Raw genomic sequence first — 72,089 nt, forward strand, 5'->3', positions numbered from 1 at the left:
TTGGGACCCCTTTGGGGGTCGAACAACCCTTTCACAGGGGTCGCCTAAGACCATCGGAAAACACATATTTAGGAATAATTTTATGGTTGGGGGTCACCACAACATGAGGAACTGTATTAAAGGGTCGCGGCATTAGAAAGGTTGAGAACCAATGCTATAGATTACTATGAGAGGCAGTGGCAGTTGGAGGGTAGTGTTTTGACTGGTGCCGTTTTCACCTGAAGGCAGTGGCAGTCCAAATATCTATCTGATTGACTTTAGCCTGAATATGAAAGAACAATATAAATGTGAAAAAATATAATACTTGAAGGGAATACATTTGTGAGGACAGTATCCCTTTAGTACTTGCTTTAGTATTGATGACAGAGGTAAACCTTTTTTTTTTTTTTTTTTTTTTTGCTGTGCTACTGTGCTTTATTTTCTACCTCATTTCCCATACCATACAGCTTTGTGAGAATGGGTGATAATAAAATAAATAAAATGTTTCCCTGTAATAGGTAGAAAGGCAGAAAGCATTTTTCTGAAAAAGGCTAATGAATTTGTTTGTGCTTTTATTGCCGTCACAAAACAAATTACAAAAAACAATATAATTTGTTTAAAAGACAGCTTTTTTAAAATTAATAGCTTTGTGGTGTTAATTTAATTCCATTTATGTAGCTCTGGAGCTGATTGGATAGCAATAGAAAACAGTTATATTTTTCACAAACTGTTCTGCACTAGCCATAAGGATTTACAGTCTATGATGCAGGCATTTGTATACCTCAGTGTTGCAGCATTCATAAATCTGGTCACTTCCCAGTGTATAAATCTGAACATGTAAAATGTAGTTCACAATGTGGAAGATGTTAAAAAAAAATACCCATAACCCTTTTGAAGTATAGCAGCATATGTTCAGCATGTTTGTTTTGCCTTCTAATAGACCTTCCACAATGGAAGTGAAGAAAACTGCAATGTGCTTGAGTGATACTTTGATATGTTTGTCTATGAATCTCTGAAGAATCTCTCTGGAATTCAGGGCATGCATTGTATATACTACAACTAAATGGGATTGTGCAGAACATCATGGACTAAGATACAATTGTATGTCTACCCTAAACATTTCTTAGATAAAATAAATCTATTCTTGGGTATAAAAAAAACACCCAGTAATAACTGCAATATAGAGCAACCAGAAACAAACCATAGAGATACACAAATGTGACTTACTTCTACCTATAGTTTGCTATTGAAAGAACAAGTAAAGAAGCTTTATTTCAAAATTCATTTTATTCAACTGTTTTTCAGCATTATACAATACAGTTTTATAAACAAATTGTCTTACCTTGTTTCCAATCTTTATTGAAAAATAAATATTATTGACGTGATTAATAATGATGGTAACGTGTGCCTTGGAATTAAAAAAACAAACAAAAAAAAACCTGAAAAGAAATAATTTAATAAAAAAATAACAGGAAGAAGAAACCCAAAACATTTAAACACATTCTACTTAAAAATATTACCTTCCTTAGAAGGTCTTTAAACGCAATAAATTTACATATTGTCATAAAAATAACTGCTCAACAGTTCGTGCAAAAAGAATAACAAGGAAATTTTGGAAAGAAATGCCTGATAAATTACATTTTAGAAATCATAAATGCCATGCACATAGCAAGGCTTTAACCAGACTTTTTGGAAACTAGATGCATTTATTTTGGGTTGTTTCATTTTTGTGTAAGTTCTCCAAAAATATTATTTTGTTTAAATTCTTCACCATGAAGTGTTTGCCATGCTTCTTTCAGTCTTTTCCAGTCCTTCTTTTTATTTGCAGCTGTCATTAAGGGGTTTTTATAGGATCCTACGGTTGTTTGGTTGATTCAGGAATGACTCAACAAGTGGTCCATCAGTGGTTCAATAGTAAGTATACAAGCTGATGAAATATCAACAAGAACATGTAAAGGGCTGGGTCATTGGCAAAAATGGGTCCTGTTCCTGAAAAATACAAGAATACAATTAACTAGTTATGATTTTGAGTAAATTTCTGCATTATTAATCTACAATACAGTCACATGCTATTTGTACACTAGTATTCCAGTGCTACTACTGTTGCTGAACTATAGAATAAACCAGGTATTGCTGCTCTGATAATGCCTTCGTTCTGTGTTTGACACAACAGGATGTTGAAGAGAAAATCATAGAATAGCAAACAGTGCTACCCCTTTAGATTGGGGGTAAGGTCTTCTGACACTTGAAATAAGTATGCACTGTTATGTACCTGTTAATAGTTCACAAAAACTGTCAATATGTTATGTTAACCATTTCCCGGGTAATTGCTTCCAAGAGCCGTTATCAGGAAATAATAAATGAACCAACACAGCACAGGAGCAATCCTATCATATTTATGGCAGTGTTAGTTTACAGCTATAAATCTAACCAACAAGCAAAATGCTTCTAGTACACTCTGCGGATGAAGTTCATTTTGTTTGCACAGTGTAGGCAATGTTTGTTCTTTGTGAGGAGTTTACAGCTTGCTTTATCTCTTCTTAGTTCTCTGATATATGCCATATATCACCCTACTTGCATACCTAATCATATTATACTCCATGATATGATTGACAGTTGGACCAGTGGAATCGCTCCAAATAACAAATCACAGTAGATACTTTAGTATACGGTTCTTTCAAATCAATCCATTCTCTATGCATTCTCTAACTGCATATCAAGTTGGTACTTACAACTATTTACAGATTAACAGGGCTGGATTTCTGATTGGGGTGCCCTGAGGCCTTTGTGGCCTGGCCACAAATCCGGGCCTGCAGATTAACTTGAACCAGCATTTTGCTATCCGTTTGGTTGTTAATTTATTTGTTGAATTTGTCTGGCAATGCTGATATATGCTATGTACGACATTAAGATACAGTATATTACATTTTTATGGTATAATGGCAAAGGCAGCAAAAATAAACAACAGGCAAGTGCAGCAGAGAAAAGGCAGCAGGGAGCAATGAGTGACAGATTAGGGCAGCAGGAAGAAGTGTCAAGGAGTGTGGTTTTGCTGTCCACAAAAAGCAAGGACAGAAAGAATGCATGATGGAGGGTAGTGAGTGTACCAGTTAAATTGCAATGGCAATTTAAAAATACAAAGATAAGAGTAACCTAGTGCAGGTTGTAGAATGTATATTTCATAGCGTTTTTCTAGCAATGCACTGTATGGATCCTTATTACGCAAATCTGTGTGCAAGATCTGTATCCACCAATGCTATTTCCTGCACACGCAAATACAAGTTCAGCTCTTAAATGTCAGTGTGTCTACAAAACTGACTTTCTTCTTCTAAAATCAGAGCATAACCTTAAGCAAACAGAAAAGGCAAAAGGCACACTTAGACAGTTGTTCATACTGTTAAAAATTGTAAACCAATAAGTAAATAGATTTACAATTCTGATCAAAGAAAGATTTATTCTGAGCTTTCTCTAATCCCTTTTTTTGTTATACAATGATTATGGTAAAATACTAGATGCAGTCAGATAAAATAATTCAGATACAATCCAATAGTACAGAATGTCAATGTTTAATGGTGTTCTCATATAAATGACTAATGCCTCAATATGCTGAATTAGTGCTGCTTGTATTTTGCCACTGTGAAATCAGTTCAGCACTGTAAGGTCCAAGTCCAGTGAATCAGTACATTGGGTATACTAAGTAGGTAGCTACATAGGAAGGAGGAATATTTATCAAAAAGTAAAATAGAGCTTTTTACAGCTGGCCAAAGGGGCATCCTGTTGCTCTCTATTAATTTGCATTGGATTTTTAGTGACATTTATCAAAGGAAGAAAGGGAGAGTTCACTTTTTCATACATATTCCCATAAAAATCCCATGCAAATCAATACAGATTAATGGAATCTCCTTGTGGTGAGCACAAAGTCACACTTAAATACAGTATGCTCCTCTTAATTTGTTCAAAAATAGTCAAACGCACATAGATTTTATTTGTGGACATACATGAAGCCAAATCTTGCATCCAGTTAAGCACAAATATTTCTAACTGGTGATGTAAATTGAATTGTGATTTGGTTGCTGTGCCACGGGGATTCGTAACCTGGCTGTACACTATCAAAATCTTATCAGATGGTTTGGCCCTAAGGGCTGTGGCACACGGGGAGACTAGTCGCCCGCGACAAATCTCCCTTGTCGCGGGTGACTAATCTCCCCGAAATACCATCCAACCGATGAGTATGTAAATCACCGGTGGGATGGCATATGCCGCGCAGGGATTTCCCCGAAATCGCAGAAGTTTCGTCTCAAGGCAACTTCCGTGATTTCAGGGAAATCACGGCGCCGCGTATGCCATCCCACCGGTGATTTACATACTCGCCGGTGGGATGGTATTTCGCTGAGATTAGTCGCCCGCGACAAGGGAAATTTGTCGCGGGCGACTAGTCTCCCCGTCTGCCACAGCCCTTAGGGCACGAGTCAAACCATCTGATAAGATTTTGTTACTGGTCTGCTCATTGTTCCCTAGTTTGAGGTGATTAGTAGTATACATTGTACAGTAAATATCTTTTATCAGTGCAATCAATTACATTAAAGAGAAATGGTGTCTCTACTGATCAGATAAATCTATTATTACATTTAGTAGCTTGAGTCACATCAGCATTCAAAAAACATACATGTTAAAAGTACTTTATTTTGATCTTTAGGATACTGGTGACTGCAAACAGACATGGTCTACTGGCTAGATGCATGACTAGTGATGGGCGAAATTATTCGCCAGGCATGGATTTGCTGCGAATTTCCGTGTTTCGCCATTGGCGGATTGTTTCTTGAAACTGGCATCAAAATTCGCCTGGTAAAAATTTGCAGTGACAAAAAATTGACTTGCACGTATTATTTTTAAAACTACATTTTTGCCAATTTTTTGCTGTTTCGCAAATCTTTAAAAATTTCCGGTGAAGTGAAACGGGACAGATTTGCTCATCACTATACGTGACAATTTGCCAATATTTTATGTTAGGAAGCACTCACACAAATATTTACTAGTAATCTCTTTTACATTTTTATAATGACAGTACTGGTATGAAAACAACATTTTTTATTTTTGCCCTTATAAAAGGTGCAATATTTTTTTTTCACAAACCAAATTTCTTCTGTAGTCATAAAACTGTTTCTACCCTTCTATTATCACTGTGGAATATGTTTCTGCTTCATAAATACATGAGGGTACCATAATACCCTCCTTCTACCTAAAAACTAAAACCAGCCTTGTTTTATCGCTGTCTTTAAGCACATATTTATAACAATTGTATCCTAGGCCGCCTCTACACATGCAGAACAATCATGGAGTTTATTGTTTATGTAAATATTAGTTACAAATATAGAATAAATGCAAATGCATATTCCCATGCTATTATGTATATGTGGATATTAGTATGATATATTGTACAAAACAAAATGGATGAAGGGCTTTTTTGGCAAAGAATAGTTAATAAGAATCAGAGTTTTTATTATAACTATGCAATGTTAATTCTGCTAACCATTTCAGCCTGCTTCATTTAGTTAAGGTCTTTTACTGTTACTTTTCCTTGTTTTATTGGCTAAGCTTGTTCATATGGTAAGTGATGACAAATAGATGAATTACATATGAATTACCTTAATATAACTGTAACACCCAAAACTGGGATTTATAAAAAACAACAAATCAAAATTTTGCCATACGTTCTCTTTCGCTGAAAAACAAAAGGTCTCTAGTGCCAGAAGTCATAATTATTCTCTTCTTCCCCCTGTTTAAGGACCTGTCCGGGTGCCATATTTGGAAAAAATTGCCAGCGTAAGAGTTTTTTTTTTTTGTAGCCTAGTGGAATGGAGCTTCTATAGCAAAGACGAAGAAGGCAATGTATATACTATTGCAGAGTAATGCCTTAATAGCAGTGTATATTTGCCTTTTCATTAACTCCAATGCATTTTGGTGACATTATGCAGTCTTTAACATTTTTGGGCAATTTTGCTAAATTATCTGTGAAGTAAAATGCACTTATTTCACTCATTGCTATCCGTCAATTGTGCAACTCTGGCCTTATGTTTCTTATCAAAAGACTGGAAAACGGTATCCAAATACAACAAAAACAGTTCAGGACAATTAAGTTTACTTTCTATAGCTCCTGCAAATAAAGTACTCTGTTCCTAAAATATTTCTTAGTTCTCTTAAGATTTGATAACATTTACACACACACACACCTCAGTATGTTACAATATACTTGAAATAAAAGATTACAATAAAAGATTCCAGTTCTTTGTAGTCACTGTTGTTTTTTTTTTTTTTAAGACTGAATAAAAAGGAACAAATAATCAAAGACAACCTTTTCTTTTGAAAATGGCATATAATAACGCATACTATGAAAGTAATATAAGCAATTAACTAACAGCCTCTGAACAAAGCGCTTACATCAGCTGTAATTCAAAGAGCAATCTAGTTAGTGTGATGCCAATAGAATCTTTTTTAAGGAGCACCTCTAATGATAAACAAGCTATTCTTTCTGGAGAAGACCTTGATGCTCACCTGGTGGGGGCTGCATTGTGGGCGCTCATTAATTTTTATTGTAGGTATAAAGCTTTTGCAAGGAAAAATAATATTCAGAAAATTAAAATGCTAAATTTTACTACATCTTTTTATTACCTATTTTACCACCAGTAAGGTTACAAGGTGATAATTATGACTGCAGATAAAACCAGAAATTTCACTTACTATGACAATAATACCCCTCTGTTCGACATGAGACCAATAAGTTGGGCTTGTGTTAAAAATGCATACTGCCTATTAGCTAACATAAAATATATATTTTTTTATTTGCTATACTAAAAAACAGAAACCACTTTAATTTTAAATAATGACATTATGGCACTTTTTGGATTCTGCAGAGCAATTGTATTAAGAGGAAAAGGTAATTAAACAAATTTCCCTCCCAAAGCAAGCTCCTTGTAATATGAACACCTTTTGTATCTGTAATCCTCAAATGCGAGACGGGAGGTGCATGTTTCTCATTTACTGGAGGAGGGGAGGTAGTTAGGTTGAAAATAATGCAATTGTTCTTTATAATTTTATTATCCATTACTACTTGTGTTTGGTTCATGCTAGAAAAAATTAAAATATGTAAAAAAAAAAAGATCAAACACAGTATTAGAGGTTTCCAAGTACAATACTCTTATTACAACAGATAATCAACAGAATATGAGGGTAGGTAAGACTTGACACAGCCGCCTATCCTTTTCTTTCTAAGTACATTAGTACAATATTCATAACCAGCATCTAACAAATACACGCTGCTACAAATAATTAATTCATAAGCACAAAGATAATAGGAACAATGCTTAAACTAAGAATACACAATAGTTAACAAGATGACAACTGATGGGGTAATATAGTTTATATAAAGTGTAAAATACACTTTTTGTATGCAAAAAGGTAAAAAAAAAAATAGCTATTGTCTCCTGCATAGGTTAGTATTAATTTTCCAGTTGTCCAACATCTACTGGTAAGTTATCAGATATATAACTTGTAACCAGCTTAAAATGGATAGCCTATATATTAATTGCTACTAAACTTTAATGTGGTTGTGTACAAAGGGGAATATTGTGGTTCAATAAAAGTGTTAAAAGTGAACACTTCAAATTCATAATTTTCAAGGGTTTTCAAAAATTTTCAATGGTTTTCAAAATTTTCAATTTTCAAAGCTCAAAAAAATTAAAAAAATTTAGAAGCTCGAATTGACTGAATAGTTGAAATTTTTACTAGGATAGCTCCCAATGACTTCGACATGACCTCACACGATTCTGTTTTTCACATTTTTTTTTGCTCAATAAATTTAGAATTTCATTTTTTTTAAATCATTATTTAATTTCATGTTTTTTAATGTAAAGAAATTTGAACTGCAGAAAAAATATGAGTGTTGATAAATAAGCCTTAAGTTCACAACCCTATGATGTTGTGAAATTCTCTCCCTGAACCAGTAGTACTGGTACATTAGATACATTATATAGCTTCAAAAAGGGGCTGGATGGATTCTTAGCAAGTGAGGGAATACAGGGTTATGGGAGATAGCTCTTAGTACCAGTTGCCCCAGGGACTGGTCCGATTGCCATTTTTGTAGTTAGGTAGGTTATATATAGGCATTATGGTTGAACTTGCTGGACGTATGTCTTTTTTCAACCTAACTTACTATGTTCCTTCATTTTTAAAAAATGATATTGCAGCCAATAAACTATAAATACAGTGTACTTATATATGATAAAAGATTTTGCATTCTGTTGAGAAAACTGTCTTTTAAAATCCATGGTAAAATTTTATTGCCTCCATAGTTCTGGACAGTAATAAAATCAGACCCCTCAGCATGCTTATCAATTCATCACAGACTGACCAGAAAGTAATCGATAGTAGAAGAATTCAGATAAGAGAGATCTAGATGCTATGTTCACAGACAACTAGGTTACTGCCTGGGTAAACACTCCTTCTTCAAATATATTCTTTCCCCTAGAATATATTAAAGAAAATATATAAATTACCAGATTGAATAAAACAAAAACTAATATCCCTTTAATGAGGTATCTGCTCAGTGGAATCCTAGCAACCTAGCCTTAGCATCAATCAGCTTTGGTCAGCTGGAGAGTATTTTACATTACAGACTGGAGAACAAAATGGCCACAGAAAACAAAAAAATGAATGCAGACAGCAAATGCTCTGCCTACATCAACAAAAAGCTAATTTGCCATTTAACAAATTTGTTATTACAATACTGCATTGTGCCTTATTTGGTACGTATTGTAAAATTTGCTTAAAAATTATCTATAATGATATATAATGGAAAAAATAATAAACAGCTTAATAAATTAGTGACAGAGTCTTGCAATTTACACAATGCTCTTTGGAGACTCCACCCACGTCACCTTATATGATTATTCATATTGGATACCCCAGTATACACCTTCTAAATATGTATTTATAAACATTTTCTAATAGTAGCCAGTGCTGAAAAATATATCAGTATCTACAGATTGCTAGTCCAGGCCTGTGGTTTGATAGGGTGTAATTTTAAATTGCATATGTTTTATTAGTCATTATTTTACACTTAGGGGCATATTTATTATGCTGTGTAAAAAACGGCAAGAAAATTTGCCACACATTGCCAGGCTTCGCCGTGTAAAAATGGCGTAAAATCTGCGTAATTTTTTACGCGTTTTTTCTTCCACCGGAACTTATGGAAAATAACGGCATAATATCCGGCATTCAGACGGCGATCTTTTTCATTTATTTTACACAGCTTTTTACTCTGTTTTTTCGGCAAATTAGTTTTACACAGCATAATAAATACGCCACTAAGAGTGTTTTCATGTCCTGTAGCATATGAGAAGTCACATTTTATAAAATGGATCAGATGGGAGAAATTGTTTACCCATCTACCTTGAGTAGACAGTCAGTTATTATAAATACTGTTAACACGAGTGGTTTACCAAATCACCCATGGCAGACTTGGACCAAGTGTAATTTAGTAAACCATTAGTGCCACTAAATGTACATATTTCTACAGTTGAAAAATGACCACACTATAAGATGTTATGACTTGTCTTTCTTGCAAGCTGTTTTAGCACTGCCAGAAAGAGAGTTGGTGATGTGCCAGAACCAAGCTTTTTTTGTCAGAATATTTGACTTGATCTAGTGTCATACCAGCGACATCACATTCAAACCAACATACATGTGGAACTGTTTGAAGACCTAAAGCACAAGCAAGGCATAGCACAACGAAGGACTAAAGCATCTCTGTTCAAAGCAGGTTGTTTCATTATTTTTCTCTAAATGTTTTTTTCTCAGAGGTCCTGGCATACTCACTGAATCACAGGTGCAAGTAAAGTGCCCTTATATCAATCACAGCTAAATCATCTTTTCAACCACACATGTAAAGGGGAGAGCCAGGTTCATAATAACATCGACCCAACTATTCAGACAATCTTATTTCTTTTCAGGCCAATTATTCTGTTGAAACAAAATATATCATATTTTTTGGAAGTCTATTCATTAAATTGTAAATGCAATTGAAAAACAGGTTTGCAGTACCACATCTTCTTATCTACAAAATTAAATGTGGTGTATATGTGGTGTATCCATCCCTTTTGTCATGTTCTAGGATCTAGGTGGTAGAATAGAAATGTACAGATCTGGCTCTGATGATTTATCCTGTTGCAGAGCACTTCCCTTTTAGATCTCCCCTTTAAAGTTGGATAGTCTTGTATCACCAACATTATAAAAACACTCCCTTGAAAATTATCCCTATTGACCTTGGATGCATTTGTTAAGAGTAATCATATCCACTTGAAGGTGCCTTTTTTCTAATAAAAACAAACCTAATTTGCCAAGAGTTATTTCATTTTACAAATGCTTTAATTAACTTAGTTGTCTTCTTTGAACTCTTTCAAGATCATCAATGTTTCATTGTTCAGACTGAAGCCTATTACTCATAAAGTAATCTATCTATCTATCTATCTATCATCTATCTATCATCTATCTATATCTCTTTCTCTATAATGTATCTATCATCTATCTATCTATCTATCTATCTATCTATCTATCTATATCTATCTACCTGTCTTTCTGTCTATCTATCTCACCCTTTCTCTTTGTATATGTATTGCATTTTTCATAAAACTACTTTTGAGATCGCTCTTTTTATAAGAAAAAAAGGAATTGAATAACTGTATCACTATTTAAAGCACAGCCTTTAACAATGTGTTTCTTATCAGTTCTTCCTGGAATTCATTCTGGCTGTCACATGTGAAACTCCTCTTGCTCCATTGTTTTGCTACAAATATCATGTCTCCTTCAAAAGCAAAGGCAATGTATTAGGATCAGCCAGGACACTTTAGTATAAGGGCAATCTTGACACTGATGAATAAAAACCTTTTTGGGGGACTCTTTCATTCTTTATCTGGCAGCAACTGTTGATTAGTGTTTTTTTTTTAACCACAATTGTCAAAGATCTGTCAGAAGCTCAGATAGGCAGAACTGAGACTTTAAAACAGTCCTTCAAAATCCAATATTTTCTTCCTTGCTCGTCCTGAATTTTGTGAATCTTGACTATGTTTTTAAAGAAAAGCTCTACAGAAAAACAGCACTGTGTCTTACATTATGCTAAACAATCTCATTCAAGATGTAGATACATTTGACAGCTTTCCTTCATTCTGAAAAGAAATTTATTCCAGTAATAATATCCAATCAGTGATATTTTGATTTGTTGATTGGCCTTAGTCTGCTACATTCACAAAGCTCACGATATATATTTTTATGCAATCAGGGTTACAGTGTGAATGCATAGAAGATGGAAATTATAATGTTTGGTGGCCTCGGCACAATCAAATAACATCTTTCATACAAACCGTCCAGCTGCAGAAGCGATGGTAATCAGAGCTGAGGAAAGCAAAATCTAATCAAATGCAGCATTAGTGGCTGAAAGCCCAATGGTGAAAGCGACAAAGTGTTACTGTCAGCCAAAGTTAATGCTACCGCACGTCTTCTTAATAATGAAGACATCTTTGGGCGATTAGAACTCAAATACTATTGGCAAATGTATTCCTGGGAGGCAAGAATTTTCTCCACATCACCATAAAGGACATTGTACAGCAAGTGTCCTAGCATATAAAAACATTAAAATGACCTTCAGTCAGCTTTCCTTAAATTCAAAGATTTATTCTGTTTTGGTTTAGGGAAAAGTAATGCACAGAGGTAATATGCATGAAAATGTTTTTTTTTTTTTGGAAATCCATCAGCTATCTCTGTAAATGGCATGCTTTTTTTTCAAGACATTAGGGCTCATGTACATCCCTAAGTGCAATGAGCGCTTGTGCAGAATTCTGGTGTCTTTGCAGTCACAAAATAGTCACAAACGGACACTGCACTTTGTTGCAAATCAGACACAACTGCACCAAAAGTTTGTGTCATAACAGGCGTTTGGTGTGCTTGTGTTCTTTCTGTGCAAATGAATTGTGAAAATTGAAGCAGGGTGCTTAGGGAACCCTCGAGCTACTGCCTGGTCAGGACAGGACCCAGGGCTAGGGGCAATAGCAACAACAAAAACAACCCTAGACGATAATAATTATTTGTTTTTGTTGTTGCTATTCCCCCTAGCCCTGGTCAGGCGGTGGCAGTAGCTCCAGGGTTTCCCTGCATCAATAGGCGCAGCAGCTCTTGATTCAAGATGGAAGGCAATTATGGATTGAATGGTGCCGAGCGCAACTATAGAGAAGTGCATTTTGATGCAAGTACCTTGGTACCTTGGTTTCACATGCAACTGATTGTGGGGAAACTGAATGAACTGTAGCTGCACTTGCAGATGTAAATAAGCCCAATTCTTTCTTTTTATGTAAGCTGTTGCTGTCCAATTAGAGGCCAGTTGGACATATGCAGCCCTCCAAATGATTTATGACTTTTGTTTTTTAGCCTCCAACCTATTCAGAAAGTTTAATTTCACTTGATAACATCACACTGATATATAATAAAGTATGCAACTTGGGTTATATTGACCTGTTTGATATAACTGCACACTAACTGCTATTCACAGGTCTGCAGAATATACAGAGGATTTAAAAATAATTAAGTGTACAAATAAAGGCACAATTTGCTCCGGCCTGTAATCCACAGCAGTTAGCTTTTACTAGTGCTGTGAGAACACTAAAAACAAACATATGATTAGTTACTATTGTTTACAGCGATAGGGCTAACTATGCCTTTGTTTATGTTTCACCTTGATTGCATCGTACCAATGATATTAAGGTCCCCATACACGGGCAGATTGTAGCTGCTGATATCGGTCTTTAGGGCTCTGGCACATGGGGAGATTAGTCGTCCGCGGCAAAACTCTCTGTTCGCGGGCGACTAATCTCCCCGAGTTGCCTACCCCTGCCATCCCACCGGTGAACATGTAAGTCACCGGCGGGATGGCAGACGCGGCGGGGCGATTTCAGGAAATCGCCGAAAAAGACTCGCGAGACTTACATGTTCGCCGGTGGGACTAATCTCCCCGTGTGCCAGAGCCCTTACACAACTTTTAGTCACTACAAGGAAGTTGCTCAGGGTGACATTAGTCATGAAGGGTCAGTAATGCTGTCCATACATGTTCCGATTTGGTCCGGCAGTTTGGGCGATTTCAACCATGTAGCCCGACCATCTGGGCATGTATGGCCTGTAACGGTTCCCTGAGACAGATAATCCTGTGATCCTCTACATAGCATGATTATTGACAATAACAAAAGTAGTTAGGGGAAAGAAAGTAAAGAGGAGCTGCGTTTCTGTGGGTCTCTTCTCTTGCTTCGATTCCAGCTTGTGGGTCTGTCAACCCCTACGATTAAAACAATATTTACTTAATTTTTGACAAACATGGTTTTATTGTATGTCCCTGTACAGGATAGGAACAGATTTTGATGAGTTTTTTTCCAACTCTTGCTTTGTTTGTCTTTTTTATTTTGCAGTCCTTGGCTGTTAAGCCACATTCCCTGCTGGCTTTTGGACTTCAGTATTTCATGAAGGAATTAAGTGCCACAACCAGTCCCAATTCCCAAGAATCAGAATCAATATGAGACAGATATTCTATACATCTTCTATACTCTCTCTCTCCTGGTGCAGTGACTGTATCTTTCATGGTGGCAAAAAGACACAGTATGATTTTGCTTTATGACAGGGATTCAAGACACAAATTTGAGATGAGAGCAATGTTATCCAAGACAGAATAAATTGTCTTTTATGACACTATTGCTTGAGAATAGGATTGTGGGTAAAATAAGAAATTAATAAATAATATATTAGTCAAAGGACACAAAACCAGTGACACCATTTATAAGAACATTTTGAATTAGGTTGATCTTGTGAATAGGTTTTCTTATTACATTGTAACTGTTACAACTGCCATGACTGTCACATTAAATAGTTGCTAGTTTGCTTTGAACTTTTGTTTCATTACATTTTCTTTAACATCTTCCTTTAGCCCATACCTTGCCATTTCTCTCTCTCACCAGTTGTTTCCTCTCTACTGTCCTACTGTTCTTTCATCTGCCATCTCTCACTCCTTTCAGTTCTATTATTATGCTTTTACTACTCATTCTAGTCACACCTGCTTACTCACTTCAAATACATCGGCCACTGAGTATATAAGGTACTTGTGTTTGTCACACAATGCTTCTTTGCTGTGCCGTTTTCCTTGTTCCATACAGAAGAACTGAATATAAATTGTTTTACACTACAGCAGAGCCCATGAAAACAAATATATTCTTTTCTTCCAAAACCCTGAGCTAAATTCTCACCTTATTCTGTAATAATATTACTCAGGCATGTCATCATCTCTTCCATTTTAAAGAAACTATTCCTTTGGTCAGCATACCTTCTAACCTGCTTTTCTGTTCTCTAATTCACAACAGTATTATTATTATTATTATTAAAACATATTTATAAAGTGCAGTGCTGTATAGATCAAACATACATATTACTTATTGATACAGGAGGGGACAGAGGGTAAATCCTTTGTCTCTGTAACAGATCTCCACTTATTAAATAGACTAACATGGAGGTGCCATGAGTTTATTGAACGTTAACTTAAAAATCAAAGTACAGGTATAAGAACTATTATCCAGAATGCTTGGGACCTGGGGTTTTGCGGATAAGGGGTTTTTCTGTTAATTTGGATCTTCATACTTTGTCTACTAAAAAAAACACTTAAACATTAATTAAACCCAATGGGATTGTTTTGGCTCCAATAAAGATTAATTATATCGTAGTTGGGATCAGGTACAAGGTGCTGTTTTATTATTACAGAGAAAAAGGAAATATGTATTAAAATTTTGGATTATTTGATTAAAATGGAGTCTATGGGAAATTACCTTTCCGTAATTCAGAACTTTCTAGATAACAGGTTTCAGGATAACGCATTCTTTCTGGCAGCAACACTGACTATACTCTAGTAATGATACACTTAGCAAACATGATTAGAGTAGCACCACAAAACAAATCTCAGCCACTGTCTATTGGAGAATGTTGGTAATTGACTCCTTGTAAAATATGCAAAGAAGTTTGAGAAATTGTTCTTGCTTCTTAAACTAGTCTCTGGATCAGACAAAAATAACTTGCAGCACAAAATATACCAAGTGGTGCTGTTTTACTGCAAATAAAAATTGTTAAAAGATTTCCCTTCTGGCAAAACATGTAAAAATGATTTGTCCCTGGGGCACACATATTGAAACAATACAGCTTCTGGACAAATTGTCTACTTTTTCTCATATTGTGTGAACTGATTTCCATTGACCATTTACCTTTCTTTTTACATTTCTACCTTTATATTGTCTCTTCCCTTCTCTTTCTAATGTAATTCTTTTTTCTTCTCTTCCTTGTCTCTTTTCCTGTGTCCCCTCTTTTACAGCACAGGGTAGAAGATATCTCAGTCAATGTATGGCTTTGTATTGCAAAGATTCCTGTTTCATTTGTCAACAGTACTTGCTGTTTTAAGTATTTAACCAGGTTTCTCCTCTTCTTCCCTTAATTGTTATCATACAAACACACAGTGACAATGCAGTCACACAATTGCTTGAAAGGATGTGTCAGAAATCAACATAAAACCCTACTTTAGGGATTCTTATATAAGTTGGGACCCAAAAATGGGTTTCCATACTGTTTAAGGTGGGCCTCCAGATCCCCTTGAAATAGTGAAATTTTCTGCTACAGTAGTAAATAACCATCAAAAGAGCAAAATAAACCAATATATTGGGCTGTCGAGCTCATTCTAATTTAAGATGAACCCCCTAAAAAAAGGTTAAGGATGCCTTACATTCATCTTGTGCTTCTGCCCCTGCCTGATATACTGAGGCAATTCTGTTGACAGTAGGAAGTAGCTAATAGGTACAGTTATGATTTCTATATTGTCAATTTCTGCCCTTTATATAGCAGTTCAACAATTGTTTTGTGCACAGCAAACATGGCAGGCTTTACTTGGAGCAATGTGTGCACCGTTCCAAGCTGATGCAATTACCAGCCAATTCAGTGGAATCTCACTCCCAGCTGATAACGTGGCATGACAGAATGCTTGGTTGCGAATTGCTGTTGTGACAAATAGCACAATTTTGCTGGCAAATAAAGTCTAGCAGCAAGGCTTTTATTATACCATTGGCAATTTTGTCATTATTTGATTTATATTTCAGAGCTAGTTGGTGTTGTTAGTGGACATCCAAATGGAATAAAACAGTTACTACAACCCTTTTCTACCTTCCCCCCATACATTTCTTCCAGGTGCCATGGACTGAAGTGATATCTGTCACTGTTTAAGGCATTTGTTTTTTTTCTGCCTTTGCTTTTCCAAAGCTGTTAAAGGGATGAACCTTTTTAAAATCAATATTAAAAACAATATTAAGATACTGGTTTGTTGCTAATGATGTGCATTAGGGGTCATTTCTAAATGTATATTAAACAAATCTCCATCCTGATCTTTTGAAAGGATTGCAAAGCTGCCCTGTAACACTGTGCAAGAGCATTGTTAGGCAAGCACGCAACTATTGGGCGTCACTTGTCAATTTTACCTTTTGTAAAAAGACTCACTGAAAGAACATTTGTTTCTACTAAACTGCTTGAAACAATAATATTAAACAATATCTGTGTTAAAGCTGAATTTACTTGCCAGAGGGCACATACTATATATATATAAATTATGAATCCAGACTTTTTGGTGTTAGACCATGTAGAAAAAGAAATAAAGCCATAGGATTTACTTGTAGGACTATTCATGGCATGTTTTTAGAATATTAACGATATATAAACAATTTTGCAGGGGTGTATTTAGGTCCAGTGCTGCCCTAGGCACCAGATCTAAATACACCCCTCATGCGTGTGACGTCGCACACACCAACGTTATGTGACATCACTTCCGCAAAGCCTGCAACCACCCTCACCCCCCAGATATGTCACCGAATTTCCTATGGAAATGGAAAGCTGGGGCATTTTTTTTAAATAAAAAAAGAAAATATAGGTGCCAAAATGTGCCGCCATAAGCACTGGCCCTTGGGTGCCTTGTTATAAATAGGCCCATGCGCATTTGTGTGAAATAGCACGGTTTGGACGTATACTGAAACCAAGGCTCAGATTTTGATATTGTAAGTGCAAAGCGCAGGAGCAGTTACATTTGTTTTCTACACAGTGCCTATAATTATAAGAGTTTTCTGTTTTACAGGACCATTAACATCAAATGAAAATCCTTCATTGTATATTGGAGACCTATAGTGGGGTTATGGAATAAAAGGCACTAAATTTGCCCAGGAGCAGAAACCCATAGCAACCAATCAGTAGATAGAATTTACTGGTCACCTGTTTGAAAGCAAACATCCTATTGGTTGCTGTGGTTTATTTCTACTGGGCAAACTTAGTGCCTTTTATTACATATGGGTGATAGTTTTGCAGAATGTTTGCTATAAGCTGTAAAAGGACCAGAAGTATTGTTTGGAAAGATTGGATCCAAACTGAGAGGTGGAAGGCATGCACTGTGTGGTGGAACGCATTACAGTCCTGCAAGTCAGTAGCAGTGCAATAAGAATCTCAACACTTAAGCAGTGAATTGTATCTATGCTTGGCAAAATTGGGTGAGATCAAAACTTTTTGATATCCCTCTTTTTTTTTTTTTTTTTACAAATTTCTTTGGCAATTGAGAAATAACTTTGTAAGGGGATGCCCTACAAGTTAAACCTTTTGCCTATCTGACTTCACTGCTAATTGCTGGCTAGTTATCAGTATCCTAGCCAGCAGGTTAATTTCACATGTTTCACAACAGAAAAATACAAGATACATTCTGACCCGTTTTTATTGTGCAAAAAGGGAGAACACTGATGATTTAGCCTGCAAATGTATTGAATGAAGAATGTTATAAGTGTTGCAGCATGGTGAAGCTATAAGTAAAATACACCATAATGATTATTATGTTAACACAATATTAATTATGATATATGTGATAGACTGGCCAGTCATCTTTATGTGCATATTGAACCAAATTAAACTTTTATAAATAGGATCCAATTAGGCTCTTTATATTCATTTTATTATTATACCCATAAGGGTTTGCTGCTGGTTGAGCCACCAGCAAGTGAGATTGGATCCTTAATTAGTTGAAAAGAGGCACTGGGAATTGGATACATTTATTTCCTATAAGTTGTCATATGAAAGTGAACAAAAATATTTTAATGTGGTCCCAACCAAGCAGTTAGAAGTGTTTTCCTTTTAAAGGCAGCCATCAGAAGCTCTGGGGAGCAGAAAGACAAGAACTCTATATAGTGTTGTAGCATTATGATATTCATACACCTCCTTTTTCTGGTTTTTAGGGAGGAAAGTGTTACAGATAAATCCAGTCCTTTGTAATACCGAAAAGAAATTGGTTGGAGGTTATGGGTAAAAAGATGTAAAATATGCAATAAAACTCTTAGATGCCTCTCGTGCATTCTAATGTTTTAGCAACAATATATTTACTTAAAAACTCTTTTCTCAAAACCGCATTGCATTAAACATTGTGAACACTGCTATTTAGAGTACTTTAAAACTTAAATTGCATTCACATGCCATAAGGTCATAAAAGCAAATCGTATAGTATAATTCCTTCTCCTGACTAGGATTAGGCAGGCTGTCCAGGGTGTATATAGCATAAACCAGTGTTCTTTCCAATAGTGTGTCCCACAGGCCTGTGCCATAGACAGATGTTACCCCAATGACATCAGTCGTGACATAAATCTAGAGGGCAGGACTACAGGATGGCAGTTTTATGCTATCTACACCAGAGACAACCTGTATAATCCTAGATAGTAGAAGTGATTATAACAATACTAGAGGGATTATTTAGCAAATAAGCGTAATGCACAATGTGCAAAAACATTGGCACAATTTTCCATTTTTTTACCTGCAATACAACAATCTGATTAAATCTATCGCACTGTAGGTGAGTGCAAGCAGGTGCTCAGTGTACGAAGTATAATGGCCACAATTCTGCAACCATTTGTTGTGCCTAATACTGCATTTTATAGCTTTATAAATAAAGATATACATACATCTCCTGATGGCAATGAAGTCCATAAATAGGGGTGGTAAATCCAAATATAAAATGTTTCATAATGAAAGCAAATTAAATTAAATTTACAATATGCTTAAACTACAACTTGTGCCCCCCCCCTCCGCAGTGAATTGTGCATAATGCCAGTTTTATTAAAGGTTATCATGCACCAAAATACTTTCCTTGAACATCATTATAGTTGTGCTCTGTGCCGCTCAGTCATTCCTGCCTTCTGTACTGAATAAGGTTCTGCTGCTCCTATTGATGCATGGGAACCCTGAAGCTACTGCCACTTTCTGATCAAGTAGTAGCTTATGCTCTCCCTTTGCAGCTGCCGTCAATCGACAAAAGAATAGGGTGCAGACATCACTCACATGCTGAACACCAGAAATGACGGACGTAGAAATTATTAGGCAAATTGCACACAATTTCCAATGCATGCAGTTGCATCCATTTTGGTGACTCGGTCATAATTGCGATAGGTGCAGTGCATTGTGGGAAAAAACATGGCATGGATTGTGCTTGAAATTGCATTTTGCTCACTGCACTCGTGGACATAAATTAGACCTAATATTTTGGAGGGGAAAGGCTGATGGTGACATGACAGTTCATAAATAGGTTGTATGGAGGGAAAGCTGTTCTGAAAAAAGGATTTTTATTTTCGGAAAGCATTAAAATGTTGGAGCGTTTTGTGCAGTGGAAGTCAACATATATTTTTAGCAGTCAATATATTTGACATCAAATTAAAGATATGGAATGTATATTTTGTGCCATGAAAGTCAGCTCCTTGTCTTATTCTGCCTTGATTCTAATAAATGAGCCACATGTTCATTCAATAAATATATATGGTAGGAATCAATGCAAAATGGTGGATCAATCTGGAAGTCCCAAATCTAATGGATTTGTACAAATTCTGAATCAATCTAAATTAATTTCAATTTTTAATGGCTCCTTTTCTCAATATGGCATATGCAGAGATTTGTTTGCATGTTGAAATTATTCCAAGGTCAACCAAATGAATACCATACATTCTGTATATCGCTTGTTATGGGGCTGAAAATATACAAAATAAGCAGAGAGTAGTGATAAATGCTAAAGTTACATTATAGTTGTGGGTGTGTGATACCAAAATAAGTTCAAAATATATTTATTTATTTAGGACAAAAGATAAGCCTAACATGTTTCCTGCCTGTTGGGGCACTTATTCATGGTACCATTGTAATTGGATCATACCTTCTTACACCTGTCAGCTAACACCTAACTGAATAAGTTCAATGGAACCATTGTGATTGGATGTCTGTGACTGTACTATCATCAAGAGTTTAAATACCGGGGAATTCCCTACCAGTCATTTGAACTGAAGAAGCCACTCGGATGAGTGGTGAAACGTTTTCAAGAAAAAAATCAGAAAAGTCCAGTTGTTTTAGACTTAATTCTACTAGTTACTTTGTTCACTTTGAAATGTATACTTGTCACTATTGTCAATATGCCACAAGTGGCAAAATGGGTTATGGTACATTGAGGATTTTGTTCACTGTGGTCCTCTAGGGAAATTACCCCCCCCCCCCAGGTATCCACTTCCCATTCTTTTAAATAGGAAATGGCTGCCAATGGTACACTGCCTTCTTGTTAAGTTTAAAGGCAAAGGAATGTGCCATAGAGCCATAATGTGCAAAGGCATGAACATACAAAGTAGATTCAGGCTGGAAACAATGTTTAGATTGAGTTTTTTACCTGAAAGCCTCACTATGATACAAATTTCACATGACACTGGTATTGCAATCCCAAACTACTCTGACATGAATGTATCTATATCTTTTCCCCTATTAAAGGGGACATATAGGATAAATGGGAAAAACCCTAATTTTGTAGGCAATTATGAATAATATACAGTGCTGGTTTAAAATCCTCTCTCTTCTCTGACCATGTTTGAAATGGAGAGTGGGCGTGTCTTAACGGTCCCTGCCAGAAGCACAGTAGGAGGGGGAGAGCCAATCACAGCCCTGCACTCACACAAGCAAAGACAGGCTTCAGTTCCCTATCAGGTCAGCCTAGCTGCTGATTGGTTCCTATCCTACAGTGCAGTGTACTGAGGGCCGCCGGCTCCCCAGCTCATCCAGAGAATTCAGCCAGCAGGAAGTGAAACAGATGGGCGGGGCTAGTGGGGTTTTGGGGGAATTTCTCAATAAATCAGTCTGAAATCCAACTTTTTTAAGCACAATCCTTCTATATCTAGAGGAGTATAATTCACTTAAGAAAAAAAGGATGGCACTTCTTTTCAGTTTGTGATCAGTCTAATGTTTCCAACTGGTTAGAAGGTGATCAGGATTTAGATGGTGGAGGAAATCTATCCAGCAAAGAGACCAATGAAGTATATTAAGTGATTTTTGGGTTACAGACACTATTTCTTAGAACCTAGTAAGAGAAAGAGTCAAAGATAACCCCCAGACAAGATGCCAAGTTGACAGGGTTAATAAGCATGCCATCGATAGAGATAGAAAAGCGCGGGATTAGATTCATCCAGTTGGAGTTTGCTAGGAGCCAGTTAGAGATCAGATTTTCAGTTTCAGCTATTAAAGAAGGGGTTGATAAATATATTTATCATCAGCATACAAATGATATTTAATTACTGTCCTGTCTCCAATAAGGTATATAATACATGCATGGGGACTATGTTTTATATATATTTTATCTGTATTACTGATATATAGAGGCCTTAAAGAAATCTCAGATGAGAAATGAGGGACTTAACTCCAATCAGATAAAATACTTTAATACTAAATAGCCATTTTTCACTAATGGGGCAGGGTAAAAATTGACATGTTTTCTTCACTTTGCACCCTGCCAGGTAGGTTAGCTCCTACAGGTGCAGGTCCCTGCATTGCTGCTGTACTCACAACAAATTTTGAGGCATATAGATGTCCCCTTAATCCCCCAAACATCATCCAAGTTTGGGAGCACTGGAGGGCCCAGGCTGAAAAGGAGGTCCTATACCTGCCACCTGTTCTATGGCAGGCAGTAAGAACAGGGCTGCAATGCACAGCCAGCACTATGCTTTGTACCATGCTCAGGATTTGTAACCTGCACGAGATGCATAGGACATCATAATCTAGACCAAGTGCTTCTAGAATAAGCACTAAGGGGAGTGAGTCTGTACTCCATAGTGCTGTAGCACATGCATCTGGGGTCCACTTAACATCCCAATCCCACCCAGAAGGGAAGGAAAATGCTGAATAATTTACAATAGCAAATAAATAATAAGTAGAAATTTGTTGTTTATGCTTGAAAGCATTATAGTTTAATCATCAGAAGTTGATTCTTGGTGAATACTATTCCAACTGCTAGTTTATGCAGCCAATCAGTACAAATTGCTGTGTTCCCCAATGATAAAGCAGAAATACAGTAACCATTGTTGAAATCAGCAGTAGAATGTAAAATTCTGTTGATGCTGTAAGCAAAAAACATAAAATACATTGGACAAGCTGGATATTTGGTCCTAGAAAATCAGCATAAACTGTTCTTTTGTTTACTTGATGGGTGAATTAATACAATATTACAAAAGCATTTGGCCTCTTGTGATCTTGCGGAGAATAAAAGAAATGATTTACACAAGGAAACCTCTCTGTGATGTTCACAGTGTTCATTTAAAACCACCTTTCACTAAAAACCAAAAGAGCATTTAATCTGATTTACAAGAGCCTGCATCGGGATATTGCTCATGCATTCTGTATTTTTGTGATTTTGATGTTTTCAAAATGGTTTGTTAGCAGCTAGATTACCGTGAATGAAAATAGGGCAATTGGATAAAAGGAGCAACATTTGGTACAGCTCTAGTCATCTATGGGATCCATACAGTAGGTACCTGTTTAATAATATATTATTGATTGTGATTGGTTGCTGAATCTGGATAATCTTTGTAATCTTTGGGCAATCTTTGTAATGCTTCTGCTCCAAGGAGATGTTAGTCCTACTAAGGAATTTAGCTTTTTCTTGTCATGATAACTCTAGATCTGTTGCTAGAGCAAATGGGAAAACCCATACCCAAGGTTTCAGTAGTGGCCCACAACTTACCTTTATGGCTTTTCTGCTGAGTGTAAATAATCAAAAGTAAATTTTAGTTGACTGAAAGGATCAACTTGTTTTTCAAATATACCTTTTTGTTGCTCAGGTGGACTGCAGACATTATGTCTAAGATGGAGAGAACACTTTCAGCAAAATGTTTCAAATGTAATTTCAATAAAACGGAAAATGGTGATGTACTGTGCCAACATCAACTGGCAATAAATAATCGTAACTCTGAAAATGACTGTCATCTGTTCTCTGTAGTTCAGAATCTCAGCACACGAGTATATAAAGCAAAATTGATCCACAGGCACAGCCTTCCTTTTGAAGAGGTTAATGGCAAAACGTGGCACTAATGGACTATGCAATTAAGTCAAACTTCCATTGTAGCACAATGAACTAATGTGGAAAGCAGACTAATGGGAGGGAGTTATTCAATTTCATGCCAGCTAAGGCAGCCTTGTACCACTTGCTTTCTCAGTGATATCACTGCAAGAAAACTGCTTAACATTTTTGTCTGTAAAATGGCTTATCTGTATAAGAATGTATCACATAGAACAACACGTATTAAGTATACACTTTCATATAAATAAAGCCTTATATTTTTCTAATTTGCAATGGTGGAGTCGCATTTCTGCAAGCATGAATTTTCGCAGGTGTGCAGTGACAGGCTGATACTGTGAGAATTGGGAACTGGCTTTAAGATGAAAGAGAAAAGGTGGTTTAATGGAGAAAAAAAAGATAAAAATCGCTTGGACAGTGCCAAATGTTAGGAGAAAACCGCACCAGCACGGGGTAGCTGTGAGCGGGTGTTTCCTCTTCCAACAACATGGTTTATGTATAAAGATGCTACCCTGGTAATAAAAATGTGACATTGCATCATGTGTCACCATATATTATTTTATTTGAACTGATGAAGCATATCTTATCGGCCCTATGGCATGTATCATATCGGCCCTATTGCCATCCCACACCAGTTGCTTAGGAAGGATTCTGAAATCACTGCTCATTTCCTTATGTTTCCATATGCATACAGCCTGCTAATCAGTTATACTTTCATACTTTCTGAAGAGCTTAGCTCATTTGCATCTCCTTGATTTGGCAGCAACATACTGCATGTCATTTTTAAATCTCATGTTACAACAGCTATTTTAAGCATAAAATATGCATCTATTTTGATATACTTTCAGCAGTACTTGTCACTAAATGGCCCTAAAAATTTACCACCGTGTTGATAAATATTCTATTTGTTACCAGACCCAAAAACAGTCATATTGAGGAAAATGATTTTCACGAAGATTTCTCACAAAGCGGCATGGAGTGATAGTAGTGGGATTTCTGTTTTGATTCTGTAAACATTAAAATTACTTGCAAATGTTACAGGATTTGAGCATGAGAGCATTCTCTAAACTCTTCTAACAAACAAGAATATTTCTATTCACCTGTGTCAATGGATTGCCCTCTTCAGATATCATGTGAAGATCTGTGATTGCATTCAGCCACTTTACCGTTTAAATAAACTAACTAGAATCATGCAGTGTACTATGTTCTGGTTGTAAAGGTATGTTTTTAGATGTTTTTAGCAAAAACAGCTAAATCCTCAAATATTTTAATTTTCTGGAATGAAGTAATCATTTGGGAAACTGCCATAGAATACTGCCAATTCACTCAAATCACCACAATCCAACTAAGCTGCTTACACTTGAATTACCTGCGGAGAAGCGCAGAGAACTGATTTAATATGCTGCGTGTGGCTACATCTGCCGCCATAATCAGAGTGTTTAATGGTGCAAGCCAAACAAGTCATTTTTACGTTTTGACTGATTTGTATACATTTTGGTATTTGAATTATGCTACAATATCTGTTTTTATTGCTGCAAAATAAGAAAATGAAATAAACAAGACTAAGAGAAATCTAAGCTTAAAGCGATATTATTATTATGACACAGAGTATGACAGTTGGCTTATCAAGAGTTAAAATTTTGATGGGAAAATGTAACTTTCCATGCCAGTATGTAACTACATATTTCAGGTGAGTTAAAGCCATGCAAAATCTGTGCAAAAAGAGTACTAATACATACAATTAAAGAACCAGTAACAGCAATAAATGAAAACATAATTAAAATATAATGTAGTGTTGCCCTGCACTAGTAAAAATTGTGTTTTTCCTTCCGAAAGACTATTATAGGTTATATAAACAGCTGCTGTGTAGCCACAGGAGAAGCCATTCAAAGCCGAAAAAGAAGAAAAGCCACAGGTTTACACAGAAGATAGCAGATAAACTCTGTAGAATGCAGCCATTTAACCTGTGCCATTTAGCCCTATTTCAACTTGAATGGCTGCACCCCTGGATACAAAGCAGCTGTTTATATAAACTACAGTAGTCTTTCTCAAGCAGAAAATTTTTACCAGTGCTGGACAACACTACAATATAGTTGAATTGCTATAAAATACTTTCAATTTGGTGCTGCTGTTCCTTTAAACTTGTTGAAAGAGTCTCACATATTTCAGCTAATAAGAAGCCCCATGAAGGTTTGCAGTTGCAGCCTGTTTGTTTTAATGTCATAGACACTGGATTGAAGAATGTCATAGACACTGGATTGAAGAATGTCATAGACACTGCGCTGGAAATTACCAGCGTAATTTTTTACCATTATTTAAAGGGGTTGTTCACCTTCAGACAGTAGTGAGCCCCTGTCAGAAATTTTTTTTTTGTAATTCATCTTTATTATTTCAAATATTTAGTTTTGAAGCTACAGACCAAGATCAGTGCTGCTAAAACTCTCACTTCTCTGCTCTCTCCTTGGATGGATCGCTAACACCAACTTGTATTCTGCCCAAATAGGTAGTTGACTCAGAACTGGTAACTGTGCACAGGGCCGGAACTAGGGGTAGGCAGGCAGAAGAGGCAGCTGCCTAGGGCGCAACGATTGAGGGGAGCCAGGCAGGAGCCTCTCCTGCCTACCCCTAGTGCTACTTTGTCATTGCCTCCGCCGCTTGTCTTTAGCGGCGGAGGCAATGACCGATCTAATCGCCCCGCCCCCCCCCCCGCACCGCCTCCTGTGCTTTGGCGCGCATGCGCCGTTCGGGGGGGGGCGGGGAGGTGGGCCTAGGGCACCCGGTCGGCTTGGCCCGCCCCTGACTGTGCATGCCTTCCCTCTCGAGCTTCATTTGTATTAAATTGATACAATTAGTTGAATCTTGCCAGCTGATATTATCAAAGATATTCAAGTAAAGCAGAAGAGAGAAGGCATGCACAGAACAAGTTTAGTGTGAACTCTTTTTTATTTGGCTTCCTGCCGAGTCCTGGTCTGGGAAGTCCACTACAGAGAGAGAGCAGATCGGTGAGTTTTAGCAGCACTGATCCTGGTCTGTAGCTTCAAAACTAAACATTTTAAATAATAAAGGTGAATTACAAAAATGTTTTTTTTCTGATAGGGGTTGCTCAAGTTCGGACAATTGTCTGAACAAAAAAAACAAATAAAAACATACAAAAACAGTATATATCCAATCAGGATACATCTGTGTTTTATGCTCAGACTTTAGGAGAAGGGAGTCATTATCTTCAAAGTACCATATTGCAAAAGGGAAGAAAATGTCCTTCTGAGTAAAGTTAATGGTTGTTGTAACTGTTTGTCAGAACAGAAAGATGAGAGAATTCATTTTTGAAATGATCATAATTAATCTACATAACCTTTAGTTCCAGTTTAATTTAGTTCCTTTTTTCAGAATGTTATTGGGCTTTCTTTTTTCCAGCCTGTTCAGAGCACTCATAGACAATTTATTAGCTAGCATATTCGTTGTTAGCCAAGGTATATGTGCAGGTGGAACATCCTTTCCTTCATCAGTTCATATTGAGGTTTATGCCTAGGTTTTTATACATTTTGAAATAAACAACCCTTTGTGATCCACAATGGTTTTGGCCGCTTAGCTCATACAAATGTTTCAGATATATAAAAACCATAACATGTTAGTCTCTTAGCTATAACTGCAAAAATATTCAGAACAGCAAATTATCACATACCTCAAATCTCACCCTCATTGCTTTGGGACCAGCAAGTACATCCAACTCACACAGCTAAACAGTCACTAACAGTTGACCCCAGGCCATTGCTCCTCTTCACTAAAATACACACTGGCTGGGGTACTTGTGAGTGCCACCATCTTCATTCACTTTACAGGAGCCCAAAAATGTGCCACTTGCAGTCAAGGTAGTTTTAATCACTGTAATCCTCTCATGGAGACCTATTGTGATCCTGCATCTCCTGGCATCTCCTTTTATTAAGCAGAAAAAGCTCTTTATGGAAATCCTAGGGGATGTAAACTCTCCTTAAAACACCCCTTAATGCTTTAAAGGCGACATGTCACCCTAAAAAATAATTCCAAGTTACTTTCTATTGTGTTTGTCAAGCAAAATAAACTCCACTTACACTATATAAATGATTTTAATCTTAATTTTAAGCCTTGGAATACAAAATTGCAGAAAGCAGGCAGGCTCCATTTTGTGGACACTGTTATTAAGGCAAACTGTGCATCCTGCCAATATCTTGTTTCTGTGCCAGTATGGGGGGGACCTAATGCCCATGTCCATGCACTGGTTACACAATTAGATGGTGAGCAGGGAAAGGGAATGTGAGGAGAGCAGCAACATCTAAGAAGGTCTGAATTGAAAGTAAAAGTAACTGTCCCACCTCTATGCCTAACACATAGAGGCGGAGCAGGCAATATATGATTGATAGCTGGTTTAAAAACTGGAAATTCGGCTCTAAAAGTTACCAGGAGTGGTTTTTGTTTTGGAATTTTTAATCTGTCAGCAACTGATTATGAAAGTATGGTTGATCAACAGTGATCCCTTTTAAGAAAATACTCACTCACACTACAGGGGTAGATGTAGCAATGTTCATATATTTTTGTTTCCAGGAATCAAGCTTTTTAGTGCTTAAAATTGTGTTTTTTAGATTATTACTCTAAAACACAATTTTTAGCAAATTGTAAAATATTTATTTACTTCCTGGTTTAAAGGGTTTTCAGGTTTTTCTGCTTGTAATCACACAAAATTTCAATGTATTTGTGTCTTTATTTGCATTCATTACTTGTTTTTATTCGTTCCTGCATTTTATATTCAGATTTTTAAAGAAATAAGGGAACGCAAATCCAAATTTTAATATATCTGCCCCTATATCAAATTTTGAAATTAGAATTTATTACAGAAAAATCCACCATCTCTATTCATTCCTATGGGATTTTTAGGGGCGTGTTTATCAAATGGTGTACTCCAACTTTAACCCGTTGCTAAATACACTTTTAAAATTTCCATAGGAATGAAAAGATAGTGGGTGAATTTTCCTATGGTGGGCTTTAATATCACACTTTGATAAACCCGCCCCATGGAATGCTTCCTATGGAAATTAGAAGCAGTTACCAGCAAGAGAGTGCGTTCAAGGCATTTGCATTTAAATACCTTCCATATGCGTGCTCTTTCTGCATCTTAAACACTTTAAACAGTTATGCATGAACATCAGTAAGATAAAAGCAAGAAAAATAATCAGTTTCTCCATTTTTCATTATCTTACCCCCATATTCAGTAAACAGCAAGTCCTCATTCTTATTATGCTAAGGCATGCTTTCATTAGATGCTAGGATATGATTTCTGATTGAAAGAGAGGCCATGCATCCAGAATTAAGTGTAATCAGCATGCATGGCGGAATGCAAACCCTGCCTTTGATAGAAGCCAACATAAATTTTTATGCATGTATGCGTTTATTTTTATAGTGCTGCAAGGCTATGCAGCACTTCAACACAGTATAAAACACATCAGAAGATTTCAGAAATACAGTTTAATACAGATAAATAGATAAGTGCTGAAAAATGCTTGGCAGTACAGGTAAGATACCTACTATACAAAATGCTTGGGACTTGGGGATAAGGGGTCTTTCCATAATTTGGATCTACATACTTTGTCTGCTAAAAATCATTTCAACATTAAACAAACCCAATAGAATTGTTTTGCCTCCAATACGGGTTCATGCAGCTGAGTTACGATCAAGTACGAGATACTGTTTTATTATTACAGGGAAAAAGGAAATCAATGTTTGAATTATTTAATTAAAATGGCCTTCAGGTATTTTGGAGCTTTCTGGAAAATGGTCTTCCACATAACTGAACCCATACATAGAAAAGAGGTTTGTTTATCAAAGTATATACTTTGATAAACAAACCTCTTTTCTAGGTATGGGTTTCTATGGAGTGGAAGAGATGCATGGAAAGAAAAGAGGAAAAATGAAGTGTATAAAACTAGCGAGTGTTATCCATTACTGAGCTCTACTATGTTACATATTACATTGAAAAAATGGTTCCTTTGAATTATGGCCAAATTGTGGAGCCTTTAAAGAGTAAAGAATTCCAAGGCTGGAGTAGATTAGGGATAAACCCTTCATGAGGTCTCACTGCATCCCCTAGCTATCTCAAATAGGCGACTTAATTCCACAAATTACACTATAATCAGACATCAGTAAGACTGACACTGAATTGCTTTCAATTACAACATATGAATTTACTACTTCCAGATTTAGACATATATAGGAAAATTCTCTTGAGTTCACAGGGTCACTCACCCTGGAGTAAAGTTTTATTGTTTATTTATTGTTGCTTTAGGAATACAGCCGGACTACAATAGGGTTACATGCAAGGATTTCTAGTCCACCAAAATTTGGGTAATGTTCCATGAAGCAACATAAGTAACAATGTTTTTTTCTCTTTTAATATGTGTGGTTCCTTGATTGTCCTAAGCTAATGACCGAAGTGGATGAATAAGGGGAAGATCAGAATGAATCTATAGAACAGCAGAGCAATGTAAAGTTTTGAAAGCACGTACATGAACTGATGTGCCATTTAATGCCAAGCTACAAGGGAAGATTAATAAAGAAGAGAGCTGACTAGAGCTGTGTAGAATAATAAGCAGGAGATAGAAAAGTCTTTGGTGTAAAGCTGTGGTGTCTAAACTCATGCTGACTTTTCCTTCGCAAAAAGTCAGTATGTAAAACTGACTTTTGCTTTGACAAAAAATCAGTATGTAAAAGCTCATAATTTTATACATTTCAATTTACCTATTTTGCAGCTATTTTTAAGCTTTTTTTCAATACAGTAGTTTTACAAATGAAGGGCTGTGTAAAAAGCACCACAAAATTGGTTATTTCTGTACTGCTTTTTGCAGTAGTCTGATCTGGAGAGGATAGGCCTTTTGAAGAATTTTGGTTTTGCCTTGGCATATGAGGGATTATGGTTTTTAGTGCTGCAATAAAATGGCAGAATGTTCTAGTAATCATGCTGAGAAGGGAAAGGAATGCATCAGTGCTTAAACACTGGATAATGGTGGAAAGGTGCTCTGAATGTAGTAATCCAGAGTATCTAATAAGTGCGAAAAATTAACTGGAATAAAAGGTTTGGTGGATGGGGCTGGAATTATGATTTCCTCTGACATATTCAATATGAGATGATGGGCAGCTGTTAAGCAGACTGTTACCGTAAAGTGATACTGACACTAAAAAACTACCCTTCAAAATATGAATGTACGTAAAAATGTACCATTTTTCACTGATAGGGCTTCTTTTGTAAGTAATTGTTACTTGAAGTTCTTAAATTTGACTGTTTCACCAACCTGACTGTCCCTGCTCATCCTGTCAGTTATAGTTTCTAATGCTAACGGACTCATGCTGCACAAATATGGCAGCCCCCTCATAGAAGAACTTGGGGGATCACATTGGTAATATAAAAGCATCAGACAAATACATTTATGGCAAAATTATAAAGATTATGCAAAGACAATGTTATGTAAAAAGTTAAGTTAAAAGGGTTTCATTTCTGGTGTCGGTATCTCTTTAAATACCAGGAAGGTTATTAATACAATAAAATGGTTATATGTTCCTCAAATGTATTAATATTAAAAATATTTAATATTTAAAAATATTTTAATTGAGTATAGCCTGCCTGTTATTTTGGTTTCCCAGGTTGTCAAAGGATTTTTAGACAAGATTTTAACATTGACATTTTGTGCCACAGAAATACCTAGCTGAAGAAGCACTGAAATAACACCACAAATCTGCATAATTTAACCAAGTAAATTTTGGACATAAAAAGGGAATGCTAGATTTGGATCTTATGCAGAATACCTTCATTTGCAAGCTAAACAATGCAGTATTTAATAAAGCAAAATTTCTGATTTTGTCCAAGGAAACAAATACGGAGCATAAAAACATATTTTTCTTAATGATATTTTGTTTTCATATACTTTATACCACAATTTACCAATGTTTTTCCAAAAGTAAATTCAGAATAAAATATATTTGCATAGACAGACTATGCAGGACAGATAGCAATGTGACTACTGTTTCCAACGGGAATCCTGCCTGAACAAACACATCTGATAAACACTTTTTACATGTTCTCTTGGCTGCCTTTACACATTCCCATCTGTCAGCATCCAAGGTGTTTAACCATAAGTAAATTAGACCCTTCTGCAAGGTCACAGATGCCAGGCAGCACTTTCAGATCAGAGCTCACAGAAGAACAGAGGTGACAGACAACAGGTAATTAGAGGGCAGACAGTATAAATTGTTAATGCCTATCAAAAACATTAAAACTGTGCCTGCATTCATCTAGAATATTCATTAACTCTGTACTTAAAAGCAAACCTGTATCTCAAAGAAGAATAAATTAGAGGTTTTGCCTGCGGTGTGTTCCAAGACAATAGTTGGAAAATGTGTTTTCTCACAGTCTAACTTTCTACCTAAACTTTGTTAGAAGTTTTTTAATTTGCATATTTATGTAACTTTACCTATGTTTTGTGTCAGTCAGTGGGTAATTATAGCAGTGGAAGACAGACGGCAAGGAAAACAACCCTGGAAAATTGATGTCTAATCTTTGCCTGAACCACACACATTACCAGTTTGTTGTCAATGTCTAAGGGGTAAAGCGTGAGGGGTAAAGTGTGTGGTTGTGCGGCGTCCAGTAAGTTGTATGCGTCCAGGATGAAAAACCTCAGCTCATAGTTGGGGACAAATTTATCAACATTTCAGACAGAAAAGAAAGTTATTTAAAAAAGAGTTAGGGCTCTGGCACACGGGGAGATTAGTCGCCCGCGACAAAACTCCCTGTTCGCGGGTGACTAATCTCCCCGAGTTGCCGTCCCCTGCCATCCCACCGGCGAAAATGTAAGTCGCCGGTGGGATGGCACACGCGGCGGCGCGATTTCGCGCAAAACGACGAAGTTGCCTTGCAGAGGAAGGCAACTCGGGGAAATTAGTCGCCCGCGAACAGGGAGTTTTGTCGCGGGCGACTAATCTCCCCGTGTGCCAGAGCCCTTAAGGTTTTTAAACTCAAAATGTTATCAAACTGAAAAAATCTTATCTTATCTAATCTTTTTAGTTTATTAATGGGGTATTTCAAATTTTAAGTTAACTTTTAGTATGATATAATATGTTATAGAATGGCCAATAATTGTAAGCAACTTTTCAACTGGTCAACTTTTTTTCTTATAGTTTTTTTAAATATTATGTCTTCTTCTAACTTTATTCCAACTCTCAAATGGAGTCACTGACCCCAGCAGCCAAAAACTATTGATCTGTGAAGCTACAATTTTACTGTTATTGTCATTGTGTTTTTCTGTTCAGGTCCTCTCATATTCATAAACTAGTCTTTCATGCAAACCACTCCCTGGTTGCTAAGGTAATCTGAATCCTAGCAACCAGATAGCAGCTAAAATTCTAAACTGGAGAGTTGCTGAACAAAAAGTAAAATAATTAAGAAACCACAAATAATATAAAATTAAATATTATGAGATAAATTCATATTTTTTTTAACTTATAGAACATTTCGTAATGTCCACGATAATTTTGTTAAAATTCCACAACTTTCTTGCGGTTTGCGCTTCTATTGATTTGGCTGTTTTTTGATCGCTAATATCACTATGGTCGCTATTAGTACTCTTCTATTTTGTACATTTATTTATATTTTTTCTTTTCTGATCTTCGATCAGGTTTATTATGTTCATGTTTGATTTGTATTTTGGATATTTTGTTTATTTACATTGCCTTCCCTGCCCTAACATATGTATGTTAGGTTATACCCAATATTTGTGATTTCACATTTTTTCACATGCCTATTTATTGTTTTAATCATATATCTATATATTGTCTTAATCCATGCCCAACATACTGTAGGTATATTCAAACACTTTATAGGGAGGAGTAGTGTTGCACTCTTCATTCATTGTTATGGCTGGTTGCCATAGCAACGGCCATTCTAGTTCCCTATTTTGGTATAAAACCTCTTTTACAGGCTTATACAATGTTATACTTTATTATGCATTTCATATTTTATATTGTTAATAAGCTATTTGGAGGTGCAGAGATATGCGCCGTCTACTCTATGAGTCCCGCTTGGTTGTGGCGGGTTACCATAGCACATTGAGTGATCGTGCCCTATACTTCATGTTCCTGCCCTGTTGTGGCGGGATGCCATAGTAACTGCTGCCCTTTACACGGAGCAGTCGTGTCAAGATCTTACACAGTGTGGGCGTGTTACTCCTGCACTTCCGAGGTAGTGCTGTAGTTTGATTTCACCTGCATGACACTTGCCTAGTTGGGGGGGTTATAAAATATGAGTGGGGCTTACATTTGGGTTATTGGCTCCTGAGGAAGTGTGCCATTAGCATGTGAAACGCGTTGAGATATTGCTTTTATACTTCTGTACACTGTAAGTAGCCTGCATTTCAGCAGGGGATTTGTTATTAAACGTTTTTACACTATTTCCGATCTCCATTCTGCTTTTATATACATTGAGGATCGAGTTCCCACTACAATCAATGCCTGCTTTGGGTATCCTTTTGCTTCATTCCAATTATGTCTGTGAGCATATATATTGGATTATTTGAGCTGTTATTACACCTGGCTACACTTTTTGTCACAAAGCATTGGGTGTTTGTCCTATTTAGTAATTTAATTTTTTTTGCACTATATTTTGTTTTATTTTTTATGCGCTTCCATCAACTAGATCGTGCACGTACTTTTCGCAAAGCCTACGAATATTTCAGAATTTATTCAAGCTTTGGTATCGTGACTATCTTTTCACCAGGTTGGATCTGTCAAATGCCATTGATTCCTATGGAAGACTTCCAAAATCATACATTGAAGGTTTCAAAGCCAGAAAGGCTTTGGTTCTGTTTATGAACGTTCGGATCCAAAAATTCAGTGACTTTTGGAGGGCAATTACGATATTTTCGTACAACTAATAAAGGTATTTTCGTGACATTTTAGAACATCAGAAATTTACGCTGAAATTTTTAACTCAAAAGTAAACAACCCCTTTAAAACAGAAGAGATTTTACAGCTTATAGAGAAGATGTTTTTCTCTCGATGAACAAAACTCTATCACAATTAACTCTTTTGAGTTTTTACTTAAATATGCTGGTGAATGAAAATTATACCTGATCACCTGAACAAAAAGAGTTGTTTAAGTCCAAGGGTGATTTATCTCCCACCCAAATGACCTGCTCAAGGTCACAAGAAACTGAAAAATGTAATTGTAAAAACTAGGCAAAGAAGAAAAATAACTTTACTCATGAACAATGATCTGCATAATTCGCCTAGTTTAAATTTAAAAATGTAATTGTCATCCCTGCCTTGATTCATTGTTCCCATGGCATCTAATGTTTATAACAAAAAAGAAGCCAATACATTACTCAGTGCTGAAAGAACATATCGCAGGCTGATCTGTATTCAGAAAGGAGAATTCCTAAACTTCAAAGCACAGAATATCAATGTTCTGCAAAGAGAAACCATTAGGTCTGCTCTCACAGGTTAAAACATCCCTTCACAAAAACACAATAAGCATCAAGCAGGAGTTCACATAATGGCAGTGCCTGCTACTAGCAGACATCAACATTTTTCTTTTACATAAATGAAAATCTGTAACAACATAATAAGTGTAAATGAAATGAACAATCAGTCTTGAAGTACCCTCTTCAGCATTCAAATTGGAACTTCTATTCTCATAAAATATAACTACAGTTTTTTTTCTATTAATATTGTTATGCCATTGTGTGCAAATTGCTGCACTACTCAGCTAAATAAAGACTGCTTCATGCTTAAGAATGGTTCGGTGGCATGCACTGATCATAGGGTACAAAGCAGAGACAAGGAGATCCCCAACGAGACAGTATAACTAAAGGTGTTAAAGGTATTATACTCCAAATATAATTTTTTTGTGTAATATAAACAAAATGTATTTCTCTTGCATTCTCTTCACTGCTCAACATGATTATACGTACCACTGAAACAATGTAGCAATAATCAGCCATGATTTTTACACTGACTTGCACCAGGTCTTTTAATCATAGAACATGGAAGGCATTATGGGAGTCATTTGCTGGAAAGGACCTTCATTCTGCAATGTTGCTTAGAATAACATAAACTACATTTGATTTTATGAACCCCTTTTAAGTGACGAGAAGTGGCCAATGATCCTGCTTCGAGTACTGTATGAATATTTCTGTCTGTGTAGACACTTCTCAGTAACTACAGGATCTGCAATATGTGATTATATATCCCTCAGTCTCTTCAGGGCAACAGGTTCAGGGGACTGTAAGCCAACAATATATACAGCCAGTCACTTATAGAGATGGATACTTATCTGCCCCACTGATATCCAACAATTGTTTGAACACCCAGTATTACTGCCTTGACACTCAAGTTACTGCTAATACTCAAGTTAAAATATCCTCCCCATGTTTCAAATTTAGTACATAGAGAAAACTCTAAACATGAGAATGCACAAACATATACATAAAAAATGCATATCCAAGCAAACATGCAAGGGTAATATTTTTTTCTGTAAATATTTCTGTTTTCTGTAACTATAGTCAGGGAGAGAGAATGTTTTCAAAACCCTGGAAACAGAGCAAATAAATTAAACAGAAGCCGTGTCTAAAGCACCTTTCCAACATATGCCTGCTCCCAATTCAGTTCAGAGCAGCACATAATGGATACAATCAATGTTTCATAGGAACATAACGTATTTTGCCTTCGCTTGATTTCAGGAGCACCAGTTTAACTAATGTCTTCAGAAAGTGGGTACATGGCTACATTTGTTTAAAGATGTTTAGTTTGAACCTAGAAGAGAGTTCAGTACAGTATATTTTGTCTGCATTAAAAGTTTCCACTTGCTCAAAGCTTAAGAAAAGCATTTGGCTAAAAGTATTGATCATCTTCCAAGCAATATCCATTATATTAAATCCCTATTTACTTATTCACAAGATCAAGTCATATTGTTCTGTTGAGCGATGCAAGCAGAATATGTCTGTCTGGCAATGCTGCAACCCAAGGCCATTGCAGACTTTAAGATCAAAGTCTAAATATATATATATTAAGTCCAATAAGCAGCTATGTACATAACGTAAACATATTGTACATTATTACTTATGTACAATTACAATTGCCTTGAGGGTAGTTTTCCAGTTTCACCTTATTGAGTTAATGTATTAAAATTGTAACCAATGAATGAAAAAATAAAAAATGTTTGATTTTACATGCATGTTCAGAACCTGAAGCATTGCTTGTGATAGCAGATATAAAAGCTTTTCATAAATGCACAATTTAATGTAACGAAGAAAAGCAACATTCAGGTACCCTCTTCCTGGAAAAAAGTAACGGGGAACTAGTGTTCAGTAATACAAGAGTGGGGTGTAGATGATGGTTTAAAAATTACAGTATACACATGTATTTTTGTTTTTTAAATGTTTTGTGTTTGACCAACAGTAGGTAGGTTTGTATAAATTCCTACAAATTTATAGTATAAAGTCAACATATGACTACTGCCTAAGGCACACAAACACATTAAGGTTCATTTCATCTGAAGCTAATGAATGCATGCATAGGTATGAATATATTCATATTGCTGGCAACAGGAATGCATGCATATATTGTTTTGTAAGAATATGGTTTATAGCTGACAAATAGCTAATTGCCATCATCCACATTTAACAACAGAAATATGCACAATTTATTGCTAAGACGTTTGATTGTGGTTCACTCCAAAATCCACAATGCAATCTATACTGTCATTCATGGAATTTCTTGCTAACTTCTGCAATGGGAATCACAGGTGCAGATATACGAGAAACAGATGATCTGATTTGGAAATAAAGACAAACAGCTGAAAAGCCAGTTTTGGTCACACTATAATCCCAATGTCATGCTATGATATTGATTTATTCAGCATGGAAGGCACAGAAACCATACATGAAAACTGAAATGGGACTAAACTTAAGGCGGTTATGAAATGAAAGGCACAAAGTCTGCATCAGTTTAGTAACTAATCAGAATACAGTATATAGAATTCACAAGAAAACATCTGATTGGTTGCTAAGGGTTACAAGACCTGGTGCAATATTTGCTCCTTTTTTACTCCTTATTACATTACCCCAGCAGGACACTGAAGAAATCATCAGGGGTCATGCTAGCTATTCAAGTGACCAGACACAGGCATGCAACTAGAACTGGACCAGTCTGTATTATCTGTAGCATATATGGGGCATTGCTACATGATGTATAATGGAAGCACAGTCAGTGCAAGTGGTACAAGACTGAACAATAGTTAAAAATACTAATCTCTGTTTCATGTGGTTAATGAGATATAAGACAATAGGTGATGTACTGTAGTGCACATACCCCTGCCTTTTTAGCCTTATTGCACTCCTGCAAAATATTAAATAAACAATATATGATGACTATGTAGTTGAAGCGAACAGTAGGATGCCATTGGTCAAGTGTTTCTTAATTAAGGGGTTGTCTTTCTCTAATCCATATAATGAATATATCCTCATCCTTACTGAACTATAAATACTACTGCAAAAAGAGGCATAAGCCCTTTATTTACTTGCAAATTTGTATTTACTGCCATTATGCTTGCATTTCTCAGGTACAATTAAATATTTTATCCCTACAGAAAAATACTTAAAATTGATTGTATATATTTTCTACTTGGCATCTGAACATTTGAAACCCAGTGATATGCCATTAATAACCTTCTTGGGGCACAGACCAGCAGGGAAGTGACAGCTCAGCTAGAATAATGATAGCTTCCTTTACAATAGAGCTAGTTCTAAAAATAAAATGTTGATTTCTAGTTATAATTGAATCAACTGACACTTTAGGTACTTTTAAAGGGGTAGCTTACCTTCACAAAATACATTGTTTCAAATAGCTCGCTCTTTGTATTCCAATTGCTATCTTGTTTATTTTTAGCACTTTTTTTAACTTTATATTTTTAAAATGATTTTTCCTCCTTCCCCATCATATAGCAGCTCAGTAGCAGAAGCAGCTCAGCAAGCCCTATCCTGACTTTTATAACCATGGATTCTTCAGCATGGCTACAGGCAACTTCATATGTGGCCACAGTGTTAAAGTAAGGGTTAAAAGTAATGCTCAAGGTAAAATTAGATTATTATTATTTATAGCTGTAAATTTGTCATCAGCATTATTAATTTACCATGTAGTCACCAGAGCTTAACTGCAGCTACATTAGTGGCCTCAGAAAGACTTTTAATGTGAATCTAATATTTCATTTTTAAATGTAAAAAACAATAAAAAATGGAGAGCAATTAAAAAAGTCATTATTTGCGGTTTACTATTTCAAAATGCTAAGTGTTGGGAAAATAAATTACCAGTTTAATGGGATCTGCTGGCCAACATATCTTTTGTGGCAATTCTATTAGCAGTGAGAAATCGTAAAGGTCCAGTTATAACAGAACAAATATGTTTCGTGATGATAGCCCTGCAAGATAGAGGGTATCTACCAAATGAATCAGTACAATGGGCAAATGAGCTGTTTAGGAGAAGTAATGAATTCCCCTTTAATGGTGCTGTTCTCGATACTCTAAAGAAAAAATAAAATCTTAAATCCTTCTTATCCAAAGCCTATGAACATATGCTTAGTCAAACTGATTCATCTGTCAGGGAAACAGAATATTATGACTAAATCCATACATTCTATTTTCATCATTAAATATGTAATGCTGTAAGCAATACACAAGAAACTATTCACCCCAGCATTTATTGTGATATTGTCTATTATTATATTTCTAAACACAATTCATTATTTATTTTCTTATTCCTAAACTGAAAGAAAAACAAATAACATTGGCCTCATATAGTTCATATAGTCTTCCTGACTGCATGAACACAATGCCTGTTTGTAATTTCAACTTATTAAGAGAGTTATATTTCATTTATAATAGGAGTTAAATGGTGTTCAAAAAGCACAAAAAATATGCACATACACCAAAACAAAAATCAGCAAGGTTTTGTGTCAAACACAAGATTATAGATTATGTTATGTTCACTATATGGCCAAATGTACAGCCATATATGCCAAAATGTATGTGGACACACTAATTACTAGATTTGGCTATTTAAGCCATACTCATCATTCCCAGCATGTTTGGCAGTAGATCATACAATCACGTTCATTCCTACTTGCTGGCAACAATTTCATCAAGGCCTTTTCCTGTTTCAGCAGGATAATAATTCCTTACAAAAAGTAAGGTCAGTGAAGAATTGGTTTCAAAGATGATTGTTGAAGAACTTGACTACCTTCACAAGAATAAGACCAACCTCATATTAATACAATGAGATGCTGGACAGGCAGGTTACATACATAGTTACACAATTAATGGGGTCAACCCCCATTAAATGAACCCCAGCATAAATACACATGCCTATACCTACCTATCAATACACTTCTACCAATAAGGGCTGGAGCCCAAAACTGCACTGCTTACTCAAGGTGAGGCCTTACCAGAGATATATAAAGAGGCAAAATCTTATTTTCATACCTAGAATTAATGTCTTTTTTAATGCAGGACAGCATTTTATTCACTTTAATAGTCACTGCCTGGCATTGTCTGAAGTTTGTTATACACAAAAATCTCTAAATCTTTCTAGGGTGTTAGATGTCCACTTGCTTTTGGTTTTAGAGTGTATATTTAATATTTGTATTCTTGTTGTGTGTACATTTGCTTCTGTAATTATCAACAAAATGCCAGGTGACTTGGTATATATAATAATTAAATCTGTTTTGATAATGTTTAACAAGTTTTCACATTCCTCTATTTCTGGCTTAAAGTCGCTGTGAGTTATTAGTTATTTGTTATTCTATGGTCTCTTATTCAAGGATCAGCTCCAACATTTCATGGTGGACATATTTTAGAGGTATGAGGTATCAGGTATGAGATCTATTATTTGGAATGCCTTAGGTGTGGGGTTTCCTGATAAGGGATCCAGTTTGGATCTTCATACCTTAAATCTACTAAAGAACATTTAAATGTTAAATATATCCAATATAATTGTTTCTCCATCAGTATGGATGGAAACCATCAAGTACAAGGTACTCTATTGTACAGAGAAAAAAAGATATAATTAAAAAAAGTAGAAATATTTCCTTAAAATTAACTCTATGGGAGATGGGCTTCCCATAAATCAGATTTCTGGACAATGGGTTTCTGGATAAGGAATCCCATATTAATATCATTACAAGTCAGCGAATAAGAAGTGTTTTATGAAGATATGTGAGTCAGTGACTGTCTCATAGCTTAAGGCTGAATAGGATTGAGTGTTAGACAGAGGATATTTAGCAAGATACGGTATATACCATGCCTTCATCACCTTCTCTTTAATATCAGCAAGGCTTACATTAATACTTCCTTTTATATTTTTAGTTGTATTATTATAATAGGTCCGAAATTTGGGGATTTTTTTTGTTAATGTGAACTGTGTTCCCAGAAACCACCAGTGCAAGTGGATATTTTTAGTTAACAACGTCCTGTTCTAAAACTCTTTCCAAGCTTTCAATCATTTCAATACCATGATGCAATCCCATAAATCATATTTCTGGAAGATATTCTATACTAAATTAAACTTAATCAATTAAATGTCAGCTAGGACAACTTTTTTGGCTGCCATTCTTTATTCAAACTGAAGAATATCAATTTTCAATAAACATTCAAAGGATTTTACTTCCACTAATCTGGTTTTAGTATTATTTCTGCCTCAGTGCATTAAGGATTACAGCAGTATGTTGGTGCTTGTTAACTAAACTGTTTTTAAAACAACCCCACACAAGAAAATAAATGAAGCAGAGATTTTTGTTTTTTTTTTATATCAAAGTGGTTAACAGATATAGCAGTGCTGACAATCAAACAGGTTTTGATGAATATTTGTTAAACAGCTTCATGCCCATAGCAAGGCAAGCCTTCGATAAATATGAAGGAATAACAGAGCAAATGTTGTGCAATACATAGACACGTTTATTTTATATTACATATCATGTCAGTTGAGTGCATGAATGTGTGGTAGAGCTCTCTAAATGGACCAGGGGATCTTTCTTAGTTTTAAATTAGTATAGAAGAAAGACTGATGATTTGATCACTGAACAAAAATAGTCATTTGTGAGGACTCTCGGGTCCAGCCATTAGGGCAAATAGTAACCCTGCTATATTCACTTTTAGAAATTATTTAGCTGTAGAGCATTTACAAAAATGTAGAATTTGTCTTAAATATATTGTGTGGGGGATTTTTGAATATTAATCTCAGAATGAGAAGTTTTGACCTGGTACTGATAAAGTCAGCCTACCTGCCACTCTTTTCCTTGTACTGGTAAGAGATATAGGTCACATGCAGAACTGTGAGAATGTTTTGTTCCAAGGCATGTATGAAAAAAGGAACCCTTGCAGGACATCAGATGATGTAGGCTCTTCAGGTTCTAAACTTATATCACTTTGATGGAGAATGAATGGAGATTGAGTATGTTGTGTACCCAGCAGACTTAAGTCTAACGCAACTGGACCTGAGTTTTCTTGAAAATGTTTCTCCACTCCACCAATTCAAGTGGCTTCTTCAGTTCATGTGAGTGTTAGGAAATTCCTCTACATAGTTATTTAGTAAGGTGTTGGCTGAAACTCACAGGTGTAAAAAGTATGATCCAGTCACAATGGTACAGGTATGGACCTGCTATCCAGAATGTTCAGGACCTGGGGTTTTCCAGATAAGGGATCTTTCTGTTATTTGGATCTCCATAACTTAAGTCTGCTAAAAATTTATTAAAATATTGAATAAACCTAATAGGTTTCTTTTGCCTCCAATAAGGATTAATTATATTATAGTTGGGATCAGGTACAAGGTACTTAGAATTATTTGCTTATAATGGAGTCTATGGGAGATGGTCTTTCCATAATTCATAACTTTCTGGATAACGGGTTTCCAGATAAGGGATCCCATACCTGTACCATGATTCTCATTGAGGCAGTGTTAATCTATCAATGTGCAAGACTGGAAGTAAGTAAGGCTTTAAAATAAGTTAGACTTAATTATGCTAGCTACTGTATATTCATCATCATGACCTGGATGAATGAGAATCTTCATAGATGTAATGTCGTGCCCCCCTCCTTAGTTCAGCTGAGCAATACAATTAAATAATATCCATTGCTGCACAGATAAGAGGGTTTTTTTTTACCTTTTCCTCAAGGACACAGATTTAGTCTGGCAATCATCTTTAAAATACAAAAATTAATTTACAATTCCCCAAGCAGTTTATTTTAATTGTAACTGACATTGCAGCAATACATTTATATAGAGATCCACCCTACACAGCAGGAGACTCTATTTTGGGTCCCAACCATTTGGTTATGTATATTAGAGTGTAATGAGGAGATCAGATGCTATTTAAAGGCCAGTAAGGGATAGGTTATTATAATATAATAATAAAATATACAAATATTCAAGGTTTTCAATTTCTGTGCTAAATGTAAAATATATAGATAAAATACAAAGAGGTTTTTTTATGGAAAAGAAGCAATTCTGTGAGCCTTTAAGTCTTATACCTGTTTGAAGTGGTTTAACTGTGAAATTCTGACCTTGACATCTGCATCACTGCCTCACTAAACAAGCATGACTTTGCAGCCAGGGAATGAAATCTTTCAAGTAAGATACTGTAAATAACTAGTGATGTCAGAGCAAGTGAATAATGAGGTTGTTTTGTTGTATAAATTTATACAAAAACTGTTTGCTACTGTCAACTATGGCAGAGAAGTATGATTATAACAGTATTATAATACTGGAACATCATTTGTACTTCAAGCAGTAATATAATGTGCAATGATATAGAACATGTTGCTCGCCAACCCTTCAGATGTTGCTCCCAGTGGCCTCAAAGCAGGTGCTTATTTTTTGAATTCTTGTCTTGGAGGCAAGTTTTGGTTGCATAAAACCCAGTGTAATTGTAAAACAGAGCCTTCTATAGGCTTCAACCCAGGGGCTATCAAATAGCCAATTATAGCTCTCATTGGCACCTCCAGGAACTTTTTTTCATGTTTGTGTTGCTCTCCATTTGAATGTGGCTCATGAGTATAAAAGGTTAGGGATCCCTGATATAGAATGTATATGTTGTTTAGCTGTAGTTCCTAGCATCCTCTAACAACCATCAGCTACAATGTGTGGAAGATGTTAACTTTGCTTGCAGTTTGCTGTTCTTTTTACCCACTATGCAGCGCTATTTCCCAGAATGCTTGTGTAACTGCTGCCATCTGCAAATTAAGCACACTTTTCTAATGAGGAGGCTAATATCAATCTCCTGCACCAGAAATATCATTAGCGTGCAGAAGTCAGGTGCCCGTCTAGGTGCAATGTGCAAAGGGAAGCCTTAAAGCGGACCTGTCACCCTAAGAAATAAGTCCAAATTATTTTCTATATTGTTAGTTGAGCAAAATAAACTTTACTTACTCTATATAAATAATATAAATCTTGTTTCCTTCCGTCTTGGAATTACTCAATCAAAGCAAGCAGGCAGGCACCATTTTGTGGACACTGTTATTAAGGCAAGCTTTGTATCATGCCAAAATCTTGTTTATGTGATAGAATGGGGGGCCTGATGCCCAGGCCCATGCACTGGCTACACAGTTAGATAAGGAGGAGGGAGGGGAGAAGTGAGATGTGCAGTGACATCTAGGAAGGGCTGAATGGAAAGCTAAAGTTACTGTCTGCCCCGCCTCTATGCCTAAGGCATAGAGGCGGGGCAAGCAATATATGATTGACAGCTGGGGTTTTTAAATGCCTTTATAATGGGTTTGGATGTGTTAATATAAAAATTTATTTGGGTTTCATGTTTAATTTGAACAGGACTTTTATTATACAGATTTTCATGTCTGCGTGACAGGTCCACTTTAAGGTAAAAATTTATCATGGCTGAAATCTGGCAATGGAGCGGGGGGGGGGGGGTCAGGTGTTACATGCACAATGCCATAGAGGCAAATTTAGGACCAGTGCCTAGGGTGGCACCTAAATACAGCCCTGCTTGTACTCCACTTTGCACCTTATTCAGGAAAGTGGACACAATATACAGAAGTTTGTACTGGTGAAACTACCTTTGAGGTAAGCATCTGAATATATGCAATTTCTGCGGTCACTGATTTTTTTTCTAAAGTGCTAATTTATGAAGTTAAATAAACTCTTTTACAGAACTGAACAACAGAATGCCAAATATTTCCAGGGTAATCTACTTCATCATGTGTAAATAAACATGAATGTTTAGTTATTTTTAACTTTGACAGATAACCTAATTTATAAATCGTTAAATACAGTTATTTAAATTGAAATGGTACCAATGTTCCACCTACTTTCTACATGGCAAAAAACAAAAATGTCAAGTTGTATATATTCCTTAAAAATTATATATTCAGGGTAGTGGATGGGTCTAAACAGGTATAGATATAGGACCTGTTATCCAGAATGTTCGGGACCAACAGTATTCTGGATAAGGGGTCTTTCCATAATTTGGATCTCCATATCTTAAGTCTACTAAAAAATCAATAAAACATTAATTAAACCCAAAAGGATTATTTTGCATCCCATAAGGATCAATTATAATGCTCTGTTTTATTAATACAGAGAAAAAGGAAATCAATTTTAAAAATCTGAATTATTTGATTAAAATGGAGTCTATGGGAGACAGACTTTCCGTAATTCAGATCTTTCTGAATAATGGGTTTCCAGATAACGGATCCCATACATGTACAGAATTTTTTAATTCTGAATTGCTTGTGCACCCCACAATTGTTTGTAGGCATTTGTAAGCTTGTAGTCTTGGGTATATAGGGATTTCTTTTCTCAAGTTTTGAGTTTTTTGAGAAGATGGACAAAAGTCTTAGTTTATTATGTTCTTATTGTACTAGATCATTTTATAAGATGGGTTAGCTTAAAAAAATCTATTGTTTTTAGTGGCTCCTTGCAGAACAGTATACATCTACAACCCTAGTATGCAGCAAGAACCCATGGTGAAGAATTTTAATTTCTTAAATAAACTGATTATATTTCATTTGGGTAGATTTAAAGATCAATATAGACTGCAGAGGCACTACAAATGAATATGATGGATTTAAATTACATACATACAGTACTTATCCTGTAACTTCTTATAGTCTTAATAGAATTAAGCTTGTAAAAGATAAGAAAGGTCAACAAATGCAAAGCAAGCAAGACTCCATTACCTCTAAAGAGTATTTTTATGCAAACTGGAATTACTAAAATGCTGCCAAACACGGTTTAAGCCCTTGATAAAAGCTAAAAGGGATTAAAACAGTAATATAATATGATGAGATTTATCCTTATTCGCACTTTCTGCATTTCCAGTCTTCGGAGTGGTGTGCATGTATTTGCTGACAGTATGTAAAATGATATACACAGATTGTCTATCCAGTGAAAAGGAATACAAACAGCAATGACTTGCACCACTGCCCAAGGGTAGCTGTGCATGGAAGGCTCGCATGGGGATAAATATGTCAAATTTGTGGCGGAAATTATTTTTGTCATCTGTACGATCTGTGTTATTCTTGTTAACTAGGTTGTATTCTCTTTTGGCTATGTATGAGTTTGTCCTTCTTGGTTTGGTTTTTTTAGTGTTCATTGTTTTTGGATAGGATGTAATTTCGTAAACCAGTAGTACAGAATGTTGTGAGATAAGGTCCTAAGCGTGAAGTATTTTTTAAGCAGTTCAAACAAAAAAGTTCATATTTACATTTTCATATAAAAGCAATGTGCAATGTAATAAGAAAAAGTTGCATAATGTGGAAAGCAAAGGCACTGGTGCCTGACTTTGGCTACTTATCTGTAAAAATACTGCCACTACCCCTAACTTAATAACATATGTAAGAGGTCTCCTCATTGAAATTCCTTACAGAATTTCAGATCCTCCTTGTATTATCTAATACAGAAAGATTGCCATCTATTTTGATTTACAGATATTGCACTTTGCGCATGACCTTGTCTGAAAATGATGTGCCAGTCTGTCTGTATTTCATTCTAGCAAACACAGTTAGATACATATTTTGTAACTGCCCAGTCTCTCTCTACTTTGCTCCATTATATCACAGGGTAGACAACTAATGCCCAGCTTCTCTTCTTATAGACTAAATCCCAAACTGTTTGGATAATTATTGCCCAGTTCAAAACAACTTAGCATCTAGGAAAAATCTGTCTCTGGTTATGCATGCAATACATGGATGCAGAAGTACTTGCTGTTGAGGGAAATCGAAATTTCTGTCTGCATCTAATGTCTTACTCCAAAACTTTTAAACTAGGCTACACTGTAACTAGAAGGAATATTGATCAAGCAACATCTTCCTTTACCCCCACATCCCTCTGCAAAACTACTACTTTGATATTAATACTGACATTAAGAACTGGATGTGCCACTGGGATTTTGTCTTTTGAATGTCCCATGTTAAAGAAGTGCAATTACTCTTGTAAGGCTAAAGGTATCTCAAGCATTCAGCATTTGGCAGAGTGATACAGAGTTCTATTACATGAGTGATGGAAGAAATGACCCTATTGTATTGAAGTGGCAGTGTGACTAAGTACAAAGGAAATATACTGATTATTTATTCTCTAGATATGAGAAAATGGATTCATCCATATCTTTATTTGTTAGAAACCATGGCAATGTTTTACAGCATTCTATAACATTGACATAAACATGTACATTTGTATGACTTTCTCTGCCCTAGATTTGAACTACATAAGGGTTGCACATTGCTGGTTGGCACTGGCCCAGGGGTCAGCAGGTGGCATCCTAGGTGGGAAGAACATCATCTGGGTCAGGGCATTAATTTATGGGTATAGCTATATGCTCAGTTGCAAAACAATATATAACCAAAAGCCATTTTATTCCTCAGCCCCTTTTAGCTCTTAACCATGTTACTTGTATGTCATAATAATATGTTGGAAACAAAATTTGTACCTAGCACACGTTAAAGAAATTATCAGTTAAATATAATTAGACACAAATCCTAGTATACGTGTGACATGGTTTAACATACAGATGCACGTGCATGCAAACAGCATTGAATCTTGGGAATAACTTACTTACAGTATAACGCATACTATTTGTACTGATGTCAGAGCTATGTCATATTAACAAATGACTCTGCATTGTGTTTGTGACATGAAACTGAATTTCTGGTCTCTCTGATGCCCAAGGGCTAGTTAAATTATTAGCGTTGCCTGAATGTCAATACAGAGCATATGTGTACATGTTATGGAAGTGATTATAAATGTGGAACCGGGCCCAGGATCTCTTGAGAGTCTTGATATATGTCACATTGTGTAGCCTCTGACATGCTTTATCACCATGTTAAAGACACCTAACATGGTCAAAACCGTTCTTCCTCTCTCAGCCAAAGATCAATATTCTCTTAATAAGATCTTCCAAAATAAATATTTAAATTCCAGTTGCTTATTATAATTAGAATGTCATGAGGCACAGTGCCCCATACCCTGCTAAGAGTCATACATAAATAAAGAGAACTCCTACACGAGACAGGCAAAAATCAGCAGGTTCATCTTACTGAGGAGTTTGTTGTGTCAATGGCTCTTTATCTTCTCACCTGGCTGGTGGGACTCCCAAGGAGAGCAGTGAGTCAAGTTCTACTGTTTGTAATATTAATTTTTAATTCTAAATACTGTCTGGCCACACTTTGTTCTCTAGCGGGAAGCCCTGGGGGCTGAGAATTTCAATCACATCAGTGTGTACTTAAAATTTAAATAGAGATTAAAAATGACTCTTTTTGACCTTGTCTCAAGCACTCATCTTAGACAGAAGATTGTTTCTGACTCACTGCATAGTCCTCAGCTTCCGCTATATCTGTGTATCTGGAGTCAGAATGCAGGACTGTTTGCTATGGCAGCAAATTGCCTTTGTGTGTGTGTGGAAAGAACATGAGTGAAACACTCCCACACAAACAACAGTTGTTGTCAAACGTTTTCAGATGAAAACTGTCAGTAGGGATTGTGTCTTTTCCAGGACTCAACTTAAAACTGTATTTGCATGTGCCTCTTTAGGTGAAAGTCTGTTGTGCCTATTGCCACAGCCTGCTGTGGGAACCCGGGAATTACCTCCAAGTTCCAGATGGCCGTAGCTCCAAGGTTCCCACTTGTACATGATTCAGCAGAAGAAACATGATGGACACGATGGTTTATGGCACAACTATACAGATGCATGTTTGGATGTCAATACTTTTAACCAAGACAGCAGATATTCACCCCAAATCTCACCCTTACTCAGAGAAAATACCCATCCTCTTCAATTTTTATCCTAGCTGGGCTTCAGTCTAAAAGTCCTGTCACTGAGCAAGAGAGTTTAAGAAAATACTTTTATATAGGCCGAAGAGTTCATTAAGGTTGAAAGACCCTGACATAAGCTGATATATTTCTGGCCAAATGTATCAATCAATTTCTATTTAATTGAATTATTTTAGGGTTTTAATTTGGCAGCCTATCAATTCTCCATCTCTTCAATCTTGAGTTTCAAATGCTCTCTGATTACATATGGTTTATAACCATCATACTAGGAAGCTGATTATAGGGGAGGCTAGATTTGTTATTGTTGTTATTATGATATAGTGCTATTATTTATCTTTCTATGCAAATCCTCTACTATTCATCTTTTTGTTTGTCAATGCAAGTTTGAATGCCAAGCAAGGAAAGATGTAGATAAAATAGTAAAATAAATTAATAGAGGTCTGCACCCAAAAACTATTTTTGCAAAGGCAAAAAAAAATTTAATCCTTCATTTAAAAAGATGAAGGCAAATGTCTTAATTTAGCTACTACCTATATCACATACTATATCAGTTTATTCTAAGGAAAACTTGTTATAAACCTTTATTTCTATATGCAACTTATACTTAACATTACATTGGCTGATTGGCTGCTGGGGGTGGGGGGGGGGGGGGGGGAGGGAGGTGATATCAATCCACCTTGCAGTGCAGCAGTAAAGTGTGACTGAATAGTTAGAGCACAGGTAACATGGCTAAGGGCACCTGGGAAATTACGAATATGTCTAGGCTCCAGTCAAATTTCAAAATTAAATATAAAAATGGATTTCAATGTAGGATTCTGTTAGAGGAGTGCTATTAACTAATGCATTTTGTAATAAAACATGTTTCCCAGGATAGTGATTGACCCCTTTCTGTAAAACCCAGCCTGTACCTTTATGTTATCAACTATACCCTCATGTTATCATCTGAGCTACTGCCCAAAGACTATCTGTGTCTGACTGTATCCAGAGAGGTTAGCATTAGAAACATTTTATTACTAGACATGTTGTTTAAACTATTTTATAACACAATTATTAGGCAAAGGTCCCAAGAACAATGCTATCATGTGTTTTAGCTGTAATTTGTACAGATACATTGTATGCATTAATCCCATCCCTTGACTGTTACATAAACATAATCTAGACAGAAATGAAAAAAAAAAACCTGTGCTATTAAGTAACAGAGATGTGATATGTTTTATGCACTCTGCTAGTAAATTAGGGCCAGAGTTTATCAAGGGCAGCCAACTACTGGGGCCTATATTCACTGTTAATCTAATAAAGGCAAACTCTCCTCATGTAGCTCATTGTTAATTTTATCCTTGGATCTTTTGCTGCCATCAACAATAAAGCAATGAAAGCCTTTTTAAAGACATGAGATGATCTGCCATCACAAAGGCACTGGTAAGAGTGTTCCATTCCTTTGCTGCTTACACAGTGATGGACTCTACATTTCTGAACATGAAATACCTCTTCAGTTATTAAAATGATTGCCTGCCGGTATAATCTTTTTAGGACATGAGTGCAATAATATACTTTTATGAACTGGTGCCCTAAATTGAACTGTCTACCAAAGATAAAGTCTTGCCTTGGATTTGATAAGCATTTGTCCCTTGGCCTGTATTACACCAATTCTAGATACTGCAGCACAATATTATACCTGCAAAACTAGCATCAAAAGTGTCTGTTTTCTGATAAAACCTAGGCACAAAACTAAAGCTCACACATTACTAATAAAAAGTAACACATACAGGGATTGGGGTAAACCAAATCAAATGTTACCAAGCTGGCAGGAACTATTGGCTTCAGTGTAAGATGATTTTTAAGTAAACATTGTCACTGGAAGGCTTAAATTTCTGTTCTGATGAAACTAATTTATGATAGTGGTGATTGAAAATAATGCCTAAAACAACACCGAAGCTGTCAAGAATGTTGCTCTTTGGTCTGCTCTGAAAATTAGATTTTTTTTCTGTCAAGTAATTCATGCAGTCATGTTACTTACTGCTCCGCACTAAACTACAGAGTATATAGTCACCTGACTGTTCTGACACTGCAGTTCTGTTTGATGGAAAACATCTTCCGGGCATCAAGACTCTTAATAGCATTATATATATATGTAGATTGTAAGCTCTTTTGGGCAGGGCCCTCTTCACCTGTTGTATCGGTTATTGTACAGCGCTGCGGAATATGTTGGCGCTTTATAAATAAATGTTAATAATAACAATACAGAGTTTTACGTTTGCTGATAAAATGGTAATAAAACTAAACTAAACTCTCATATTGTGATGTACACCAACAATCACATTCTAGTTAGAAATAGTAGAATAGTGCGAAAAGAAACTGAGTTTTTATTTCATTTATGTTTTTCTTAAATTCAGATCATTTAGAGCAACAAAATAACATTTACATTCGCAGAAGTGGAATTTGTGAGAAATCGCTGCTACTTGTTGGGCACTAGGTGGCGCTGCAGAACAGCGTATGACTCACCTGACCCGTGCTGCTGCCGCAGGATGGCTGCTTTTCCAGGAGCGGGGGAAGCTGAGGAAGATGCTGCAGTGGAGAGAGATGGGGCCAGATTCTCTGCCGGGGGCACGGCACGTTTGTTGCCGGGTTCTGGGGTGGCTCTGCTGCTGGGGTTGTTCCTACGGGGCCCGCTGCTCTGAATGTGCGATACTGCCTCGGCTGCCTGCATATCTGGCGGCGAGAAGCGGGAAATGACCCGGAGCATGGCCTGGGCTTTGTGTTCCTGAGTCTCATCATCCCCAAAATCTGACACCCGGCACTCGTACACCCCCTCGTCCTGCTTCTTCACGTTGGACAGCCTCAGTCGGTGGGAAATGTCATTGCCTTGCACTCGAACAGTCTGAAATAAGACAGACACGACTGAATACACTCCTCTACCCTCATTCATGCAGGTCTCCTGTGCTGCAAGGCTTCTCCCGGCAGCGCAAGGGTTATATTAAAGATAAAAAGCCTGAGTATATGAGTTAAGTTCAGCCTGCGGCCCTCTTGCTGGTTTGGAATTAAAACAAAACCAATAGTCTCAATAGTCACCATATGGTATTGATCAGCAACAACTAGAGGGCCAAGTAGTTTGGACATCTTCTATATAGGACTGAGCTTTCATACATGCCAACTGGGAAGGCCAACAAATACCTTATTGGACCAACTGACAGCATTGACTCTCTTCCTCTGTGTGTGGGTCTTTCTCATAGAGATCAGAAACACCTACAACACTCCATTCCCATCATGGGGCCCCCACATGGACTGGCTTGGATAAACATTGGCAGGCTTCCCTTTTAACAACACACTGCTACTTACAGAGCACTTTTCACTGATCAATTATCCCTCCTGGATGTGGAGATTTAAAATGACAATTATTGTATTTTTTTATCTCCCCCCCACCCCTTCCTTGCTCTAAAATCTGATGGAATCCCAATGAATTCATATTGTGCATTAGATTACAACCATGACCTTCCGGCTAAAATTTAAGCTGTCTGTTTTTGATGTTAGTTTGATTGATCACGCAAGGAGCTTTCTATAATTTAGAAACTACAGCGATGATTGGTATGTTGATTATAGGGATGATTGGCCTGTGGGCCTTAATAATGGAATTAGCGCTGCATTCTGCATTGTTTATTTATTCCTTAACGTTCCCCACTGAAATAATAAAACAGGTCATCTCCCTCCAAGGCCTGATCGTTATGGTTGAGTACTTGCAGCAAATCGAATAAGCAGCAGTAACCGTTCCTAAGCAATAAATACAGGGTAAAGCCTTAGTATAGCAGCTCCAGTAATGTCCAACATGGTTCCATGACCATTTCCTATGAGCTTTAGCTGTCGAGACTATCATTCATTTTCTACAGCAAAATCTAATCCTTCCACATGATTGCACTAGGGTCCTGGGATAGTGGAGAATCAGAATGTGTACCAGGGGAATTATTTTACTCTAGTAAACATTGTCCAGCTTTTGTCCAGCTACATCCCTTCCCCTGGTATCCCTGAGCAACAGCTTTATACTACAGTTGCGGGATCATGGTTATCACATCCCCTAGGAATATCTGAGCCTTTATTGATGTGCTAATTATATTTATTTCACATACATCAGTAATGTGCCTCTCATTCAGGGGTCACCTTATTAGTGCTATGGCCCAACTCCACCAGAGCAGCAGCAGCTGTCACACAACACACTGAACTTGTGCTCCTTGGTGGTGTAAATAAGGCAACAATTAGGGGGTACAGTGGGTACTCTCCCCCAGAGCAGACTACATCAGATTTTTGGGGGTTTACAACCCCTATGCTGTCAGACATTCAAATGGGCCCACTTAACACATTTACAGATATTATAATAAATACTGGTAAAGTCCATTCTCCTGTAGTTCCAGAAGTATTGAAAATATGAAATAAACCATCATGCTCAAATTTAAACCTAACTGGCCTTAATGCTGGACAATATACATCTGACTTTGAAAATGGATCCCAGAGCACACAGGTTTGGAAAGCACATTCTTTAAAGGGAAATGGTGGTTTCTGGGGCAGCTATGCTTGGGAGCTGGTGACTAGCAGTGCTGACGATGGGATGATGAACGTCATACTGCTATGTATGCTCCTCGACTTGTGAGACAGTTTGTCAATGATCCCTTTTCATTACCAACAACCAACTCAGACCCAGCAAACTACCCTTGAGATTTGCACCAACTGGAGTCTGATCTTATTAAAAGCCTGACATCCCAATAGCCACAAACTAGCAGCATTTGTGGTATTTGCAGGTCATCTCCAATATTAATAATAAGCCTGTTTTATAAAAAAGAAAACCCTAAAATGTACATGCCCGGTCAATGCTGATTTTGCATGCCCAGCAAACACTCTAACAAAGCATAGATTTCGCTATGCCCCGTCTATTTCCCATCGATCTGAAATTCAGAGGATGAGATGCTGGAGCGATCATGACATTTGTACAACTTACAAAGATCACAGTGCTTGTTCTCTGTCTCCCCTTCTTATTAATGAGAACCTGCCTCATGTCCCTCAGCCCAACATGTGCTGCGCTATGGTCTTGCCTGACTCTCAATGCCATAAATCTCTGGCAGCCCTGTATGGATCTCTCATTTCACACATGAGGGAAATCCACCGATAGAATTATGTTCAAACGTCATGTTTTATCACCCCATCCTCTAGGTTTTCCTCGCCTCTGCTGCTACCAGCAGAGCCTTACTTTGCGCCAATGTATGTGGGGATACGCCTGTATGTACCAGAGAGAGTTATCTCCCACTTATTCTATATCACTAAATGGAATAGGAGACATACATCATCTGCCAACACCCACCACTGGCTTCTGTGTCTGGGAAAAAGAAATGATATATATTTGAATAGGTGGGTGGGGATTGACACTTCGTAAATGGTGGTGCATTTATCTAGACATCTTAAGAAGATATCAATATTTATCATACGGTCATCTGATAGTCAAAATTGTGTATCAAAGATTATAAATCTATAGAAAAACAAATATTCACCTATTGTCTTGTAAAGTGATTTCTCAATCCCTCCACCTCATTATTGCATCTTTATAGATATAGCTATATGCATTTATTACATCTCCACACTCTCTACTACTGTGTATAAGGCCAGTTACCATTAACTGCATGCACTTCTTATTTTGTATACGCACACCACGGAATTCCCAATAATATACATAAATTAAATCGACTGTTGCTGCTGTGACATTTTCATACGTTTTAAATTAAGTAAAATTAATTGCTTTTAACAAAGCAAATGAATCTATAGCAGGCAAAGGCAGTATTCGAACATAATGCCAATAACAATTAATGTGATGTATTTTTGACATAGTCTTTCCGTTATGAAGTCTTGAAGGCCTGTTCAAACGTTTTTCTTGGGCTGCACTAGGGATCCCAGGGTAGCTGCCTGGGAGTTGTAGTTTAAAAACAAATTCACAAGTGGAGGCTAGAAAAGAGGGGACACCCATTATAGATGATAAGATCAGGTGGCTGGTCACTTTTCAGCATTTCAAGTTAAAAGAAAATACTGGGGATGTATATATGTTGGCTTAATTTTGTATTATTGGGGTGACACACACATGCAATGCTCTCATTCAGGCACCACACCCCCAAGAAGACCATTTTTGTTGAAAAGAAGCACTTACACTGATTTTAGTGGCATCCTTGCTCGTTGTGACCTGCAAAGCAACACACAAGATCTGTCACATTTTGAAGCTGTCAATAAACACATCACTGCTAATAATTGTTGCCATACAGTATTTTGATGCAGGGTCCCAGCATGCTAGAACATCAGGGCTGGTAAGACTAGAGCTTTCCTGTGTCTGCTGTATGTTTTATGGTCTTTCCTCCCACACAATGTAATTTGTTTTCTCCTCTCTTTACATTCTGGCATAATCTTCGGATCCCCACTACAAGAGCACATCATTAATAATATCAACTAGTGCTGTATTCTCTGTGCCAAGGGTAGCAAATTGTGTAAATATGAAGGTTGGAGCCACTAAAACGAATTTGTTTGATAATAAGAGAGAAACGAAGAGAGGAAAGGGGAGGGGGTGAGGGGATGGAGGTAGGGAGAAGGGGGTGGCAGTGAGCTAAGAGAGTTAAGGAAAGACACACAAAAGGATAGGGAAGAGAGCAGGAGAAAATGAATTATACTGCGTGTGCCTGAGAGAGAGGTGTAGACTGAGAAAAAGAGGTAAACAATCACAGCAAAGGATGAAATATATTCTAGAGGGAGGGGGTGTGAAAGGGAGAAGAAGAAAGAAACGGAAAGGAAAATTGAGAAGAGGGAGAAATGGCATGAATATGTCTCTGAGAGATGAGTTGGGCAAGAAAGTAATTAACAGACAGGCTAAATATGTGCTTAGTTTTATGAAACTGGGTAGAGAGAAATGCATGAGAGAGAAAGGAAACACACAGGGGATGGGAGAAAGCAGGGGTTTGGGGGAGACAAGTGTGTGAGAGAGACATGTGAGTTGGGGAGATGGTAACTGTGAGGGGAGACCAGTATATGGGTAAGAATTGTGTGTATAAGAGAGGGAGATCAAGAGAGAAAGAGGGAGAGAGAGAGACAATATGAGCAGAGTTTGCAAGTGTGACAGAAGCTTTATTACAAATTAAAAGCCTTGGGGGTATATTTCAAGTTTAGTAGTGCTCTAACAAATAAAGGTTATATACCGATTAGAGGTTATGTGGCAAGTTGCCAATATTGCTAAATGGATTATGTTGTTCAATCCGGTCTGAATCATATCGACGAGAATGATTGAAATAGCGAAGAATAACATTCCTAATAAATATAGCCAATTCACTACCCTAATTCCTAATATGTTTTTGGATTGCGGTGTAGCCTGGTTACTCTACCAGCCAATATATTTCTTCTACATTACAGCAGTGCAGGGGTTATAGTATATATAGGTAGTTTTCTCTTTTGTGTGGGGGCTGTACCTTGCGAACTGGATCTCTCATTGTTTTTAGTGTCTTGTGAGATCTAGTCTATATTGCTGTTCATCTAGATTTGTTGTAATGGGTTGGGATGGTGGGGGTGATGGTGGGGAGGAGAATATATGAGGAGGTGGGTACACTGGTCAGGGTTAGTGGGGGATCTATCAGGTTTTTGTTTTTGCTGCACACAGTACATAAGTGAATGGAAAATAGGCATTACCTTATTCCTGTTCCCAGGGGCACTGATGGCTAATTCTTGTGCCATTTCCCTGGTTGCTTCTTTAAGGTACCACCACTGGATTTCCAATGAGAAAGATGTTGATCCGCTGGCCCGAAAAGCACAAGGCATCTCAATATCCTCACCCTCCCTTATAGTCACATCTTTGGGGACTTCAGTGAATGTGGCTGAGAGCAAAGATAGAATTACAGGGGGTGGTTAACAGGAGAGATTAATAGACAAGATCAGACTGCTCCAGTGTAATCTGATCTGGTTTTACTCATGGGTATTGGAGCAGTTTGTTAAATGAGACTCCGGTGGTTCACAAAGTGAAGCAATAAAGTATATTTCATTGCCACTGTCTCCTGTCCGTAGAAAACAGTTTCTACCTGGGCTAACCTGTGATGGCATCGGCTCCTAGCAGACTGATGGAGCCATCGGGATAATGATACATTTTAACAACTTACACAGAACAGTGTTATACCTGACGCTGTAACTGAGAATACGCTGTATAACTATACACTTTCATATAGACCTTAAAGACACATCTCTTTCCTATTAGGATCGCGTATGCAAGCATGTCTAGTAAGCCTCATTTAAAACCTACTCTGCAGAGGTTGCATTGTTGCCAGTTAGAATATTGCTCCAAACTCTAGTTGGAAATGCAAATGATCCCTACCCTACACCTGCAGGCTAACCTTGACCCCCAAATGGTGAAAGGAAGAGCTCCCACACCCCACACACTGTTAAGCACCGATTCCCAGGGGGCCCCTAACTCAGTCTGTCGAGTTAAACATATTAACTAGCTAGACAATGCCCCAAGCCCGTATCTTTCACAAGGCAACAGTAAAGAAAAAAAGATTTACTCACCATTAACACTAAATAACAGGGGTGTGTTCAGCATCAGGTAACACAGGGCACTAAACAATCCTTGTTTTTCCATCTCATACATGTTAATATGATCAGGACGAAGGAAAAAAGGAATATTAAAAAAAAACTTATGTCACAGGCACAAAACTAGGAGATTTCCAATTCCATGGTGATTCTGCAGATGATACAGAAGTTTAGTGTAAAAGAAAAATAGTCCAGTGTCAAGATATAACCTCCCTTCAAAATACTGAGACCACTCCAGATGACCCCCTTCGGAAAGCACTTATAACATCCACATAGAGGCTGATCAGCTCCTGGATCGGCTATTATTTCGCCCTGTGCTCTCCAGACAAGATAGCGACCGTATTCAACTTCCTCTCGCAGGGTAAGATTTCTTGTTATCCAGAAGCAATGAGACCAAGGTGTTCCTTCCAAGCCCCATCCCAAGAATAAGCCTGGTTGTACAGAAGACTTACTGAGTCAACGAGGAGTCTTCCTGTCACTCCAGATCACTGAAGCAATCGATTGTTGCTGTTTGTGACCTGGATTTTTCTTCTTACATTGGATATGAGTTTAACCAAGAGGTGGTTTGACTCAATCTGTTCTGCCTTCTAACCCTTCTCCTGTCTGTATTCTCGCTGAGAAGGAGTGATCTGTAACTAGACCAAGGACATTTCGTTTTACTCCACAATCCATAAGAACGATCATCCAGCAAGAACAAATGTCACCATCCCATGGTCCAACTTAATTACGGACAATGATCAATGTGCATGGTTATCTGGTGAACAGCTTCCAAAACACATAGATTCTAGAACCATTTAGACCATTTTAGTGTCTTCAAATAAGAGATGAAGTTTAAAACAGCGACCACTTTAGCCAAAAATGCTCATCAATGCAGCAATTCATGTCCTCTCTCTCTCTCCACTCCACTGAAAGCAGAGGGAGGGGGGAAGTAAGAGGATACGTCTGTTTAACCCATGCCGTGCTGGGGAGGGAGATGCTTCACTGGCACTCACTGTTCAACAGTACCCTTCATTTCCCACCCCAGGGGTTGACAGGCTTGAAAGCAAAGCCCTCTGCTGTGGCTTCATAGGGAAAATGGAAAGACTGTTGTGTTTACAGGAAGGAGGAAGGCTTTAAGGGGTGATAAATCAATGCAGGGGGAGAATGCACTTGTCGCAACAATAGGGGTATTAAAAAGCCTTATTCAAGACAAGTGAACCCAGCAAATTGCTCTGTGAGGGGGAAACAAAGAAAACCATACAGGATGCCTGTCAGCTGATGAACTCAACCCAAATGCATTTTATTCAGGGATTGCTGCACTTTAGGAAATGAGACGTAATTAAAATAATTATGTATTTTCCGTTCCCAGGCTGCATCTAGTTAACTGTTTACTGCAGACTGGCAGCGGCGGCTCCCCAAATGTAATGTCACAGGACTGTACATGGTCTGCACAGTTAAATGTGCTTCTTGGAAAGCTCCATTCACTAGAGGGACAGGGCAGCTTATTGGGCAGTAGCCTAATTCCGCTGTATATTGTGTAGCTGGCTCACAATAATCCTGATCCCAATACTTCCCATTGCAAGGACATCTGCTCTTCTCAGTGGGCTTCTCTCCGCTGGGATCTAACACTACTATACAATGCATCAGTTCAGCACCATACTCTCTGAACAGCTCCCTTACTGCCTATAATCAAAATATAAATAAACTTCAAGCCACAGGCTGCAATTTCTCCAGATAGAAAACAGAGTTCAACCTACCTGTAAGATTAACAGAGACAGTGACTATGTCCATGCCCCGCAACAGCAAGATACTGAGTTTCTATAAGCCTGCTCCATCTATCGCTATGATTTCATTTGCTCAAGTGAATCTCTTGCACACAAAGTAATCGGACTATATAATACAATAACAACATTGTGACAAAATAAATAAAACTCAGGTAAAAAAAGAATAATTGATGGAGATGATGGTGATAATGCCAGCAAGCACACAAGGAGACGATACCCCCCAAATATTCCAGCAGCAGACAGCATAGATTGCTCACCTCTCTGTTCTGCCATGCAGTGTGAGGGAAAATACAGGCAGCACAGCACTGGTGTCTGACAGAGAAAATCCAAGAGATGCAGGGGAAGTGAGTAGCAGGGAATACCATTATATCAGGTGCAGATAGCTCACAAACCTGCTTCTGTCTTCTATCATTCTGGGAGAAGACATTGTCCAGACACTGTTCCCTTTTCTCTTCTGGAAAGTTAGATTAGCAATCAGGACAATAGTCAGTATCTCCCCCCTACTGATGCAGCCAGATGGAACAGGCTTGTTGTTCCTCTGTATGGGTACGACGTGTTAACCTATTCAGTTGTGGATTCCACATTATATTCTGTTGTGTTATGATGTGTCATGCACTATGTACAGGGAGGATAGAATATGTCTAATTTTACTTTGCTGTCTCAAATGATTGTCTTTTTTTAGATACTATGGCGATTCCCATTGCCCATGCATGCACTGCAGAGCTTCATTATGAGTTATGCAGCTCTGCCTCCCAAACAGCAGCTCTGCGAGTGGGCACATTCAAGCAGGCTCTCACTGGGAGGGGACCTGCTGCCTTTAGGTTTCCAGTAAGTCTGCCCCCTCCTGAAAGCAGGCAGCATCAGGAGGGACCCACACACCGGTGGGGAGGGCAGTGATAGAGACAGAACAGACAGTGGAGAGAGAGAGAGAGACAGTGGTATGAAAATAAAGGAAAGAAATACAACTGGTATACAAAATGTTCTTATCTGTGCAAGCAGCACTGGTCTTGTCAGCATATATAAAGCTTCCCTCTAATCTAACCCATTTTATATAAACTCTAGATTTTGGAGAAAGGGTCCATCTCAGGATTTGTATATCTTTATTTAATTTACAGGAGCTGAAGAAGATATTGATATGAGACTGGTTTCTGTAAATTCTAGTTAGCTTTCACTATAGCAATTTGAATGCAGTACCAAACTGCAGAGATGCCTCTTGGCCATGGGGACCCTTTGGAAGCAAGTTGCAAAAGAGTTCAATATAAAGACTGTGGCACAATGCTTGCAGGTGATTATGGCTTTGTCTGAGTGAGGGACAAAATTAATCTAAATGCCAACAATGACTACAGAGGGAAAATACACATAAAGTGCATCCAGCCAATTGCAGAAAACCAACTCAATTGTAAATGCTGTGTCTACATTAGGTATACCTTGCCTCTGGCCATCCAGATGTTTGTTCTTCAGTCAGGCAGGAACTGAAGTGAAGAATTAGAGATTGTTGCCAGCAACAGATTTGGGGCTTGCTGGAGTACATCCTATGTGTGAACAAAACTTCATGAACAGCATTTTTTTTCATAACCCTATTCTAAGGAATCCAGTAGGCTATTTACCATGCAAAAGCAGAAAAAAATGAAGGGAAGGCAATCTATAAACACGGATAACATAAAGGTACCATTTTAATATCTATGGATTTGTCTAATTTGTAAGACTGTAGTTGCCACTTATGACACAATTTAATGATCATACATCAGATTTTTATTTAAAGCCCCCCAATACTTAAAAACAATGTGTTTGACTGCCTTAGCATTCATATTAAAAGTAGCACAAAAGGCATTCTCTGCATTTTGTTAGTGATCGTTGACCTTTTCTTCAAAGTTTCAACCCTAGGGATGTTTTAATATCTTCTCTAGTTTTCATTAACTCTATCCTTCTTGGCAAAAGTATCCACCATCTTTAGAGATTCCTGTTCATATAGGAATCATTTATATAACCCATGTAATCATGAATAAATGGATAATAGTCATTGTTTGCAAAGATGCATATTTTTCAAAATGGTAGATATGATGGTGCCACCAATGGCACAGCTTAGTAGCTTGTTAACACTCATTATTAAAGTAAAATATAATTCTTAGTGAGAAACATTTCTAATAACTCATAGATAAAGTTCACCTTTTTATTGGGGATCTCACTTAAAGACAAATACCTGCACACACATTCTGTCCCCTTATTGTGTAGTATTATCTTGCTTTGCGTTTCTTCTAGTGGTTGGGGTAATGTTGATCCCAGCCCCCACTACCAAGCACCAGGTGTACATTAACAAGACCAAGGGGCACATTTACTAACCCACGAACGGGCCAAATGCGTCCAATTGGGTTTTTTTCGTAATGACCGGTATTTTGCGATTTTTTCGGAAAATTATCGCGACTTTTTCGTTACCAATGCGATTTTTGCGAAAAAACGCGAGTTTTTCGTAGCCATTCCGAAAGATGCGATTTTTTGTAGCGTTAAAACTTGCGCAAAAAGTTGCGAATTTTTCGTAGTGTTAAAACTTGCGCGAAACGTCGCGCCTTTTAAGTTTTAACGCTACGAAAAAAGCACAACTTTTCGCGCAAGTTTTAACGCTACGAAAAAATCGCAACTTTCGGAATGGCTACGAAAAACTCGCGTTTTTTCGCGCAAATCGTATTGGTAACGAAAAAGTCGCGATAATTTCCGAAAAGTCGTAAAGGCGCCGAAAAAATCGCAAAAAATACGAAAAAGTCGCAAAATGTTCGTTTTCCAATCGGAATTCTTCCAATTCGGTCGGAATTCGTGTCTTAGTAAATCAGCCCCCAAGAGTGCACAGGTCAGATTTTGCAGTTTATGATTTAAAGGAATCATTGCATCAAATTGAATTGTGTTTACCCACCAGCCAACCCTAAAGAGACTGTACCTGTGTGCAGTCATACCCCTTCTGCTAGTGCTACCATGCATCATGGAATTTGTAGTCAAAGAGATGCAAAGGCAGTGGTAATAGCTCATTGTCTTTTGAAGCCGCTACTGCTTCTTTCAGTGTGAGTAAAGATAGAACAGTGCATTATGTGTTTAAGTACAAGGCAGTGCTTCTACTGCTGCCCACTTTTCAGTGAATTCCTTTTTTTATGCATCCTGAGAATTATCTTTCTTCAGATACCAGTGCTGGAAGACTACCATATGAGACAAGAACATTTTGAGTGACATAATGACAGAAAGAAAGCACTAAAATGCCATGTTTGTCTGCTTGTTCTATCTTTTTAGTGAGGACCCAATGGTTCTTCTTGACATTTGTAGGATTAGGATTGATGCAACATCAACAGCAAAACAGACCCATGGTATCTGCAGTTTGTTTGCATAGGCTAACACAGAAATTATACAACTAGAGGCTATTTTATTTTTATTGATAAAATGGTAGTAGCAAGAGCTTTTTGCCTATTGGAGCTTCAGCTTCTGTCCTCATACTACATATTAAATAGCAGGTTCATCCTTTTCTTCACAATAGTTATGTACTTTTTAAATAAAGTAATATATATTTAGTTACAGAAAAGGCCTAGCACTCAGAAGCATATGGAAATAAAACATAATTATTCTACAGGGTTATAATTCACATTTCCCAATATTATTATTTTTTTTTCTACTTTTATTTTTAAATATTTTTAATGATTGATTTTTGGTTGATTTCTAGTCCCATTTACTTTCAGATAGGCATACATGTATTTTTGAAGCCAGTTTATAATACATTTCAATTGTGGCAAGGAATGCCTTGTCATCTGCACCCTCATACAAATCAAAAGCTCATTCAAAATCTGTTTATTGTTTTTGTACATATTTGTATATGGTGATCATATGCCCTCTAAGACCTTTTACTGTCATGGTTAAGCCCTAACTTTAAATAACCATTTCTATATTTAATAAGTAAAAAAATATCCAGTTGTGTGTTCATTGTATGGGTGCCTAATCTAAAGCTCAGCTAAGGGCAGATTTGCATACTACCATTGCATATACAGCCATTTAGTCACCCAAATTGGCTACCCAAACTCTAATCTCTACCCACTACACATTCATTTGCGTGTTTACTGGGGAAGGGGGTGACATGGTTGCCTCTGATTCTGTTCTTACTACTTTGTGGCAAAAGTTTCCTGAAGGTCCCTACAGAATTGTTTCCACCCCAGAGATAGGGATGAAAGAACCTGAGTGGCCTGCACAGAGCCTGACTTCCGTGCAACTGAACAAAACTGAAATACCAACCGTGATCCAGGTCTGATCACTCCCCATCCTCACTAATGTTCCTGTACCTGAACAGAAGAAAATTCCCCAACATTGTTTCAAAATCTAGGAAAAACCTTCGCTGATGATTAGAGGCTATTATAGGAAGAACCAATGTTATCGCAGTCGGCTATTCTTTATATAAGCACTGGCGTTACAATAATTATAATGTATTAGCTTAGCTAATGGCAAGGTAAATACTTATGAGTTCTATTTACTTGCCACAGGGATATTAAAGAGCCTTTTCATATTAATTCCAAAATACAACACTTAAAGGCCAATTTATTATTATAATGAAAATGTAACTGAGCATTAATAATTTATTTTCCGTACTGGGATGATTTTTCACAAATCCACACAACACAATTTTAACTGTGCGTTTTGGTTTGCTTTAAAAAATGCAGAATAAACACAGACATTATCATTATGTTCAAACACACATGAAGCATATTCTGGCATGATAGTTTAATGTACAGGGTTCAGTTCTGCCTAAGGCTGGTTTTTGCATGTATGTTGAGTTGCATGTATGTTGAGTTTATTTTTGCACATTAAATTTAGGTCTTATTTAGGACATTAGGTTAAGGTCCAGACCAGATTATCAGCCTATATTCTATGACGACTGACCTTGCTCCCGCTAGTATATAATTTCTTAATTATGTATATGTATATTGACAATTTTATTGATCAAACCAATAAAGGCAATTCAAGAAAATAATAATGTCCTAATATACATTCTGGATAACAGGTCCTATACCTGTACATTAAACTTTTTTTTTTTATCAACATACATGCAAAAGCAAGAAGCAACTTCAGTCTGATTTAAACCGTAGCATTGAAAATTAAGGTTGGATTGGACTTTCCCCATTATTTTATACCACCTCAGTCCTGGTATAACCCATTAAAGTCAAAGTGGCATAATAATGTAAAAGCTGTGTTAAAAGTGGCAACTCAAGCTTTTCCACCAACATTTTAAACTCAGCTAAACATTTGAAAATTATTATGCAACTTAATAAATATTTAGGATTTTACTCATTGCACCATTATATTAATGAGCTGGTGTTTAGAGTATTTCACTGCCTTTTATAACAAACCTTTATTAATGTGTCCTGTAGAGTGAAAGATTTTGGTAAATTTTCTCTCCTGTGAGGCAGAATAATTAAATGACTGTACTACTGTAGTTATGGGTAGGGGAATTAAGCGCAAGGTCACTTGCTGATATATATATCAATTCCGGTGCTCCAGTGTGTTATTCTGCACCAAGCCTGGCCCTTTATCTAGACACCAAGTAACACTTACTTATCGCTTGATTGTTTTGGTATTGTTTCAAAGCCCAGCATTTCCTGAATTGTCTTAACTGACCCTCTGATTTGACCCAGCTTAACCCTTACTCTTTTGTTGCTGTTATCCTGATCCTCAGCCTGTTTTCTTGTTCTGATCCTTGCTGCATGCCTTGGCCCAGATTGTTCGACTGTGCTCATGTCTTCTCCCTGGATACTGTGATTTGGTTACTTAAGTGGCTACTAGACAAGGTTACAATCATGTAATTTCCACTCTAGGTTTTGACATTAAGGTAAAAAAGCACATACATGTTTGTGTGTGAATACTTGTGTGTGTGTCTGGACATACTTGTGTTTCTGTTTTTTTCTGTGTATGTGTTTCTGTGTGTTTCTGTGTATTTGGATGTTTATATATATGTTTGCACAAACACATGTTTGTGTTTGTCTCCGTGTGTCTTTGTGTACATCAGTATGGTTAGGTTAAGGGTGTAGTTCAGTTTTAAGTTAACTTTTAGTATGGACATTCTGTAAATTTCAAGTTGTGAGCAACTTTTTAATAGTCTTCATATTTGTAGTTTTTGAATCAGTGGCTGCCTTATTTTGCCTATATCTATTTCAAATGCAAGTTGTTGACTAAAAACTGAAAAATGTATTTTAATAACTAAAATAAATAACTACATTAATAAAGCTTTATTAAAATTTCAAACTGGAAAGCTACTGAACAAAATGTTACATTAAAAAAAGTTGAAATTGTTTCAGAATATCTCTGTCAACTAGTGATGGGTGAAATGTTTCGCCAGGCATGGATTCGTGGCAAATTTCCGCGCTTCGTCATTGGCGGATGGTTTCGCGAAACGGGTGAAAAAATTTGCTGCGGAAAAATTCGCTGTGCGTCCAAAAATTGTTGCGGGTGTCAAAAGAATTGTCGTGTGTCAAAATAAATAGTTGCGGCGTCAAAATAAATAGTCGCGGGCATCAAAAGAATAGTCATGGACGACAATTTTTTTATGCCGTTTCGCGCATCATTTGAAACGGGACAGAGTCGCTCATCACTACTGTCAACTTCATACAAAAACTTAATTTAAAAAGGAAATTTGTTTTTTGTAACCATTTGTATGCTATTTTTTTTAATTTACCAAGCAAGTGTCCAAAGGTTAAACAGGTTAACAAAAACCGTTAAATGCAAGAGGGTAGAGTCTTGCACTTGGGCATAGATAAGAACAGGACACAGGAGATATATAAACCATGCATGTATGTATCACATGACAGCTCCCACTTATCCCACATATGGGATTAGAGTGCTCAACCACATAACCAAACCTTCTGTGGTGCCACAAATACCTCCCCCATCTTGTCAAGGGCAAAAAAGTCCCAACTGACCTTCCCCATCCTTTTCATATACCCTAATGCCCTCTTCACTTTTATCTCTATTATTTGCCAATTCTGTGCCTTTTCTGTGGTTTCTTTCAGCCCCGGAAGCCTTCTGTCCACTGCCTTCTGATTGTGAATTCCAGTTACAGATACTACCATCTAGTCTGGCTTGACTGGGTAAAGTGGAAACAAACACAACTGAATATGAAGCTAACGTGGTTAGTAGAAAGTGGGATAGTTAAATATATTAGGTAGACTAAGGGGCACATTTACTAATCCACGAACGTCTGAAAAGCGTCCGAATGCGTTTTTTTTCATAATGATCGGTATTTTGCGACTTTTTCGCGAATTGTCACGAATTTTTCGAGCGCTCAATAAAGTCGCAAACAATTTCGCGAAAGTCGTAATGGCTATGCAAAAGTTGCGACAATTCACGAAAGTCATATTGCTATGCAAAAGTTGCGACAATTCACAAAAGTCATAATGGCTATGCAAAATTCGCAATAATTCGCGCAAGTCGTAACGGCTACATAAAAGTCGCGACGGTGACGAAAAAAATCGCAAAAAATACGAAAAAGTCGCAAAATGTTCGTTTCCAATCCGATTTTTTGCCATTCGGGATTCGGATTTGTGGATTAGTAAATCAGCCCCTAAGTATAATGGAATGGGGAATAAAGAAACATAATAAAGAAAAGGTAAAATGGGCAAAAGGGGAAAGCAGTAGAGATTCAACTGTGATAGGAAAACATGGGAAAGAAGAAGAAAATAAAAAAGTGGGTGAGAGACAGGATAAGAGAAATATGGAAGCAAATAAATAAAAGTACAACTGTTGTAAATATCCCACTGAATTGATTTTACTGGGCCAGATTCCAGTTGCATAAAAAGACTCATTTACATGCAAAGTGGACATTTATAAAAGACTTGTGCCCATACACACTCTGTGCACCTATAACTACTTGCAGGGAGCATCAAAGCTTTAATTTGAGTTCCAAGGTTTTACCAACAAGTTGAGACACTAAACACCGTTAACATGTGGCAAGCAAAAACCTCGAGCAAATACCACTCTATTGTTATTATTGCCATCTGAAAATGTTTGCTGCAACTTGCAGGTGACTCACAAAATGCAATCTCTTACAAACATATTGGCACATGCAATTGTGATGGACGTAACTTTGTGTTTAGTGCATTCATGCTGAAATTCTGAGGAACAATGCTGCATTGTGGGTAAAAAACATGGCAGTTTATCAGAAAATTGCACTTTGCCCCATGCACTGTGCTCATAATTAAGCCTTATACACAGCTAGCATGTTGAAGGTGCTAGAATCTGACTGTGGGCTCTTAAATGTTTTGTAACTCTGGTTCATGATGTGGGCTCTTTATTCTTTTTTACAGCACAGTGTAGAGGTTTTTTGTTAGCTTGATGAAAAATACATTTGATATGAGTCCATTATGGCAGGAATGCCTCATAGTGAGTATTAGGTGTACAGTACACTTATAGGCAAGAGTAAGCAAATACAGCTTTCATTCTACCTTCTGATAGCAGAGCAAAATACCTGATCCCCTTTCTCATCTGATGCCAAATTCATGCAATATTTCATCCCCGTGCTGCAAGGTGTACAGTCCCGTCTCTGGTTTATCTGCCAGGAAACACATCAATCTAGCTTGCACACTTTTGGACTGGCATAAAAAGGATATACTAACCATATCTAATAAAAAAGAGGAAATTTGCTGGAGAACAATGCGCTTGAGTCTGAGAAACCCAGGTTAAAGTGAGAGACATGAATTATTTCTAAAATCAAAATACACATAAAAGGGCATAAACATGGCTCAGAAAATATAGATCTCCTCTATTCTGCTGACATTGAGATGGATGAAAATGAAAAGAAGGGTAGCAGGTTAATGCAAAAGGTAAGTGCACTTAAATTCATGCTATAAGAGGCTATGTGAGCCATAATTTAATTAATCACATTAGAGTCATGTAAGAGGAAGACAAAAATGTCCCTTTCTCACACAGATGTGGCTTTAACTCATATTAAATTACTTGTGATGTGTACGTGGTCTTGGATGGATAAATGAAATTTGCTGTGTATGTGTATGCTGACAAGTACAAGCAGAAAACAAACATGCAGGCAATATAGAGCCTGGTGTATTGCAATGCTAGCTACATTAATCCAGAATAATTCATAACATGTAATGTATGTTGCTTTTTCCTGGTTATGAGACTGCTAATTGTTACATTGCAACTCTATATGTGTATTAAGTGTGCAAGGTTGTTTATAATATCAGTGTTTGTTCTAATCTATACACAGTGGTGTAACACACTAGTGTTTTAACTGATATGACTGGTAAAGTATCTCAAATGTACAAAATGTACAGCAATAAGTGATGAATGATTAAAATTTGCCAGGTTTCACAGAAAAAAATGCCTATAGACTCTAATGTATTGTGCACTGGAAAAATTGTTGCAGAAAAAAGCCACTGGGGGTAATTTATAAACACTGGGCAAAATTGCACCTGGGCAGTAGCTCATAGCAACCAATCAGTGATTATCTCTTTTCAGCCAGCTGCAAGATAAACAATGACAACAAACATTTGCTTGGTTGCAACGGGTTACTGCCCAGGAGCAAATTTGCCCAGTGTTTATAAATAAGTCCTACTGTGAAAAAACTCTCATTGACTTTAATGCGTTTGACAAATTGCTGTTCTCTAAATTTTATGGTGAAAGTCATCACTAACAATAATAAAAAGAATTACAAATGTCTTATTATTAGTTTAATTATCATTCCACATAACCTTATCCTTATATACTATATATAAAAAAATGATTGTAAATAATGCAAATAGATGAAAGATAGTTTACGTAAATCTATGGTATGAATCAGCTCCAATACCAACACTTACCAAATTTACATCAGTATACTAACCCACAGAAACCAATCAGAAATTAATTCTGAACTGCATTCTAGAGGTAGAACTGTAAATAACTGACAATGTCTAATTGGTTGCTGAGCTAGTTCCCAATTTCAAAGTGATATAATGTTTGTTTCATATTGTTTGTTTCATATTTGATTCATGCATTGATTGGCTTCATTTGTGCTCATCTCTAATTTTTTTCACAAAATAAGCTGAAATTAGAGTCTAGTTTTGTAATTACAGTGTGGTTCATCATCATTATGGTTTCTCATTTTTCCTGTATTAAAACACATACATTAAAATGAAAGACAAGCCAATGCTATATTCTTCAGCGTTCACTCTAAAACAAGCAATATGGAAGCCCTGCATATATTTTTATGCATATATGAATGCCTTTAAATTCAACAGCAGAGTATTCCCCCTGCTTTACCAAGTCCTGCTTATTTACATTTTGATTGAAAATATACAAAGCCTACTGCACCATACAATGAATATGATTGTAGATGTGATTATCTGAGAATAATACCACATGCTGCATTACTCTGCAGAGGACTATGGCTTCGTGTTGAGAGGAGGCCTCAGGGCTCAGAATTAACAGGGTTCCTAGTTCCCAGGTGGGTCAAGATAAATTGGATGTCCAGAGACTCACAAACCAGTCCTGAGGCACAACATAAAAATGAAATAGTACAGTCTCCTGAGAACATGTTGGTTGGATCAGTGAAGTCAAGAGACCTATTGCATGAATTAGTTTTATATGTATTAGAGGGTGGGGGTAAAGCCTGTTAATGGGAGAAGGACTTCCTTGTGGTAATCCATTGTTTTTTAGCTGGTGCTTTGTTTGGCTTTGAATGAGATTTCAGCTTCATTAAGACACGTTGAAGAAGAAATAAATATATAAAGAGAGAGAACATACACAGCTTATATATATATATATATATATATATATATATATATTCTATATCATCTGTTTTCTATATTCCTCTTCCCATAATAGAAGCAGTTAATCCATGAATCTGTAGACAAAACTCATACCTTTTTTCACCTGCAACTTTATTTGAGAGCTGAGATTTTCATCCTGGTTCAGAAATGATTAAGTCTGATGTTGAATGTTTATCCCTGTAGAAAAGATCATCAATGTGTTCTATTTTCTTTCAATCTTGAAAAACTTTAACAAAGGGGCTTGTGACCCACTGTGCTCCTCATCTATCAAAGCTCATAGAGATTTGTGATGGCTGGCTGTGTGATTGTTTTCCCAAAGCTTTGTTTTTCTCTTGTAGACTCATTACTTCTGTCAAAATTAAGCAAGTTTCTGTCTCGAAATAGTGGCATGGTAGACATGTTTTTATTTCTTTCCCTCTTTATGCTGCTTAAAGGAAACACTACACATATATTTAATATATATTTTTTCATTTTGGTAGCGCAAACATTATATATTGTTGGTTGATATGTAATAGAAAATATGCAGAATGCACTAATATTTTCCTCTGCATGATCAAGGTTTTCCTTTTGTGCAAATGTAACATATGTTTTGTGAACTAACAAAAATGTTTTTTGTAGTTTGTACCAATGATAAGTGTTTATAATGAAACCTCATATGTTTATAATGAAACCTCAGATTATTGTTAGGGTTGGCATGGGTCAACCCATGCATCACTTGTTTTTTACATTTTTTACTGACCTTTATAACAGTAATACAACATGTTTTTTTTTTTTTTTAAAAGGAATTTATTTTTTTTTTAAAAAGGATTTTCCAGTACAGGTCTGCATGTGAAAATGATAAAGGCTACAGGCTACAGGAGTAGCCGAAACGTCAGTTCTTCACTATTCTTCAATAAATGATTGAATTTTGTGATAAGTCCTGTGTGGAGTGGCCCATCTTTTGATCGATTATATATATATATATAGATTATTTTCATTATTCATCTACCTAATTATGCTGCTCTGCTGTATAATAAAGCCACCCACCCTCCTTTCGCATTGACCATACACACATAAGGGAGAATGTAACAAGTAATCAGTAATAGAAAAAGATTTACTATGCAAAAATGTATACCTCTGCGCAAACTTAATATAGCTTTTGCGAACCAGGAGACTGTTTAGCTACGACTTCAGACAGTGGCGAAAGATTGCAAATTTATTGTTGGCACAAATGTGTAGCGAAAGTAATAAAAATTAAAAAGTTGTTATGTTTGTTCCAAAAATTACATCACCTTCAGCATGCTTTAAAAATTTGGCAATGCACAATAAAAATGTGCAATGCAATTACAGTCTAATAAAGACTATTGCATTGTTAAAGGCCAATTTCTATTCTTATTTGTGCAATTTTGTTCTGTTTATGACTTTTATTACATTCCCCCGATAGTGTGTCCTTGTTGTTCTCATTCTGTAAACCATTACTGACAATGGGCAGATTCAAGGAGGATAGGAAAAGGACTTATGTATACAAAAGTTGGCAGGAAAGGACTGGTTACAGGAAAGGACATTTTGCTGAAGACATTGCATAGGAAAGTAACTGGACTGGACATAATTTCAAATATTAATAATGGGTAACATATTAGTTCTTACAAAGCGTGCATGATTTATACAGTGAGGGCTAATTAAATGCCAATTTTCCATCTGTCAGTACCTCATTCATTTGCTTCTAAATACTGTAGTTCTGCTACTGGAGGGATCAGGAGAACAAAATAAAGGAGCAGTATATGCAACGGTCTGGCATCTAGTTATCAGACAAAATCTCAAAACTCCCTATTGAGTTGTGAGGTGGTGATTAGTGGTGGACGAAATGTTTTGGCAGGCATGGATTCACAGCGAATTTCCGCTTTTCACCATTGGCGAATTCTTTCACGAAATGGCTGAAAATATTTGCCACGCATCCAAAAATTGTTGCCCGTGTAAAAAGAATTGTCGCGGCATCAAAAGGATTGTTGGGGGCATCAAAAGAATTGTCGCGAGCGACAATTTATTTTGATGCGCAATATTTTCGCCATTTCGCGAATCTTTTAAAAGATTCTTGAATTTTTCAGCGAAGCGAAACGGGACAGATTCACTCATCACTAGTGCTTTATGACTGCTGGTAACCCCATCACCCAG

General features: G+C 36.9%; 1 protein-coding gene across 2 annotated transcripts; it reads right to left on the minus strand.

Annotated features, from left to right (window-relative positions):
* Positions 1 to 1,247: 1,247 nt before the first annotated feature.
* On the minus strand, positions 1,248 to 59,724 carry vstm2b (V-set and transmembrane domain containing 2B). Of its 2 annotated transcripts, XM_012961411.3 has the most exons (6): positions 59,418 to 59,724; positions 57,374 to 58,032; positions 56,507 to 56,691; positions 54,990 to 55,022; positions 51,317 to 51,692; positions 1,248 to 1,968 (listed from the first exon to the last, which is right to left on the minus strand). In XM_012961411.3, exons 2-6 carry the CDS (start codon positions 57,453 to 57,455, stop codon positions 1,880 to 1,882), a joined length of 765 nt encoding a protein of 254 aa, XP_012816865.1. In that variant the 5' UTR covers positions 57,456 to 58,032; positions 59,418 to 59,724; the 3' UTR covers positions 1,248 to 1,879.
* Positions 59,725 to 72,089: the final 12,365 nt, after the last annotated feature.

The sequence above is a fragment of the Xenopus tropicalis genome, chromosome 4, assembly GCF_000004195.4.
Source record: "Xenopus tropicalis strain Nigerian chromosome 4, UCB_Xtro_10.0, whole genome shotgun sequence".
NCBI classification, from domain to species: Eukaryota; Metazoa; Chordata; class Amphibia; order Anura; family Pipidae; genus Xenopus; species Xenopus tropicalis.

Bases quoted from the DNA above. Each gene is read 5' to 3' on its own strand.
- vstm2b (XM_012961411.3), bottom strand. From the start codon at position 57,455: ATGTATGAGATGGAAAAACAAGGATTGTTTAGTGCCCTGTGTTACCTG. The intron at 51,693-54,989 runs GTAAGTGCTTCT...GTCTTATTTCAG, and splicing joins AGGATGCCACTAAAATCAGT to ACTGTTCGAGTGCAAGGCAA. The intron at 1,969-51,316 runs GTGAGTCATACG...TGTATTTTTCAG, and splicing joins GCGGCAGCAGCACGGGTCAG to GAACAGGACCCATTTTTGCC.